This window comes from Thermobia domestica, chromosome 1, assembly GCF_964235325.1.
Source record: "Thermobia domestica chromosome 1, izTheDome1.hap1.1, whole genome shotgun sequence".
Taxonomy (NCBI): Eukaryota; Metazoa; Arthropoda; class Insecta; order Zygentoma; family Lepismatidae; genus Thermobia; species Thermobia domestica.
In genome coordinates, this window is record NC_137454.1 from 342,944,307 (window position 1) to 343,016,395 (window position 72,089).

Sequence of the window (72,089 nt, forward strand, 5' to 3'; positions counted from 1 at the left end):
TTTAAGGAAGACGAATGATTAACACAGGTGAATTATTACGAAGTTAGTCGTTCCCCCGCTTTTAGCCGACATTTAATTTCTTCGAAATTTCTTGTGGTAGACACAATTATAAAAACAAATCGAGGACGTTAAAATGCACACTATCTCTTAAGAGAGACTCTAAATCCCACGGATTTTGCCTCATGATTTCAGTCTACCTCAGTTCAGCCTAGTAGATCATATAGGCAGCCATTAATGTGCCTCCAGCTTAGAAAATCTTAATCATCGTAGTATATTTTACACCGGTTCACTGGGGTGAAGAGGATATTATATTGGAAGAATTCTTCCAGGGACATGTTGAAAAGGATAAATACTAGTTTCCTTACTTTGTTGGAGTTCTTAATAATAAATATGTGTATTGCCTCTGCTAAATATTTTAGGGATCATGAGTATAAATTGGAACAGAAAACCCAGGACGATAAAAATTATATTTAAATTTCTGTTTCTTTTTATTAGATATATCTGGGGGTACCCAAAATAAACCGAACTAATTTTTCGGTGGACAGAGCTTTTGTAGTACTGCGTTTTGCCGCAAGGAGAGCATAGAATAAACATTCATGACAAGTAAAGGGTCCAAATGGATAAATCGAGTTGCGGATTGAGACACAATGCACTTGATAGAGGATGTGAAAATATGTCTATGTACAAAGTTATAACGCCATAACAAACGGAGGGAGAGGTGGTCAAAGTTGGTGGGAGAAGGGCAATGCTAGGTAATAGAAATACATCGAATAAACGATTGAAACGTAAAAATATTGGAAGATAGACAATGCAAACGGTAGTAATTTCACATATTGGCAAAAGAAGAGTGGGCAGAATAGATCACGAACGTCCACTGCCATCTTGAAGTCCGCCATTTTGAAATCTGTGTTACTTTTTGAAATGGAAACCTAGTCATGTGGCACATGCGTAAAGACTGTGTTTTGATCAGGAATTCAATGCTTCTGTCCATTTAGTCATATCACTAACCGCTGATGAATTATTTCCTGTTTAATCTTTGCACATTCCTTTGATTCACCAATGGTGCTGACGACTGACGAACATATTCCGATCATCCTGATGTGTGGGAATCGCAGCTCGTGTATGGTCACTGCGGAGTTTAAAGGAGCCATATCCTACGAAGATGTTACCAAACCCATCAGTAGATTTTAGGAAACAGGTTCTGTGGGCGACAGACATCATAGTGGTTGTTCAAATACGTCTATACATGAGAAAACCACAGTCGCTGTCATCGCACATTTCAGTAAACGACCCCAACGTAGCATACAGCATTATATCACAGGAATTTGGAGTTAGTCGAAAGTCCATTCGGAGGATACTTTCCACTAACAAATGGCACCCATACAAACTCCATCTTCACCAGCATCTAACAGAGGGGACGATCCAGACCGTCGGGTGCAGTTTGCAGAATGGGCAACAACACAATTGGCAACTAATCCTGATTTCCTCTTGACCGTGTTGTTCTCCAACTAGGTGAATTTTTACGTCAAGAAGTAAACATACAAAACCATCGGCACTGTAGTGACAATAACCCTAATTGGAATGATACAACAGGAATGGTTATTGGTCAGCAGATTAAGGTATGGTGTTTCTTTTGGCACGTGAGCCATTCGCCACTAACTTACGGCACTCTGAAAAACAACCAATACTTACAGCTGCTCGACAAGAATATACTGCCGTCAGTGTTGTCTCAGGACTGTTCAGATCTAACGTTCTTCCACCAGGATGGAGCCCCTCCCCATTACCGACTTGATGTGCGGGGAGAACCTGGATCAACAGTTCCCTCGGAGATGGAATGGGCGTCCGGTAGAGTGGCTACCACGCTCTCCGGATCTCGACTTCTCCCTATGGAACCACCCACAGTCCATACTATACTCCGTCCAGATCCAGAATTTTCCACATCTCGTGCAGCGGATTGAGGATGCATGTGCTTCTGTGCATCCAAATACATTGCTGGCTGTGCATGAGTAGTAGAAGAGGCGTGTGGCACACACCATTGTTGCAGAGGCTGGTCATTTCGAACATGTGTTGTGATTTATCCAAAGGGATAAAACAGACCAGAGTTCACCAACGGCTAGTGATATGACTAAATGGACAGCAGTATTGCATTTCTGTATCAAAACAAAGTCTTTACGCATGTGCCGCATGACTATCTTTTCATTTCAAAATATAGGTTCCTAATCTACTTTGCCCATTTCTTTTGCCAAAATGTGAAACTATTACCATTTCCATTATCTATCTTTCACTATTTTTACGATTCAACAGTTTATTTGATATATTTCTGTAACAGCATAGCCCTTCTCACACCAACTTTGACACAGTCCTCCTCCGTTTCTTATGGCACTCAGCCGCTATAACTTTGTACATATACATATTTTTACATTCTCTAACAGGCGCACTATGTCTCATCCCGCAACTCTATTCATCCATTTATACCCTTTACTTGTGAGTCAGTAAGCCGAATGTAGTCGTTGAAGAAGGTCAGGACTGGTATCGGCATATTTTATAGTCACGACTATTTTCTGTGATCGTCCTTTTGCAATGGCTGATTTTTGTAAACAGTGTACGGCTGTGGAATTATGCTTTTTGCTCGGGAGAAGTAGAACAGAAACTTGAAATGTTGAAAACAGCGTACAAGGACGATACTGTGTAGTACAGTGCATTTAGGTTTGAACCTGGACAAAAATAATAACAAAGCGAAACCACTTGGGTTAGGTTCAGTATGCTTTCCAGAGTATATTCTGAAAATTCCCATCTTCTCCCACCCTGTCAAAAATCCGCCATCTTGGCGACCAGACAGAAACATCGACTTATACTTAAATTACAATATCTACTCACAGAATTAAGCTAGAAAACTTCGTTTTTTTGTCAGTTTCAAGATAATAGTATAGACTAACGAACACACGTTTGCATCATTCTATGTATCGCATCAATATTGAAAAATGGCGGACATTACGTAAAAAATATAGTTATTCTCATTTTACAATAATGTTTTATTGGCATATAACTCAGGAACTAACAACGATATTAAAATGTATCGAAATAAATGTGATAAAGCATTATCTTATCTTTCAAACAATGCAAATAATGTCGATCTATCTTAAAAACTAGGGGAGCTAGTCGCATTTTTGTGACACTGGGTGTGCAATTTTCGGCACATTATTCTCAGGTGCCTGCTATAATTGTTATGTGTGCACTCACATGTCTCATTTATTTGACTTGTGATACTTGCTTAATGTTCTTAGAGCATAAAAATATTTAATCAGATGACTTATATATAGCCGCTAAGTCCGCCATTTTGAATTCAATATGGCGTCCAGATGAAGAGGGCAATATAACACTTAGACAGCAATATGTTATCACGGAAGCAAGCTGGAAACTTCGTTCTTTTCGTCAATTTCTAGATAACAGTTATTTCCTTTTACCTATCGTTGCCATATTATAATATGGCCGTTATTGTTCCAAAAGATGTTTTTTTTCTGATTTCTAAATGTTGTATCAATGGCAATTCTTAAAGTAAAGAAAATATTATTCAATTTTGATTTCTGATGTGTTACTTTAATATAGCAAAGTCAAAAGCAAACGAATTTGAATGTCTTTTTTTAAAGAGCAGTTACCTATTGAACAATAGTTAATTCAAAATGTTTGTATAGTACTTTGATAAATGGACTGATACAAATGTATAGTGAACAAGGTCAAGGATAGCATGTATAGAATTGTACATTAACTTAAAAAGGTAGAAATGCAAGATATCATAACAACACTGACCGAATGAACAATAAAAGTTTCTTTCATGGAAACAATTTGCGTGTGTGCTGTACGATCTATGAGGTACTGTTCCACTCGCTTAAGTAAAGATTTGATTCATACAAACTGTTCATGATTTCCAGACAGCATTTAGTATAGAGAATACAACGTGCAGTGTGTTTGAGTACAGTTGCAGAGTCTAATCTTTTATGCATTAACAAGTGTAAACAATATTCCGCCGCAGATAATATTAAAACTAAATGTATTGTATAATTAGTCATAAGCAAAAACAGATATACAATATCACACTGAACGAGCATTGAAGGTATTTCATTTATAAATGTAATTTTGTTTGGGGGATATTTTAATACTAAAGGCGATATTTCAAACCGAATTACGAAAAGTATTTCTATTACGGCATAGTAAGTTAATTTGAAGTCGCAGCATATCAGCCATTAAATTAAGAAGGCTGGTGGGAGGGTATGAAGACATCATACTACAAGTAGTTTGAAAGTAGTCAAGAAACACATTGTCCTACGACGTTTGCCAGCCCCTCATGTTGAACGTATTATGGTCGCGTACCCGCTGCTCTTCAGTGCACGTAGTCCCCGGTTGATTCCATGCAGCAGATCACATTAAATTGAGTTTCAAAGTCATTCACTTTCATTAATCATCTGTCTGTTCTAGCCTAAGTGGATAACCGTGGAAGGTTAAACTAAAATTTTGTTTCATTCATTTTTGGAATTACTCTGTATCTGCAGTATTAGGGAGATCAGGTAGCTGTATAATTTACTTTTAGTGTAGTCTACAATGGGGAAGTGAGAGGATAAATGACATTTTCTTACAATTCCTGTGAACATGAGTTGTAATTTGTCACAGTATACAATGAAAGGCAGAAAGTCGCTACAAAGAATGTATGTCTGTATCGGCACTATAGCACAAATACAAACAATTCGTTTAGGTCAACATAACTCACAAGGTGGTGATCACCAATGGACTCAGAGCTACTTCGGCCAAATATGTGAGTGCAGAAGTTCTATCCAACCAATTGTTGCAGAAAGCTCCGAATTCTGTAGTTTTTCTTGAACAATTAATTCAAACAGTTGCTTATTGCAGAGAACGAAATGTAGTATTTAGGTATAGAAGATATTTCTGTCTAGATACTATGACAGTTGTACAGTATGTCTGTTAAGAGATGGTATGCGAATGGAAAATTCACCATGAGTTTGCTCTTGTTTGCAGGGCCAACATCATTTGTAATCATAACCTAGATAATCTCTTTGATCCTGCAACTTTTCTACCTTCCTAATACATCTACCCTTACTGAAATGTTACCCAGCAATTCACTTAGCAGTCTCGGGTTTGAAGGTAGGAAAGGGATGTTACTACCATAATATTTTAAGTACCGAAGTAATAAATGTGTAAATCCATATTTTTACATGTGCAAGTCCATTTCAACCTATCTGAATTGGGATGTGTACCCTTAGTAATATTATTATTAACCAACAAAAAATAACTAAAATACTTCATTCCCAGTACCTAAACATAAACTAGAAGCATGCTTATTAAGTTTGTGTATTTGAAAAGTCCAAGTTACGTTTGCTGCAAAGCACCCTCTCTCACACAATCAATAATTTTAAACTCTGTATATGCCTAGAAAACAGAGGTCCTGCGAAAGAATAATCTGGAGAACACACAATTGTAAGTTACTTATCTTTACTTCTTCACAAGTATAAAATATCCGCACCTAACCGCTAGAAATGTCAAGAGTACATTTGTGCCAGAAGTGTGAATGAACCATACACCGCTGGCGTAAAGCTAGTGACACAATACTGTAATCTCTCTATGTCCACGTTCACAGCAAGTTCTGATGCCACGCCTCAGAAACTGCTTTGAAGACGACCGATCGAAATGTATCTGTGCAATTGCCGTCATATTATCACTCGGCTGCTCAGTTCAATTGGTGAATTAAAAAATGTACTTATTGCTGCCATATGAATAGAAACTAGACAAAAGGGTGGCTGTCTCGAAATTATACGTAGCTTTTGAATGTAAGGAAAAAAACGTAAAGATTTTCTTTATCGGGTTGGCACTTCTGATGAAGATTGGGTATTTAACAATCACCTTCAGGGACAAAATAGTTGTTAGTTTGCGTTCAATGTTCAGGATAGTTTCCAACAATGTGGATCCTTACAGTTTGTACTCCATAAAATTACCCGTAAATTTATCAGTAAGCATCCAGCATTGGTTAACAGACATGGTATCTTACTGTTGTACAACATTACGTGTACATGTTCCGCTCAAAGAACAGTGTCAGTTCTCCATGAACTATACTCTAAAATCCTTTAAAACCTACCGTATTCTCCGTAAGTCTCCCTCATGGGCTTCCTACCTCTTTCTACATCTCTATCACTTCTTGGTAGGGAAGAACTTCCGTTGTGATTAAATGGCTCAATCCTTCCCAAGTAATAATGTAGACGGAAACTTTGCGGTTCCTTCGCAAGATTCAAGAGTTCGACCATTTTGGAACCCTATTGTTGATTGAGTAATAGGAAACATGTGTAGAATGAAATTAGTAATGAAGAGTTCACAAAATAAATTTACAAGTAATAATAACAAATATAACGCAATATTTCTCCCGTGATGCTTCCTAACAACTGATAATTATGTTGTTATTCAGGTTATTATTATTGTTATTATTAGGACTATATTGTTAGTATTATTATTACATTTTGCAAATTTATTTTGCGAGTTTTTCATTATCTTGTATGTCTAAGGAAGGAGGTAGAGTTTTAGCAGGTTGTGTATTAGTTTTGGTTTTGGAAGGTAATTAGATATCAGCTACCAATCAAGTTAAGTAAGACTTCAGCTGTCCTATAGTACTCAATCTTCTCTAAATTCTCATGTGAAGCCAAGTTGTTAGTTGGCGAAACTATCAAAATATATTAATTTTGATATAGGATGACACTAGCGTACAACAAACTACGTAGAAAAATATATTAAATGATTGATCGGTATCAAACGACAGCAAAAGCAAATCAAATATAAAACTTCATTCTCTATTTACACAACTGTATAATACCAATAGCAAGTGAGTTTCAAACAGATGAAGTCAGATTTTAACGAAGCAAATCCCTCAGATTCATAGTACAATATACTAATCATTAATCAATCTTACTCATTCTTTTAGAACAAGGGGCCGCGGTGGCTCAGTGGTAGAGCGTTCACCTCTGGTGCTAGGGGTCTCGGGTTCAAACCCTGCTCCCGCCAAGTGAACTTTGTGGTGGACAAACACCGTGTGCGTGGGTTTTCTCGGGGTTCTCCCGTTTCCTCCCACTTTCTTCATTCCACCATTTCATTCATTACTCATTATCACCGTCTAACAGGCATAACCATGGAACGTAAAACTCAAAATTTCATTTTCATTTTTTCTTTTAGAACAACATGCACACTGGTAGCAACCTCATTATCATTTTACAGATCTGGACGAGATTTCAAGCTAAAACAGTAAAGGTTAGTACTATTTGAATGAATATAGCCATATTATCTCATAAATATAAGGTTCCTGATATTTGGCCACAGAATTTGAAGTATGGACAACATAACACTACATTCAGGATGAACTACAGTGCGTCCCACTAGCTTTCGAACCCGAAAAAAAAGTTATAAATTCCGAACAAATGTACATAAGAAAATGAAATTCACAATACACGTACCTAGTTTCATGCTAAACACAAGAAAGGGTTGAACAGAAGCGCACACGTCAAAAGAAAGATGTTAGGTGGCGCCAGGGGAAGTGCTGCTTGGCGTGGTGCGCGTGCGTTAGTGTGATTCGAGTCGCTGCATCGCGAGGATGGTTCTGTACACCGTGTTCAGAGGTTTAAAAATATTGGATATCGGGATCGTATCAGACCGTTCAGCGTGGATTTTGCCGTGAATTTGGATGCCGTGAAGGACCATCGAAATCATCAATACATCATTTGGTGAACAGGTTCGAAACAACAGGAACGTTGCTTACGGGACATGGAGGCGCGCGTCCACGGATGTCCGAGGAGACAGTACAGAATGTGCGGCAACGTCTTTTGCAGTCCCATAAGAAGAGCCTGCGTCGATAATCACAAGAGGTAGGGATGTCAAAGTCAACTGTGCAAAGAGCCACCAAAAGAGCCAATCTGTTTCCATATCGCGTTACAGTCGTCCAGGAGTTGAAGACTACAGATTGGGAAAAGCGCGTGATGTATTGTCGTTGGTTGCAAGCTTTGTTGCATGCCAATCCAGGAATCCTAGACTATACTTGGTTCACAGATGAAGCTTGGTTCTATCTCTCCGGTTATGTGAACTCGAAGAATACTCGGGTGTTGGCCGCCGAAATTCCGCATGTGTACAATGAGGTTCCACTTCATCCCTTGAAGGTGGGAGTTCGGTGTGCAATTTCCCGACAGCGTATCATTGGACACATCTTCTTCAAAGATACAGTAAACACGCAAGTTTACTTACACATCTTCAGTGAATTTGTGAATCAGCTGGACGATCAAGAACCTCATTCAACCTTCGGTCCGAGGTATCGATAAAGAGTTACACCAATGTACGAGTAGGTGCGATTACAAAGAATACATTAAATATTACTTTTGTTCTGCATCCATAAGCAAAACGAGGTGGTTGCAATGACTTAACCATATCTATACCAAATACTTGGAATTGTACTCATACCAATACCAAATACCTGATTTTACCAAATACTTTACTATTAGGTGTTACCCAGATGTTGATGCTCAAATCAAGTCATATACAAATATCGTTACGAGGCTTGTCATATTTCTGAACAATTAAATTGAAACAGTATAGTTTTAAAATGTGGCTTCTATTTTAGGTACATTACCTCCTGCAAATTATTAGAAGAGGTTTTCCTTTTATAACTATTAACATTGTAATTTTGTAAATCGGGAGATGTTAACGTGAAAAAAGAATCTAGCTAGGTCTACGTAATATTTCTTCTCATCATGTCTATAGTAATTATTAAAATCAAATTGAGTACATAGCATCGACTTGCGAAAAGGTATAAATTTTAATTATTACATTATTGTACGTTTATATTTTAATATTTAACAGTTATTGTTCCCCATGCTGTACAGTGGAGTCCCGATAATCCGAACGTAAGGTTAGTCCTGGTCTAGGATAACAGGTCTGGGAGGAATTTTTGTGGCGAGAGTACGCAGTTTTAAGAGATTAATAATCAAAAGGACGAAAATGGGTGCATGTTTCGGTAGAAAACAAAGTACATGTACGTTAAATACAGGTTTAAATACACAAAGATAATAATATCCCCAACGAAAATATTTGTAACTGCTGTACTGTACGTTGAAAAATAAAGGCATCAAGCTGTTCCGAACAAGGTTCCGTCCCAATTAGTTTGAATTAGCGGGACTCCAGTGTATACTGTTTCAATTAAAAGTTTTAAAACTGCAAATTACACAGTTACATTAAGAAATAATTAATTGACAAGAATATAGCTTTTTTAAAAAAATAGAATTTGATCTTCACAATTAATTTCAATCATCAAAATTCCAGGTAGAATTTGGCAACTAATAACTGAGGCAAGACCATATCTTAGTATTAATAATGATTTTATTATTAGTATTAGTGTGACTACACATTAAAGTGTGTCTCGTTATTATTAGGATAAATTATTCAAATCAACTGTAAAGTTTTGCATGGACATTGTACATTTTATCATCAGTCCGATGTCAATAAATATTAAGCAAATACTGATATTTGTGACATTTTAAAGTTAACATTTCATGGGATGAAAGTCAGACGGATTAATTTATTTTGCAGAATGTAATGCAATTTGTATTTTGAAAGTTAAATGTCGTCGGTTGTACCCTTCAAATGTTGAACCTGTTTCCCCTAATACTGAATCCGAAAGTGTAATGAAATAAGTATTTTAATTTTGATACAAATTATACGAACTAATTGTAATTCATTTTGTTCCAGAAAAATGTGAATGTTTGTTTCATGAATTATGGAATTTGGAATGTGCTCATTAGTTTAGATATCTGAAAAGAGAAATAAAATATTTTTACAAGGATAATTTGAAACACTTGAAGAATGTTCCGATGTCTTGAGAATGTTTTGTCCGGAACTACGTTTCATGGACTTAGTGAAGCAACCAAAAAGAAGAGATGGGCTGATGAAAGGTATTAAAATTTTTAATATGTAACACAAAACCGCAAATAGATATTTATGAGAAAACATTGTCCTTTTAGTATGATGTAGCAAACTTGCTTATGGAATTTTTTGGCTTAATTGTAGAGTGTTGAACTCTACTAAGAAGACAATGATTCTTTCCAGAATGTGTAAGTTTATGTTCAGCTACTCGTACCCTAGTGTTTTCTGGGTACCTAGCAATTACTCTAAATACCATTTAATTCTATTTATTATTCAATTTCCTTGATTTCTACTCTGTAAATACGGAACATTAATGTAACAATTGTTGAATTTTGTTAAGTACTTACATGAGTATTTATCGACGTCCTAAACTAAGTACGAAATAAAATATAATGGTACTTCACCGTTATTTATTGTAAAACTTTGTCCCATATAGGTATAAGTAGAGCGTTAATAAAAAGAGTGTCCGGAATCGACTCCCACTACTGACTTTCATTATAAATGTTTCACTATAAAAGTATTTTTACAAAATACTGTACAAATAATCTCCCAAGTATACAGGGTTAGTTAAAGGTAGTCTTTGACCGTAAGGTCGCTCCTAATATGAGGTTACTCCTAATGTTTCGTGGCAAACAGTAGGAGGGTCACCAGAAAACTGTACAGAATTGCCGTCGTCGAGCCAATTTAAAGGGTTCCTTGGGTGGCGGTGGCGCTGCTCCTCCGTGGAAGGGGCTAGAAGCCGTTGCCTGCAGGTGAGTGTAAGGTTCATTCTCAGCTCATACTCATACTCAACTAACAAGGCTCATTCTTCTGTATTCTCTACTTACTATAAATGGAAATCATATCTCTTATTAACTATAATAATTTGTGGCAAATTGTGTAATTAATAGTGGACCCGTGTGACCTTTAGAACCAAATTCCTTGAAATAACGAATAGAGATTAACATTTCAATTAATTATTACTTCCAAACTCGTGAGAAAACCTTTGTCATATTATAAGAACTGAAAGAAACCATTGGTTTTTAAATTTGGACATTTTAACAGTTAATTCCTAGAACGTAGAATTTTCATATTTAGCTCCAATAGTAAAATTCCTTGTAATTATTTACTGTAGTTATCTAAAGATAAATTAATGCATCCATTTGTATATGTCTTAATGAAATTGTTATTTACAGAACATAATTGAGTCATTAGATCCAATTTTAAGTAAACATTCGAGAAAAACGCATCCAGCAATTAGTACCCATTTCTTAATAGTGAAAGATAATGGGCTTCACCATATTGAATGTTATTGAAACATATACTTTCATGTATCAGAAAATTTCCTAAGTTTGTTCCCAGGCCTTTTATTTGTCAGAGAAGAAAACTCCTTAGCGATATTTTGAAAAGTAATTATTTGTACATTTTAAAGATAATAGCAAAGTATTCAATGACTGTAATGTGAACAAAATCGCTTTACATAATTTTGAGAATTCGTCCACCCAACTCAAGACCTTAATTCAACTATTATAACTAAAAGTGTAACTAAGACTCTTGAAACGTGCTCCTGTTTAGATGTTAGCCTAATCTAATTTGGATATAATATTTAATAATTTCAAAAAAATCTGACAGCTGTTGGTGTTGTTTACCAAAAATCAGCTTCAAAAATTCTACAGTATATTTTAGGAATTAGTAAAACTACATTTGTAGAATACATTTCATTAATATAAGTTTTCTTTCCAGACTAGCCTTTCTTGCAATGTTCCTTGCCGGAGTCGGAATTACAATATTCCTTATTTATCAGTCATGGATCAAATTTCAAGAAAATCCTGTTGTTGTGACAATTGAGCGAAGCTACAATGAATGGAAAGTACCTTTACCAGCTAATATTTTATGTCCTCAGAAAGCGCTTGGCAGACAATACAAGAAAGTCCTCAAAGAGTAAGCTCAATTTTATTTTCAACAATATTTAAGAGTACTGCAAGTAGTATGAGGTTTGTAAACATAAGTAAAATTGAATATAAGAGAATCATAATATTTGTTTCGTAGAAGTCTATTTTAAACTTGAGACGAATGAATGGTTTCAAACTAAAGTTTCCCAACTAACTGCCGTGATTAAAAAGAAATGATCCTTCAAGAGCATTGGCATCGTAGTATGTATTACACATTGTACGATCAACATGTATTACTGTTGAGTCCAAAAGTTATGAGAATATCTTCCTTAACAAACGAAAATCATATTCACATAGAAATTAAATGTGGACAAAAGCAGAGAGTTCTTGTTATTATTCAGTTCATAATCTCTTGTGGTTCCGAATTCTGTCAAGGAATTTGAAGCTTAAAAAATATGAAACGATAATCATGCCTGTTGTACTGTATTGTTGCGAAATATAGTCGCTTAATCTGAGGGAAGGAAATAGACTGAAATTATTTGAGAGCAAGATCCTCAGACGAATATTCGGACCCAAGAGGAAAGGGAATGAGGAATGGTGGAAACTTCATAACGAGGAACTACATAAATATACGGCTTACCAAACATTTTTAGGGTCATCAAGTCTAGGAGGCTTAGGTGGGCCGGGCATGGAGCTAGGATGGAACAAAGTAGAAACCCTATCAAAGTCTTGACTGGAAGACCAATCGGAAAAAGACCATTAGCAAGACCTAGGCGCAGATGAGAGGACAATGTTAAGATGGGTCTCGCCAGAAAAAGGAGTACAAAGTAGAAACTGGATTCAGTTGTCTAAGGATAGAAGTCAGTGGAGAGCTTTCGTGAACGCCGCATTGAACCTCCAGGTTCCATAGGGCATAGAGTTAGTTAGTTAGTTTTCCTTATAACTTAATTTATTATACCAGCAAGCCGGTTAAATGAAGCTACCATAAGAAGCCAGTGATCAATGTCCACACATCATATGCAGCTCGATATGAGCAGCAACGTTTCTACATGGTCGGTTGCCCGGCTTATAAAAAATAAAAGGGTAGCCCACCGTATGGGTAACACGGCACTCTAACTGTTAACACATCGGGCATATATAAGTAGCTTAGTAGAACGTAACAAGCACACCAATGTAACACATTTAAATTTTATTGTATAATGTTTAAAGAATAAAAATAACTATGTCATTCTGTATAGTCAAGTAGTCGAAACTTGGAGAACATAACCTCAAATCATAGAATAATTCAAAAGTCGTAAGACATACTATTCCTTTATTTTTTCTTTCGTTGGCAAAATGGATTATGTTACTGTTTACTTCGGATTAGAAGGGCTATGCTATCATGTACTTCGAGGTGAACGGCTGACATGTCATATGGGATCATCATTGCAATTAGTAAATTATAACAGTAAATGTTGGACCCAACCAACGTAGGGAATATTCTATAAGAGTGATACTGCTGATAATTTCTTATTAACTGTGAGAGTTAAAAAGTTATATAACAAAGAGTTTTAAGTATCGTATTGAAGACTCAGACATTAATTCTAGATAATTGCTCATGGTGTTTCCGTTGCACGCTCCAAGTTGCTCAAACTCACGCAATTCATACTTTATGATACAGAATAAAGATATATTTTTCTTTAACATTATAATTTTCTCTCGGAGCATGAAATTCAGATAATCTCATGCTAGAAGTTCTGAAGAGAAGGATAAGTTGCATGTCTGTTTGATGAAATCATAAAGACTAATCCAGTGACCTAAGAACTGCATACATATTTGTCTCTTGATTAAAGTTTAGTTGATACTGCGGTGCTGTAAATAATGATTTAATGATGCACTGTGTCAAAAGGAGACAATTACGTATCCTGAATTAGACCGACGGAAAGTTTCATTGGTGTCAAATGGATCATCTATTGAACTAAAAGTTTCTGGGAGCACATCTCTGGCAGTTCACAAGCAGCACATAAATATTTGCTTCCTTTACTTACACTATTGTCAGTGTTAACAACGTTAACTATAATCATATAAACATAGTGTACTTTCACATGATATCCATGCACAGACCGTTATATTTTATTTAACCTTTACTTAAGGCATAATAAGTTACAGTCTGTAAAGGTCTGAAAACAAAGAATACTGCTTGCTTTTGGCTCATACTGTGCCATTTGAAGCTTATTTAACAATCATGCTAGGATTGAAATAACATGGAATATACAGTGAGAGAAATATTACAAAGACAATTTTAATAGTAAAGTTTCCTATATTTTAGAAATACAAAGAAGCGCTTATTTTCAACAATATATATACTGGATTTTAAAGCTTGTTAATTTATATATTTTTCTGCATTTTTGATTCGACTGGAAGAATAATATTCCGAGGGAATTATAATGTAAAAGAATTGCACTTTGATTAAAATTATAATAGAAAATAACATTTTATGAAGTGGTAATAAATAAATAAGTGAAACAGGCTATGTCTTGCTTTCGTGGCGCCCCGAACGCGTGAAACAACTGGAGTACGGAAACAACTGGAGTATCTTGTCGTCAGTAGTAACAATGAAATGATTCTCGGAATATCACGTGATGATTTGCCCCGAGTTCGAATGCTTGAAGACACCTTTGAAAAGATAACGCCCTGAATGGGAGGAGAAAGGGGTAGGCTGTTAGAGCTAGCTTGTGAAACTAAAATAGTAATTTTTCGTAATTTTGGCAAAATGTGTAAAGTTAAAATAAATGAACTTTTAGAATATTCTAACTTCAGATGCTTGTTTTATGGTTGACTAATTCATATCGGACTTCCCAAGAAACATCAAAACAATCTAATGACGGTGTCAATAGCGACAACTCCCAGTCACGACCCCTCTTCAGTTTTATTAGGAATACAAAGAAAGAGTAAGAAAGAAGAAGAAGGTAGAATAGAAGAGGGAAAAGGAGGAAAAGAAGAATAGAGGAAGTTAGAGGAGAAGAAATTACTGGAAAAATATGGGAATATAGTGAAGGAACTTGTATAGTTAGCGAAAGGTAATTTATATTCAATTTATATGAGAATTCGAATGAATCTTTTCTCATGTATGAAGATTTCGAGTGAATTTACGAGTCCTACTCGTAGTTAGCGATGAGCGTTAATATCACACTAAATATCAAAGCACCCTTTTTTGGTGTCCAAACATTTCACTTTACTTTATTTTTCGTATGCACACATGAAATTAGGTTACTAATCCTAATCGACATATAGCGTATTTGTAGATATACTTATTAATATATTTCTCCCACTTTTGAATTACAAGAAAAACTTTTGTCTCTACTCTTATGGCGACTATTTTACTTCTCTGGCTATTCCGATTGCTTTACTAGTTTCTCGACCAGGTTTGAACCATTATCGCCTTATATCATGAAATAACCACATTTATTAGTAAATACGCACAACTCGAGGAAAAAGAAAAACAACTATTAAACGAGAATTTTTCAAGTCCAGAAGGATCTTCGTCGATGAGAGCACGATTACAGAGGTGGAAACACTGGTTGAGCTTTAGGATTTGTACAGGCGAGATGGAATCAAATGTAATTTATACAGTAGGATTTCAGTTTACTACTCTGAGGATAGATTTGGTAATAAATTAGGGTTACTTTGACCTGCCTTAAACCCGTGCTACATGTGGTTAGTTCAAATAATGTTAGTTCTTACATATGCTATTAGGGAATATCACACAAATTGAAAAGAATATACAGCATTCGGCGGTATTTTTAACATTTACACTTCATATTTATCGGATATTCCACAAGCGTGGCAACCAAGAACCGTTCGGGGTAAGGTACCAAGAACTTTTATACTTATATTTATTTACTCAATTCAATATCATACATTTTACTTCAATAATATATTCACGATCAATAAATATGCATATTCATATCTCAGCATATACATATATTCATTAATTATTGAATCTTTCAAATTATTAACGCCGACAAACCGAATTTTGCGGTTGAAACACTTTACATCTTAAATCCTATGTATATATACACAGAGGGTTGATTAATTCGTGTGTTAATTTCATCTGTTCACTGTGGAAAAGTGGTAGGACGTAAAGCCGTGGAGAGAGTGTTTGCATTTTGGACTCTCCAGGCACGTAGCCAAGTGGTCTGGGGGGTCCGGACCCCCACCTTCACAGTCAGAATAGAAAAATAATAAAGAAGGATGGAATAAATAGAATCGAGAAAATTAAGAATTAGAATTAAAAATAAAACAGCAAGGGTTTGGTTACTCTTTCTTATGAGGAGATTTGTATTAGTTGCAACCATGGTAGCGAATGAGTGGGATATCCTGGAAAAGACAGAGAATGTGAAATTTCTAGAAAAGTTACAGAATTCTCAGAATTTGTGGTACTAGTTAGGAAAATTTGAAGCTTTCGAAAGCATAGTGCCCTTCTGTAACAATGTGGACGATTTTTATCATAATTTTCCGTCATTGCTTGTCTGCAGTAGCAAACATGTTATTTCAGAAACAATTTTCTACTGCTCCTTTAACCTGTCATTTGGAACAGACAGTAGCTGAAGGAATAATGAAAACAACAAACTTATGTGGAAAGAAATTCCTGTTAACATTTGATTCAACAGAGAAAGGAACACAGATGTTGTAAAATATTATACAAGACATTATTGAATATGTACTTTTATAATAGTGGATATGCATTTTTTATAATAGTTGAGTTCATAATGAGAGGAAAATTGTTATATTTGAATGAACAACGAAAGGAACGTAAATATTGTAAAATCTCGAGATTTCTTCATAGTTTGTTATAGAAATACTTACTAACATATCCTCATTTTATTGTCCTAACAAACCAATATACGAGGTTGACAGTAATATAGTTTAGATTGATCGAGCTTCTGGTGTGATAACCACAGTGTTTCATGTCACATCCCCCCCATACGCATTACAAAAGCCTGGCTAAACGAACCACATGTTGTTAGTAATTAGTTTAGAATGATGAAACCCTTGGTGTCATGACCACAATATATCATGTTACGGTTCCCCCCTTTACGAAATCCTGCCTACGTGCCTGGACTCTCCTGTCAAAGTTTTATTGGTAATTAGTTACCTGTAACAAAGGAATTAATACAATAAGCTCCATTGATTCAAAGCTAAGTTAAGATACAAGGAAAAAGGTTGTTAATCATTTCCGTGATTTTCTGAGGAATTTATTATTGAAAGAGCAGAGAGCAATTTTGTTCTCAGTTTCAATAACTATTTCACTTCATCACAAAGCTGCAATTCTGGCTCTGCAAGTATTGTTATCTTAATGTAAAAATAATATCTCAAATAACGCTTGTTTACAAAATGGGTGTCTTTTCGAGAAAGTAAAGTGGGTTGTATATAACCAGTATGTTAAGAACATTGGTAGTCTGCTAACTCCAAATGGTTTAACAGTATTTGGTGATGAATGCTTAGATCTCTAGCGATATCACAATTATTTATATGCGACGTTACTCAACTTTTATCAGAAACATTATCCATGGTTACTATAATTGGTAACCTGCTGCGAGGAGCTCTCAGACGATAGCATTTCCAGAACGAAAGCGAATAGACCGTCAGTTGCTTCTGGTAACATATCACGTACATATAAAATTTCATTTTTTTACGGGCCTGAGCAGCAATATGAGACAAGTATTCGAATCTAAGAGAGGCCGGTGATGGGAACTTTAGAAGGAGGAACTGCATAATTAATTTATTTATACACTTTACTTAAAATTCTAACAGTCGATAGTTATAGCAGGCTCAGCTGGATATATCATGTAGGTGATAATTTTAACTGGAAACCCAATTAGAAAAAGATTATAAAGAAGATCTAGACTCGAAGAGAGCAATATTAAAATAGATCTAGCAGCAACACAAATTTAAAATTACAACGTCATTCGATTGGCTAAAACAGAAGTCTATGGAGAGCTTTTATGACTGCGGCACTGAATCTTCAGACGCATACACAATATAGTTCTTTAGTTACTTGTTAACTTTACTTCATAATTGAATAATCTATTCTCAGTAACATACCACAGTAAAGTCGTTTCTTCCTAATAACTGGAATAAACGTTTAACCCTTACGGGATCGCCTTATCTTTAAACCCCAATTAAGCACTTTCTCACGGACACTTGATGAAAAAATATTAGCATCATGAGGAAAGTAATGTAGTTGTGTTCTGATGAGGTTTAATACCCTATTCTAAAGTGCTTCTGTTAACAACAATAGATTAGGAACTTTCGTTTTAACTCACTTTATGCCACGTTTTAGTTTCTGATGAACGCAGGGGTTATTTTGATATTACAGTTTCTCTGTAACAGGAGTACCATGAGAACATTAACTGGAAAATTCTACATATTTCACTCTGGATTTTATTTCTAAATATCAGTAAGATTTTAATTTCTGTTAATTGTAACGAAGAAACAGTTTTTATATTGTCCGTTTACACAAGCCTTGTCATGTCCAATTGTGAAGTCACTGCTATCTCTGCCATGTTCCTCCCACATTCGACACCAACATTCAACAATCTTTCCTTAAATGAACTTCAACTTAGAAGATGATTAGCTTGTGTTCAAAGCTGTTCTTAGTGTTCCATGAGTAAAAATGAATATGGACAAGTATCGTAATTTCTACTAAATAGAAACGTAAAGCAGAATATATAAAAGATCACTTAGTACATTATAACAACAGTACAGATGTTTAGATTGAACTGTAATTTGCATCATGAGTATTAAAAAGAAATGTAACTAACTAACTCTATGGCCTATGGAACCCGGAGGTTCAATGCCGCGTTCACAAAAGCTCTCCACTGACTTCTATCCTTAGCTAACTGCATCCAGTTTCTACTTTGTATTCCAATCTCTACAAGGTCCATCTTAATATTGTCCTCCTATCTGCGCCTACGTCTTCCTAATGGTGATTTTCCGATTGGTCTTCCAGTCAAGACTTTGAAAGCGTTTGTACTTTCTTCCATTCTAGCTACACAACCTGCCCATCTAAGCCTCCTAGACTTGACGACCATAACAATGTTGGGTAAACCGTATAAATTATGTAGTTCCTCGTTATGAAGTTTCCGCCATTCCCCATTCCCGTTCCTCTTGGGTACGAATATTCGTCTCAGGATCTTGTTCTCAAATACTTTTAGTCTATGTTCTTCCCTCAAAGTAAGTGACTATGTTTCTCTACCATACAGAACAACAGGCATGATTATCGTTTTATATATTTTAAGCTTCAGATTCCTCAATAGAAGTCGCGACGACAAGAGATTTTGAACGAATAGTAACACGAATTCCCTGTTTTTAGTCGACATTTAATTTCTTTGTGAATATGAGATACTATAAGTATAAAGAAGGAACAATAGAGACATTGCAGAAACTGCGGCAATGTTCTAAATGGAACTACACTGTCGCTCTAAAGTTTTCGAAAATTTTGGATTTGAGTGAGCATCTACTGTGGACCTATTATTTCGCCACAAGAACTTGACCTCCATATACCAGTTGTACTCCTTTTTAATGCATATTTTTTTCGAAAGTTGGATTGAGATCTAAAGGATACTTCAGATGATAAGCCTAATTATAAGTCTTAAAATGTACAAGAAAATGCAATTTGAGGTAGACATTGAATAGGGTAAACAAACGTGTAGGTACCAAGTAACAACCCTTATGGGCGTTCATGTTATTATAATGGGAACCACAGTGCCTAATCGACTTCTTCGCTAATATTATTCAAAGTTATAATTAATGTATACATGATAGTAAGAAGGTAGCCCGTCTACGTAGACGCTTAACTTCTTCCAAATAAAATAATTTTAAACTAAGAATTGTATTAATAATTAGGATTCAATCAGGAAAAGGTCAACTTCAGGAAAGAAATTCAAACAGTGAAAGAGGGGTAAATACCCAGACGGTCTGGGCAGAGAGTTGAGGAAAATTTATATATGAAAAAAGGACATATGCACGAAATGAAATCTTTGAGTTTTACGTCCCACGATAATGCCGGCTAGGCTAAAGGAAACGGAGATAATGAAATAATGAATGAAATGGTGGAATGAAGAAAGTAAGAGAAAACGGGAGAAACACTAGGAATGCCACGCACACGGTGTTTGTCCACCACAAAGTTCACTTGGCGCGAGCTGGGTTCGAACCAGGGACCCTAAGTACCTTAAGTGAGCACTCTACCGTTGAGCCACCGCGGCCTCCGGGTGTATGCACAAGAAATGTAGAAAGGAGAAAGATGTAAGTCTAGTTATGTAAGTCTAGATGTATGTCTAGACTTACATAACTAAGTAAGATGTAAGGTGTAAGTCTAGATGTATGGGGCTGTCACCATTCTAGTGCATGTGGAAAGAAAGTCAAAGTTGACTCCCTTTCTCTTCCTAGTACCACGGGAACACCATGTAAACACGCTGGCAGTCACTGACAATCTCATGTATGTAAGTTAGTTTTGCTTTAAAAGATATACGGTCAGATACTTTAAAGGGAAACAAGTTTCACATGTTTTGTAACTTCTTTTTGATAAACTTGTGTTTAGAAAGCTGAAATCATAATAACTAGATTTTTTTTTTTATCACAGCCTACGTATATAACATTTACAGTTGTTTTATTACCTAACTGTCGCTCAGTTGGAGTATACATTATCAGTGTTCATCACTACTTTAGAATGGTCAAAGATTGGACATACGAAATCATCCATTTTGTCCATTTTAAGATTTATATCTATATCTATCTATATATACATACGTACATACATATGTACATACACACATACATACATACATATCTCCCAGATTCTGATCCAAGTGTCTCTTAATTTTATACTTTAGACATAAATATTTCTAACAAGTGGCAAAAAAGATCTCTTACCAAAATAATAGATTAAAAGTACTGAAAATGCTCACCCAAATACGAGGTGTTCGAAAAGTTTCGAACGATAGTGTAATTGTATGTTGTTCCGGAAAGACAATTTGCGATATATATATATATATATATATATATATATATATATATATATATATATATATATATATAAGTCTAATATTATGTCAACTGGGTAAAAAGAACTCGGAATATATTCGCACGTCTGCTAATAAGAACAAAATCACCAGCTCCATATTCAATCTTAAATCCTGGAAAAAGCTCAGATTCCCCTTCAGCAAAATCAAACGGAGTTTGATTTGTCTCTGCTAAACAACAAACAACAATGTTGCTTATATAAACTTGTACTAATATAGCAATTCTACAGTAAACACGAGAAATATATTATCATGGTGAGGAGAAACTTCATGTCAATATCGACAAATGCTATAATAATAATAATAATAATAATAATAATAATAATAATAATAATAATAATAATAATAATAATAATAATAATAATAATAATAATAAAAATAATAATAATAATAATAGATAGTTCTTAGTTCAGTGGAATGAATTTATTTATTTGTAGGTTTGCATTAATTACATATATTCATTTTCTAGAATATTTGGCAAACAGAACATGACATTTGAAGGAAAGGTGAAAAACTTTCTCAAGGACATTGCCCAGTTAAGTGAAGCTAATATGAGAAATATGATGAAGTATGAAAATGATACATATAATGGACTCGATATAGCTGACCTACAAAACAAGGTTTATACAATATATTCTATTACTGTTAAAAGACCAAGTAAAATAATTATAAAAATATTTACTTAACATATTGTTGGTAGTATTTTATTAAGTTTTATTAAGTAATAAGATATTGGTAATTTTGTTTTAAATGCATAATCTATTTAAATGGCTGTTACTTTATTAATTAACTAGCTGAATATACCCATTCTTTGCATGGGTCAGATAAAATATATATGTAAACAAACTGAACAATGAAAAACAATATATCGATTATTTTCTACTACTTTCACATATCCCGGTAAAGGCCCCTGAGAACCCCTGGTACGAATTTTGAAGAAACGCCCCTGGCCCCAGCCGATGGAGGTGTATCTGGAAGTCAACGCCTTTGGGGGTGTCACCATTCATCTGAGCAACCGCGAAAACTATGAATTCGACATTAATATCGGTCATTTTTACTACTTTTATATGTCCCAGTAAAGGGCCCCTGAAATCCCCCTGGTTCGAAATTTGAAAAAAAATCGCTTCGTCGTGATCTGAGGCCTGGGCCAAGGTAACCCTGACCAAAATTTGGTAATTCTCGGACCACTCGTCAGGTCCCCAGGCCACACATAGACAGAAAGACAGACAAACACACAAACTCTTTATTTTATTTATATTAAAAGAAGTCAGTTACCAAGTTAAATATTATGTTCAAATGGTAAAGTATTAATATGCGAGGAAAACAGTTATTGTTTTTTTAGTCGTTAAAGCTTATCGAAATTGTAAATTCTGTAATTCTGTGTATATTTTGAAAGACAATTATATACCTGATTTTGTGGTCACATAACATTAAACTAGCAAACTCGCACGTCCTGTGCAAGAACAGGGCACTATTGTTGTATGAATGATTGAATGTGATACAAAGTTAAAAAAAAATATGGCTGGCAAAGTAGTTTTATTAACACGTTAATATCTTTAATAATTAAGAATTTCTCAATAATTACTCGAATTTAAGACATCCTCGAATCTAAGACGCAACCCGATTTCGCTGGGTTAAATTAACGGAAAATAGTAATATATTCCGTTACTAAAGTGCTCTTTGATATTGATCATTTTCGGTGATTTTTATATATCCCTCTCCCCTCCCCATGTTGCAGGCCACGCCATCGGAAGTATCATTGTTCATCTCAGCGACCAAAAAACAGAAGTGTCACCATTCATATCAGCGACCCCACAAACTGTAGATTTGACGCTAATATCGGTCATTTTCGATCATTTTTCAAATATCTCTCCCCCACCTTTCAAGTGTCTCTCCCCCTTCCTTAAGTTACATGTCAAAGTGATATGACAAAACAATCTCAGATTCGAACTTCATCTACCTAGGTAGGTTGATGAAAATTTCATCGATATCGGTCAGGTGGTTGAAAATTTGATCACGTCCTCCTTCACCTCCCCTACCTTGCACTGTCAAAGATAAATGATAAAAATTATCCAGGCCCCAATGTCATGTATGTTGAAAAATTTATTTACTTTTTTTTACATATATTTCTCCCTTCCCCTCCTCTACATTGTGCCGTCAAAGTAAAACAATGAAAACATCCCAGGTAGGAACCTTGTCTATGTTGTAAGTTTGATCGAGATCTGCCGGATGGTTCAAGAGTTTTGTTCATTTTTATATATTTACCCTCCTCCTTTCCCCTACTTTGAGTTATACCTTCAAAATGAAACAACGAGAAGCTTTTGAGGTTCGTACTTCATCTATGTGAAAATTTGATTGAGATCGATCGGGTGGTTCAAAAGTTATTAACTCACGAACTTGGTCACTTTTATTTGTATATTTATTGATTTATGTATATAGCCCCTCCTCCCCATCCCTGACGTTGTTAGATCAAAGTGTATTGGTAAAATCCATCCTAGTGTGTTGAGTCATCTATGTCATCTATGTTGAAAATTTGATCGAAATTGTCCGTTTGCTTCAAGAGTTATTAAATTTTTTTTATTATTTATAATTCCCCTCCTTTCCTCTCCTAAGTTCTACCGTCAAAATCAATAGCTAGAAACACTCCGATGCCAGAACTGCATCTACGTCAAAAATTGGATGGAGATTGGTAGGATGTTTCAAGAGGATGTGTAAGAGTCACAAACATAGCAACTTTCAATTTGGATCTGAAGTTTTTTGTTCACAGAAACAGCTATTAATATATAGGTAGCGAATTGTTTAATCAACACATATAGTTAGGTTTAACACTCTATTTGAAAACGCTTAATAGTACGATTTATCGCAATGGCAAAGGAGTATATTTACAAATTAAAACTGAAGATAACTAGAAATGAAATGATAAAAAAAGTTAACATTTAGTGAAATATGGAATCAGTTTTGTTACTTATTATTTATTATACTCGTAGCATGCAAAAATATGGAAATTTACTTCTTGGAAGATTTTGAATTTCAGTAATTTGTAGTAGGAGAAACTAATTAAAGCACTTCTTTAGCTAAAAACAAGTTCAATCGTTAAGTTAAGTCTTACATCTAGAAACAGTATACAACGAAAAATCAGAATTATAGTATACAATTGTAGTAAATTTGCCAACAAATTATTAACTTTTACGTAGCGAGAGAATAGAAATATCTTCCACTTTTTTCGGTATAAATTGATAGTAATTCTTTTAAAAATAAACCTTAAAATAGTATTTCCACTTCTTTCGTGTTGTGCACTTCAGTTATATAATCTATAGGTTGATCCAAAAGTAATCAGTAACTTGATCATAAAAACAAAAACTGATATTTATCTGTTGGCATTAGGTGTTGAAAGTGACTAATGCATTCATGAAAAGTGACTACTGCATAGTGACTACTATACCTTCACATTAGGTCTTTATTTTGATCATTATGTTCATTACATTAGCGTTGTTATTCACAAACAGGATTGCATTTAGCGTCGGTTTCGACTTATCACTATAGTGTGCATAAATAATAATTGAGTGAAGAATTATTCTCACAAGGGAAATCACCCAAATGTAAGGCTCCGATTTCAATGAATATTTTTTTCTGATACAGGGTATGTAGGCATTAATTGTGATGACAAAAATTTTTGCAATGGTGCATGTTTTCTATTTTTTATAATTTTTAATAGTTGTGACACGGATATTAAAGATCTGCAAAAGTCTCTTACCACCCTTTGTAAACGGAGTTAATGAAAGAACAATCATGTAGATATATATAAGACCTAGGGGGAAGTCGTATGGTAGATATGACCTTGACGGCAGCCATTTTGAAATCCGCTATTTTGAATTAAGGTCAAGTTTTCAAAATAGGAATAGGGTAATGTGATACATAATTTCGGGCTAGAATTTAATCAGGAAAACAATGGTGAAGTCAGTTATACACATTTGGGGAAAAGTTACAGGCATATTAATTGTTTATATTTACTGTGTGTGTAAGTCCCGTAACTCCGTTTCTAACCCGCGTATTAATGGCAATAAGTGGATAAAAGCTTCAGTGATACATGTTACGCTTAAAGGCAAGTAGTACGGTAAGGGAACTTTTACGGCAGCCATCTTGAAATTCGCCAATTTGAATTAAAGTGAAGTTTTAAAAAATGAAAACCATAGCATGTAACACATCATTTTAATGGCAAATATTCTCCAAAAGCCAATGGTATGCTTATGTTTGTTCTATAGTTAACGAGTATGAATTTAGGACTGCTTCTAATGTGTACCAAACGTCCATTATTCGCTTTTTCAAATTGGCAACACTCCTAATTTTCACAGCATATTTTAAATATTTCAACTGGCACTTTGCAATTATTGCCATGGTTAATGTTTTCAAAATTTATTACATTTTTTAAGAGTTGCGATTTGTCAGTTCATGAATAGTGTTGGGATAACTATCCAGTAATCTTTCTGAATTTTGAAGATTATAATGTAATTATTTATTTTTTATACCTGCCCTTCAAAAACTCGTTTCCTGACATGAATCATCGCATAACGAAACAACGCCAAGTTTGCCTTCAAGTAATACTGAAGACGTAGATGTAACGATAGTAGATGAGACGAGAAATCATATTAAAGTTATTTCTAAAAAGAAAACGAATTTTGATTTTTGGTTAATCAATCGTCTTTTGTTTTGTTTTATATTTATTTCTTTCTTTTTTATTTATTTATTCATTTATTTATTTATTTAACTATTTATTTTCTGTGATACTTTTATATCTTGTCAGACAAAAATGTCAATCATTTTCTAGCGATCGTTGTCGAAGGTTCATATTTGTAAGATTTATAATCAGTTTTGATCGGGAACTCGATTAAGTTACACCTCTTTATAAACAAGATATATGTTTGGAAAAAGTCATATTATGCCTCTTTGATATTTTCTATCTATGCTGTTGTTCCTTTAAAGTTGTATGTGTTTGTCGTTTGCGCAACATGTAGGCTATCTCTCCTGATAATTTTTTGTTCATATAACAACAATTTGTGTTAATTTCATTTGTATTTCTTTACGTCACACAGGTCCATAAGCTTTTCATGTATTCTGGTTTGAAATAAATAATTACATTGCAAGTTTTCAAAATTCAGAAAAATTGCTGGATGCTTATCCAAACACTATTCATGAATTGACAAATCGCAACTCTTAAATAATGTAATAAATTTTGAAAATATGAGCTATGGCAACAATTGCAAAGTGCAAGTTGGAATCTTAAAATTTGCGGTGAAAATTAGGAGTGTTGCCAATTTGAAAGATCAAAAAATGGACGTTTGGTCTCACATTAGAAGCGGTCCTACATTCATACTGGTTAACTATAAAACACAAATAAGCACACCATTGGGTTTTAGGGAAAATTTGCTATTAAACCGAGGTGTCATATACTATGGTTTTCATTTTTCAAAACTTCACTTTAATTCAAAATGGCGGATTTCAAGATGGCTGCCGTAAAGGTTACCCTTACTGTACTATTTGCCTCTAGGCATAACATGAATTACTGAAGCTTTTATCCATTATTATCATTAATACGCGGGTTAGAAACGGAGGTAAGGGACTTACACACACAATAAATATAAACAATTAATATGTTTGTAACGTTTCCCCAAATGTGCGTACCTTAAGACTGACTTCACCATTGTTTTCCTGATTAAATTCTAGCCCGAAATTATGTATCACATTACCCTATTCATATTTTAAAAACTTGACCTTAATTAAAATGGGGGATTTCAAGATGGTTGCCGTCAAGGTCATACCTACCATACGACTTCCCCTAGGCCTTATATGATGTACATGATTGTTCTTTCATTAACTCCGTTTACAAAGGGTAGTAAGAGATTTCCGCAGATCTTTAATATCCGTGTCACAACTATTAAAAATTATAAAAAATAGAAGACATGCATCATGGGAAAAATTTCTGTCATAACAAATAATGCATACATGTCCTTTAACCGAAAAAAATAATAGAAATCGGAGCCGGACATTTTGGTGATGTTCCTTGTTAGATTAAAAAGAGGAAATCACATTTAATATAGCCGTGCCTTTGGTTCAAGGTTTTCTTGGTCTAGTTCGTAGTCAGAGACTGGGAAAGTTTAATGATTTATGGTAGTTGGAATTCCACTTTGAACTAAAGGTCTATGCTTCATATAACCTCCGCGGTAATAAAGAACACTAACATTCAATCAACCTACCAACCAGGTTTTGCATCACTGTATCTCAAAACCTCGTGCTCGTGTATCACCCACGTTATAATCTTACTACAAATAATGTTAGTGATGCCACTGCATGGTAATCAATAAAAAGAGGTTAATGAGTACTTTAGGTATAACACTCAGTTCACAGTTACAATAAGAAAATATGGGTGATAATTCATACTTGTGAAACTGGCCAACATGAATTCATGAATTTCCTTCTTTTATTCAATGTCCCACGATTATGCACAGAGTTTAAGGAGACGATGATGATAATGTTGCAATGACGAAATTGGAAGGAAATGGAAGAACCTCGAGAAAATGTTTTTGCCCACCAGAAACCCATCCTGGCAGAAACTGAGATTAAAACAATTACTGCAATCACTCTTGGTAAGCGCTCTAACACCGAACTATACTGGGCCCAGATGTTGTGGGGTTAGTAGTACAAAGGAATAGGTTTCCGCATTAGCTGGCAATGTTTCACGACTTAGGTACATGAAAGGGCAGAAGTGTAGAAAATGTAACATCAAAAATGTCTTGCCTTCCACAGAAACTAAAATTTTCATCCGAATTTCTTAACTAGTCACTGTCAGCATACAATCATATCATTTAATAGGAGTGGATGAAATGTGAATAACGTACTGTACATTTGCAGTGGAATCACTTTAGAAAAACAATAATTGCACAGAGACTCCAAGACGAGAGTTCCAATGTCGATTGAAAAATCAGTGTCATGATAAGGTACCGGCAGCTCACGTAAATAAAGAACTGGATCAAGAATATTAAAACGACAAAGACAGCACTCGCAATACCCATTTAGAACGAAGAAACCAGTCTGAATACAAGAGGTTGTGAAGCCAATATGCAATTCACAAAAACATGCACGGCCACATACTGGTTCACTGAGTGTGTCAAGCAACACTTCTAAGAATAATAATTTCAAGATTCAATTTTCATGAACTCCAGGTGGTGCAAGAACTGTAAGCTTGTAATTTCAATAATAGTTATTTTTATAGAATCGTTCTTAGCTGCGATGAATAGAGGTGCGAATTTCCTGGAAATTTGTAAATATAAAACGAAGATTTCTCTAATCTAAATTGGTGTGCAAATAAACAAAACGCAAGCTGTTCACATGATCATTCATACACGCCTACTGAATGACATTATTGTAGGAAGTAACTAGCATGATGACACACCTTATAACATACCACCACCACCACTACTACTACTAATAATAATACTAATAATAATAATAATAATGATAATAATAATAATAATAATAATAAAATAATAATAATAATAATGATGATGATGACAAATCAAAATATTCTGTTACTCCGCACCATCCGGTTCTTCCCTTATTCAAACATTATGCACAACAGAAATGAGTGTCGCACATAGATTCTAGATGCACTTCTAAGTCAGCACTCTTGATATTTAAAATGTAAGTAGTTGTCACAAATAAATACTTGTGTATTTTTTCACTTCAGGTCAGAGCTATTCCGAAATGGAATGTTGCCATTGCGAAGGGAAAACGTAAAATTCATGGTGAATTCCTCAGAAACACACATGGAGCGTGCCTTGCATATAATTCTGCACTTCCCGCAATAGAAAGGTATGTACATTAATAAGTTTTATATAGAGAGAGTCATTTAGGGAGATCTCGACACTTTTAAGGTCTGGCAAAGCTAGTGATCATACACACACACACACACAAGAAGAAACATTCAGTGCGTAGAACGTTAGTGTCGATTCTAAGTGACAAGTTGCATATGCAGAGAAGTTAATTTTGTCTGTTGCAAAGGAAGCAGAAACCTGCAAGATAGGCACATAAAGCTTTATTTAAGAATAAAAATGTCCATGTTATAAGATTCAGTATGTCAAAAATAAGGTATAGAGGTAATATATGTTGATGAAAGGAGGCAAAGGATTGGTATTGTGATGAGTATACCCTCTGTATGCATGTGTGTCAGGCTGACACACATTGCTTGTTACAGTGACAACTCATGCCAACTTTTGTTGATCAATGCATTTAGGGGATAAATCGACAGTGATTGTAGGGAGATTTAGACATATAGTTTCTTTGTTATAAGGAAAGTCATCAGGCAAAAGGAGTACCGTCTGCTTTATCTTAGTGTATACATGATAGGTTTAAGCTACATAACAAACAGACTTTCTCAGCTTCTGGGTCACTTAGTCCAATAAAGCTTAATGGCATAGCACCTTTGGTTTTAGATTAGCGCAGTACAGTCTCAAAGATCCTGATATATTAAAGAAAACCTTTAATGCTCACACTATACAGTACTCAAAATTGTCAAACCTTAACGTATCTTTCTTAAGCAGTTTGAAAAAGCATTTCAACATATATTACGACAACTTTGTTTTAGGAACCGTGGCAAAGTGTTGGGATAGAAGACTATGAGAAAGTCAGTTTCAGTTGGAACAAATCAACCTCTGTTGGATTCTTTACATATAGATTCCGAAAATGTTAAGTTGTGATTCCGAAATACTCGTAGGTTCCGAAATCGAGTTAAATTGTGATTCAATATTATGCGTAATGAAATATTGAAATAAAATATGTGGTAAAAGAGGTCGAAAACAAAGTTTGTTATTAACGAGCTTACATTGTTTCACTGTAATTGTATTTCAACTTAGTTGTAATGAATTGCAGCAAAGTTGGCAAAGTTGGCAAAGAAGTCACATGTAGATAGTAGAAACATTACATCTAATATTTCATTGCGTTTTATGTTTGTTGAAAGGGACACTGGTTTCAAATACGTGAAGGATTTCATTGTTTATTTAGAGTCGACATCTCATAGTAAGTGTCGAGTTCTACCGCAAGACTTCCAAAATCTACTGATCCGTATCATTCCGTTTACGTGTTCTTGCGTTTGCAAATACTGAATGCACGGACAAGAGTTTGTGTTTTATAGCTAGAGCAAGGATTACTGTCAAATATTATAGCTTTGGCAGAATAAAATTGTCGTAACTTTCAGAGTAGTGTCGAGGTGTTTCTTAACGTATCGAAATGTCTTTAAATGACCCTATATATACGTACATATATTAGAATACTTTAATATGTTTGTTACTACTTATAATTTGTGTCATTACTTATTATTATCAATAACGAAAAATCATTATTTATAGTATGGACAATCTATCTTAAAACGACCTTGTAATTGTTACTAATAAATAAAATTCGATGTCATTTTGTAATATGCAAAGACAAGGGACACACACTTGAAAATTTTCAGGAGTTATCTGTCTACCACACTTTCGACTTTTGTTTCTTCTCCTTCTTGTTATATATTTAATATATATTTAAAAGTTTAAAACTTTTGTCTTTCAGGAATGGATACGAATTTTCTAATGAACTTATAAGGAATAGCTCTATTGAGAGCAGTGATGAACAGTTGATGATTGCAGTTTCTTTTCCTTTATTGGGAACTAGGGTATGTATTTAATGCTCAGTATAAGAATAAGCGAAGCAATGGGGACCAGAGCGCAACAAAAATAAAGATAATAGTCTATTTTTGTTGCCTTTATCTATTTATGCTACCTTTGGAAGACTGACAGAAGATAGTGTGGATATTCAGTAGAATGAAATTAATGTTCTACCTAGCTGTATTAAAGATAGCTTTAGTTCTAATTTTTTCCTTTATGGTTGACTTTAGCTTTAATTTGTTTCTATACGACCTACATGTGAACGAACAAACGTTGATCTCATAAGTTTTCTCTATAATTTTTGTTACGAATAATAAATTTGAAAACATTCGAGGAATAACTTGTCTACCTCCATTAAACCATCAGAAGTGAACGTCATATGATGACAAAGAGGAAATAAAAGAAAGTTGCTCATAAGACGTCGGCCAGCTCGTCATCCAATGGACTGATTCTACCGTTTAATTATTGTGGAGTAATGAGTTTTAAAACCTATCGAGTGCAATGGAAGCGCCCACTAAGCAGACAATATACCATGTAACTCGATTGCTCTAGGAAATATGGTATAATACAGTCCAAATTCGTATTCGAATTGCGTAGGAAACTTTGTAATTAATGGCTGAGTGCAGAACTGCTGCAGGGAGATAAAAAAGACCTGATATCCAAAACTAGGAAGGCTAAAACTATGGCAGCAGAGTACCTTGCTGAAGGCGTGAATCAATAGATTTCTAAAAGGCGTAGATTCCGATTTCTGAATTGTCTGCTAAATTACTTGAAATTTCAAGATCAGTGACTGGAAAACTTAAATTGAACTATATAATAGATTACATTAATTTACTGATATGGAATATGTGCTTTAGTTTCATTATGCTTTAGTTTATAAATATAACTAACCATTTAATTTACACACTATAGAACTACAAAAACATGGGTATCTAAAACTAACACAAACTGAACATAATAATCCACATACATTTTTTCATCTCTTAATTCCTATTCAAAATCTTTCCCCAAGCAGGTACATATTAAGGTACTATTATTTTCCAACAGACCAGTTCAAGGATATTTGCGGAAACACTATTCATACTGAATATACTGGGGGTGCATGAATTTAAGAGGAGATGGTCAACTGAATTTCCAAAAGCCCAGATGAACTAATGATGCAGAAAACAATGCTCTGAGTAAAACTTTTCTTATGATGATCGGAAGTCTAACCGTTGAAATTACGTGCAACCTTACCGGATTCTGTCATTGGAAAATGTTTTGACAGAATACTTGCAGTTGTCCAATATCTGCTCACGTTAGATTCTTCCACCACAAATGAAAAGGTTTTATGATTGGAAAGAAAACTTTTTTAACAGTTAAGAATACTGGAGCAGTCTCTCGCCCAATCAGCTCCTAAGAACTATCTCCCAGTGATATTTGACTGTTTTCACAATTCGGGAAAACATAATGGTAAGAACCAATTTGGGAAAATTGAGTTATTAGGGGAGATTGTAATCAAACCACAGAAGACTATGTATATAGTTCTAGAAATGTACCTGCAGAAGGCAGAGAAAATTGTGTTATATGTGTCATTGCATTGAATTGCATGCGAATATTGAATCTTCTTTTTAATCTACACGAAAGTCAGAAAATGTGACATATCATCATGTTCACTCGAGCAGCTCAATTGAAGGATTCATTCTGAGACTGACGTTTTGATCCATAAGTGTTCTTGTAACTGACATTTCCACGTGCCTGAAACACATCCTCCCAAATGTTGCAATGGCGTTTAGAAATGGACATAAATTGTGTTAAATGTTTCAGAAATATACAAGTCGAATATTGAATACTGCGAGAGTTATGAAAGACGTACATAATTTTGGTATGGACCTCAATATATTTTTTTTAATATCACTATAGCACATCTAATCATTTCTTCTGTAAAATATTGTGTATTAGATAATGTGTTTCAAATAGTAAATTATAGGATGTTTCAGAACTTGCTTGACACCTTGCACAGAACTTAACTTTGACTGAGAACATACGTTTAGGATTATATAAAATAGATTCTAAGCACTATCTCATCATGTAGGAGACAAGATATAACATAATCCAAATTAACAGTTAATAATCGTACAGGATGATCAGGTCGGAAAGTAAGAGCCTGATTACCGAATACAAATCAGGGTACGAAATTTTATGCGTAGTTTTGACGTTGAACCCTAAAACGACACTCAAACAAAACGAGATCAACTGTATGATTTCTTTGGTGACATAGCGACATTGACTACACCAATTTTTCTTTACTATCCTACTCGCATATGGAATACAACACGAGGAGCAAACTTCTTGTCGTGATTTCCAGATTTCATAGAAACATGTGCTGTATAATCAAATTGTACAAAGTATATACTTATGCTTCTCCTTTCCGGAAAACGAACAACATATGCAACAGCATTAATCATCATTGTTGTTGTTCTATTACTGGCTATAATTTTCCATTTAATCATACACTACAAGAAAAAATAACCGAAAAAAATAGAACACCACCAATAATACTATTCCTGCTTTGAAATTCACAGCAGCACCAAGGAAACAATATTGTCATACTATATATCTACTACACTAAAACAGAAATCTTTAAAAGAGGAAATACCACTAAATATTATATGATGTTGAGAAGTCTAATTTAATTTCGAGAACTCTGAATTAGCTTCAGAATAAAGTAAATGTGAGAGAATAACAGAAAATATGCTATTTTCTTGTTCAGTACCTATTTATTCAACAAGAGGCTAAGTCTTGATTTTTTGAAACAACAGTGTTCTATCTTCAACAGCACTTTTCTTCTCCGTGTAGGAAAACAATACCCCACCTTATTAATCATTTTTAAATAGTTCTCAACCATCGTCTTCTTTTTTGAGGCCTTGCAATTAAAAATATTCTCAGTTCTTTGAAGCATAGAGACTTGAGATCTTACATTTGAGTACTTAATTTTACTGGTACTGATTGGTAGTTTCTAATTGTCTATTGTCTTACAGAACAAATTAATTTTAAAAGTTAATCCACTTAGTTGATTATTAATACTATTGTTATTATTATTATTATGAACAAGTGATCGTGCGTATTTCAAAACATTGCTTTCTTTCCTTAGTACGTAATTTAAATATGATATTTCTTGAATCTGGTAGAGAATATTTTACGGCCAGAGTATATTAATGTAAGATTTTATTCCTCATGTTATTGGTGTGACTCTTGAAGATTTAGTTTTCTTTCATATTGATATTTTTTCCACTTACTTTCAAACAAATTGCAAGAAAATGGTGACTTTTGTATTTCTTATCCATGGCCTGCATTCCACAAAATGTTATTATGAGATTATTGTTTTTCCTACTTGCAGATTTTTATGAGTTCACCTTATGAGTATCCAAAAATGATAGATAATTATATTGTTTACGAGCAGAAAGGGTCTAAAAACTCTCATATCTACGGCATAGAATTATTTTCTATAGTAAGCACACCAAGTCTACGAAAATTAAGAATTCGTCAGAGAAAATGCGTATACCATAATGAATTGAAGCTCGATGTTAGCTTCATATACACGTATGATGCATGCAAATTGCAATGTAAATATCGCAAAGTTATGGATACATGTAAATGTAGTCCGCAAATATTTTACAACTCAGGTAGGTGAAACTTATGACATTTTATAATTTTAACATTTTAATGCATGATTAAAAGTGAACCATTAACGACTCCTCCAATAAATTGGTGAAAGAAATTCAAAGATTTGTTCAGATAACAATTATAGTTTCTAATGAAATTGGTAAACTTCAAATGTTTAATAATATTATTCTTAGTAACTACATATGTAAATACTTTAAAGATGAAAGTATACATACACTTTTAATTAAGCAGCTAGGAAAATGTACATTGATCTTCTATTAAGAAACAGTACATGGTTGTTACTTTGCATAGTATACTTAATGAAATACCACCGTTCAATTTTCATATCTAATCACCAATTAAATAGAATTAGTATGTGAATAAGGATCCTATAGTCTTATGTGTATCAAAACTTAAATTCACGTATTGCAATGAAGCTGGACATAAGAAATTTAATTAATTGTAATATTTTCTTTTCCAAATAATTTTGAAATCTACCTCAGATTATTTTGTATAGAACTAGACTTTGGCTAGCTGGGTATTTCAACTCCAAATCTCCGCTAGTTTGGCCTACCGCCTTGCACCTCTTATTTCACCCTCTGCTTCTGCTCTTAGCATGGCAAGAATACCGATATATATATTATTATTTGCAAAATTTAAACCTTTGATAGTCTTAGCATACGCATTTTACTCGAAGCGAAATGATAAAACAAAATCCTCAAGTGCCAAGTGTATTCAAAAATCCATATCATACTTGTTTTCCTTATATTAAGAGATCGACAACTTGAAAGTCATTTTATATAAGCTTATATAAGCATAAGCCAAAAAACGAAATTACATGTTTATAACTTAAAGGTTTCCGAAATACGATCCTTCTGTTATAACAATTATAACAAATTATTTCTTCTTTCCTGGTAGGAGTAATATAAAAAACGGCGAAACATGTGTCTAATTATTCTAATTATCCTTTAGAAAATCAGAGATATGAAGAATATAGTATAACAATTGCCATATCCACCTTTTCCAGCCGAATTTCCAAAAATATCTCGCAAATTGTACCAATGTTACAAATCCTATGAATTGTTACAACTTGAACTTTCTAGCTGAAGCAGTTTGGCTTGGATGTTAGTCAATTAGTAACCCAGGACTTTTTCCTTTACATATAGAGAAGAAAGTGTCCATATCTCCCAATCTGAGAGGAGTAGAGACTTGAAATTGTGTGTGTAGACTTATCATTTAAAACAATTAGACATGTGTTTCATCATTGTTTGATATTTACTTTAGAAAGGAGGAAACACATGAATTAAAGTAATCCTTCCTTAGAGGTATTTATTCATCATTGTTGAAAATTGAAATTTCTAGCTTAAGCAGTTTTGACTGGGTGCTGATCACAATAAAATAATCGTTCATAATTATATAGAGATTATAAAATCGTATCTTAACTACTTAGCAAATACAGAATTGTCATCTGGAAGTGCTGGATCGCGTTCTAAACTATGAATGCATACTCGAAATACAGAGTTTTACATGAAAATAAAATAAAGTAGTGCAATATATTATATTTATAAACGGCAATGTCTTAGTATGTACCATAATTCTTAATGATAGATAGTCACGATAAAAGACGTTGCTACATAAGTTATTTTAACGTTTGCCTACCTGGCACGAATAGGTTTTGCTTTGTATAGACAATTTGCCGATTTAAAACCGTTGTGACAGTAATTGCGACTTAGAAACGTATTGTTTCATTTCAATTATTTCAAACTAGGGCCAAGGCATAACTATATTTGGATTTGAGCTTTTCAACAATAATATATTTTGGTAATTCAGTTGATACGTAAACTGTATTCTCTAAAGTTAATTATTTCCAAATGGACAGCGATGATAAATCATAAGTGTGCTTCCTTGTTCATTGTTAGGACTTCCTTGTTTTTAGATTTGAGCGTAAGCATTTGTATAAACGCTGGTTGGTGATCAACTCCATTAACAAATAAACTTGTTAACTACGAAATTAAAACTTGAAACATTTTGTTTAAAGGTCAACAATTATGCTCTATAGAATAAAGGAAATATTAAATATAAATAATTTGATGTTTTAGTTAAGCGAGATTATAACTCCGTATACACAACAGACTGAAAGCGTGAGTATAACAATTAGTTCGTACTATATCCGCATTTTCAACACATAGCATATTATATATAATTTGATGGTAAGTAGCATGGAGATGCTGAGAAACTGAGCTTAGAGAAGAAGGTTATCCTCTTGGAAGGTTAGTGGTACCTTGGACTTAATAATTCGTCGCATGATAACCACAGGAAAGTAACTCCAAAAGTGCGGTTTTCGTTTTCTTCATGTATCTCAATTACCATCTTATTAAAAGCACATCTTTCTAAGAAAATAATATTTTTGTCCTCTCGTCTGTAAACATACGAAAATGGAGTTACGTTCCTCTTGTTCTCATGCGACGAATTATAGTTTATTTGAGTGGAATGGATTGATTAAGACAAATACTTCGGTTGATTGCCGAATCGAATACGGGGTTGTTGGGTGCTGGCTGAGCATCATGAAGCAATAAATGCTGACTGAATTATGAGATCTGCGATAGAAAGTATGAAATCAAGACAAAATTAAGCTTATGTAATCTGCACTACTTAGGCAAATAGGAAACTGTGCTTGCTGAGCAAATAAGGTTTAAATTCTTAGTTTCTTATTAGTAATTTATTATTGTTTACATTTATATTATCATCATTCTAAATTCTAGTTGTACATTGTTTATCATAGGCTTCGAAGCGACAATAGTATGAGGAAACGTTACTATTTGTTAAAACGTTTACATAATAACTTTTTATGCATGTATCCAGATTTTGGTTAATTAATTTAAGGCAATCAATGGTCAATATGCTGGAATGTTGTTTCCTCAGATTGAGTAACCATATGCCTATTTTTTTTTATTTCTAGGTAAACACAAAGACTGTGATGTTAGAGGATTGTCATGTATAGCACGCGAGAAAGGTACGTATACATATGATATTCCGAAAGCAATTAAACAAATACCAAAATGCATTTAGTAAGTTTGGGGCAAGTGAAACAACAAATTAGCACTCCATTAGCTTATATGAAACCTAATCAGGACGTACGCTACCATTCTCAACGCATTTTCTCAAACATTCCATGCTTCTTTCTTATTTTCGCTTTTGAAATAAATGATCTGGGACATGTAGGAATCCAGAGTTAAATACACAATATTCGTAAAGAGTATCACGAATTTTGAAAACACAAGAAACAATAAAATTAGAATATAAGTGATATTTTTATCTCCTCTTCTGTAACTCAAAAGGTTAGTATAATAGGTATATCTCAAACACAAATTTAACAGACTTCTACATGAACGCAATCTTTGAATATACTATACCCAAAGGGTTTAGAATTTTCGTTCATTTTCTGTATATCTGCTCCCGACTAATTGTGCATTAAGTTCCTGAGTGGTGCAAAATTTTGATAAATTCCTCTAAAGCTCACAGTATTTTACACTGGAAAAAAGATCGAACTTTACATATCTGCAAAACGAAGAAACTTGAAAAATATAATTTTCATATCTAGAATTGGACAGCCTTTGTGTACAGATGAACAACTTGTGTGAAATCTGGACCAAGGCTCAATGCACTGCATCTGTGTTACAAAATTTTGAAAATGATAAGGTCAAAATTCAGAGTAAGAGTTTGTTAAGTAAAGACGGAAACAAGAACACAGTCATGCAAAATAGTACATCAGTTAAGAAAGCAAAATAAGCAGCTGTCACCGGCCCCCCAAGCCTAGTTATCGCATTTAAATCAAAATAAAAAATATTGTTAATTTTAAATTTAATTAACCAAGCCTCTTATATAAAAAATCTCAAAACCCTCCCTCATAAGTTTGTTATGCCTACGTAATTATTGGTCGGTTTAATTCCAATCCTGTGACCATATATGTTTAAAAAACAAAGAAGGCTGTTCGCATAATACTTGCATTCTTTGTCTGCCCCTTAAATCTAAACTTTCGGAACTCTTAAATTTCGTCCATATCTTGCTATAGCTAAAAGCTCGCTGAACGTACAAAATTATTCACACGCTTGTGTAAATGACAGCCGGGCCTTTGGCATCCGTGCTGTTCGTAGTTTTATTTTATAATTTTTATGTCAAGTAAACTCCCCATTACTTGGGTTAAGTATTTAAAAAAAACAAAATATCAATTTAGAAATTAAAAGTGTATACTTAAATATTAAAGTGAATTTTCTCGCTTATCAGTAGCGTTTTAGTTAGTAATGTTTCACAATTTGTATATTCAAATCCAAGTTTGGCGGACCCCCGCGTCCGTGGCAGCGCAACACCCAAAAATGCAGTTTGAGTATACTGTTTTTAAAGTGTGTATTTAAGTAAGTATATGTACAAAAGTTTATTTTTCATTACAATATTTCGTTTGCAAAACATTGCAATGAAATAATTGTTTTAGTTTGCATACAACATTTTAATAACAACCAATTTTCTACACAAACAATGCATTGGTACTTGGCTTAGAAACAATTAGAAAATTTAGCCTACTTCGGGACCCTCACTGAATAAACAAACCTGTAAACTGGGGTGTTGCCTTCAATTATATTGCTAAAAACAATCGTCAACTCCGTGTACAAATTTGTGATAACTATAAAAAATACTACGTAATAATTATCAACACAACCACCTTTATTGGTACAATTTTTAAATTTATATAATAAGCGCTAAATAGCAATGTTAATTCGTGCATGCACGTAAATCTTAAAACTTACAGTTTCATATCTATATCTATATCTATCTATCTATCTATCTATCTATGTATATATATATATATATATATATATATATATATATATATATATATATGTGTGTGTGTGTGTGTGTGTGTGTGTGTGTGATATTTGTATTTGCATATGTTTTTCTTTTTTATTTAGTTTTAAATGAAATCAAAAATACATAAATGCTATTTTTGAACTATACACTCGCTTACATTAGCTTATAGTGCTCATGTCTAAAATCTATCTCATCCCGGCTGCAATAAAGGCTAGGATAAGCGTGTTATAAATAGGTTGTTGTAACTAAGTAAAGTAAAGAAAACCAAAGGATATTCGTATTAAATTAAAATCACTGCATTACTTTAATAAAAAATGTCATAATGAACCACGACCAAACACCTTATGTTTCGAAATGCATAAGTAACTGATACCAGTGCCATAATAGTTAAGTTAAACTAAAATTAGGCTTGTACTTTATTTGTGATATCTAATGTTGTTCAAGACTTTTATAGAATATTATTAATACCCTTCACTTATGGAAGATTTCTAAAAGCATTATGTGCTGTTGACATTTTCTCATATCTTACAGTGAACTTGAAAATCAGTTTGCCTCTATTTTCCAATGCTCCAACTCACCATTTATTAGAAAGAGTAGTTACACATATTGTTGTATACTTACAGGAAAATTAAGGGACAAGATCAAAATTGTCTTGAAAACATTTTGTATTACTTTCAAAGTTTACTTTAAATTACACAGTTTGCTGTTTATGAAAATTTTAACATCAAGAAAGAAATATGTGATTACAATAAACTGTTAATCACTGATTAACTCCATGACTATTATAAATTATTAATATTAGGTGAACATATATATTATAACATATTATATATGATATTATAACACATATATATTACAACATGTCTAACGTTTAGATATCAATACAACTTGGAGACTTACGTACTACAAGTGAGACTATATTTTACGACATCAAACTAAAGTGTTTCTCGATATGCTCTGTAGAATAACTTTCAAAGTTCCTAGTATGCAACTAAAAAAGATGCTGAAGGCAAGACAACGAGTGACAAGGTGTAGAGAAAAGTATCGCACTCATTTCAATGAATGGTAGGGCCTATACAGAGTTTGTCGAGAAAGTAATCATACTGGCCACCACGCGGGCTTCCAGTCGACAGTATCACGCTCCCTGGGTGGGACATTGTGGTGCGAAGTCCAAGCTAAGCAACGCACTGAAAGAAAGTTGCGCCCGAGCTCTGGCACAGTGAGGGTCATGCATGGTGGAAAAGCTGTTTTCGAGTTTTTGTCACGACAGAGAATGTGAGAAAAGAAGCGTTTTCTGGAGAGCGCTACGAATTCAAATTTTGCTTTCACCTGAGCAAAACTGCTTCCTAGGCGCTTGTCTTTGTCAAGCTTACAATGATGATACCTTGTCAAGGGCTCAAGTTTTCCGGTAGTACTGTAAGTTCAAGAACGGACGAGAGACTGTTGACGACATGGAGCGAACGATGGCCGGAGTGAAGGAGATTTGTCACTTTGGCCAAGGTTTTGTCCAAACCCGTCACTGAGGGGAGTCCAGAGCAAACTTTAATCGCGTAGAGCTGCTCCAACGAACCTGCCTCATTTCGCATGTTCTCTGCCGTGACTAAAACCCCAAAACAGCTTTCGCGCCACACGTGATAATTACCACATCAGAGCTCGGACGCGATAGCCACTCAGTGCGTTGCTTAGTTTGGACCCCCCACAACAATCTTCCCGATCTCACAATGTACTAGCGATTGGAGCGCAGCGCGGCGGCCAGTCTCATTACTTTACGGAAAAACCATGTATCAGGTTATCATGCAGACCGCAGGATAAGCTGCACTCATCAGTCTTAGGAGGAAACGGACACAAGTTTAGTAAATGTTCATGATGAAGCATCCTGCAATTAGATTTTTGAAGGCAAGGTTCTAGAATTCCCTAGTGTAGTTGCTAGTGATGATGTTGAACTCAGTTCTTAGTTACGTTTTATATCTCTGTGTTTCCGTTAATACCTACTTTCAAATTTGGCGAAGAATTTATATTAATGCCAAGTACCTCATGAACACACAAATGCCACTCTTGGATCAAAAGATGTAGAAAACTATAGAAGGAAAATACAATAATGTTCAGAGGAAAGCGTAGGGGGCACGGTTCGATGGGAATTTCGATAGAACAGTAGTGACACAAAAACGAGAAAAATATGCTAGGAACAATACATTAGGGAAAGACAACACAGCGTGTAGTGTGATCCACAAAATGCGACAATGTACAAAATTGTGCCCTAAGAGACGTGCAAAGATTAATTTCCAGAGGCAGCGGAAAATCATTCTGAGGCCAAAAGGTGGTCTGCCATATTTCCGAGGCATAACGCTTACCACATATAACAACTAGTACACGCAAAAGCCACGAGAAACGTGTGAATAGCGTTGTCAATCTCACACAAGGAAACGACACTGCAGATCAGGGTGTAATAGTACATGGAAGCAATTCGACTACGGAATCGAGCGACAGAAGTATGGGGTTAGAGACGTCTATCACCCAGACAAGTACACTGATATATTACGACAGAGATATTGCTTTAGAGAACTTCACAAAGACAGCGCATCAGAAAGGGCAATTGTTTTCTTTTGAAGTGTGAATAATGAAAAGGAGCATGCTGACTAGCAGGTATCACAGCAAAATTACGGACTTTCTTAATACAACGTTTAATTGGCGACTGGTGTGGAAGTACAAACATTCCAGCCTGTGAGCGAATATTAATGTATGTGCCAAACAAGTTTTATTGGAGTTTTATTACTAATCTAGAACAGATTCTGCGTACAGGAGTAGTTTCAGATAATATAATAGTTGACTGAAATCGAGCGATAGAAAGGAGAATTCTGATCTATCTATCTGCAAAGGTAATTAGCTTCAAGTCCCGATGAGAAGGCGTGGTGAATTTCGCGAAAACCCAATTGTGCATTAGTCATATAACTTTATGTGGGCTCGTCTGTCCAAACTTACTGGTATCATTTAATGCAGAAACTATATTTAACTAAAGTCCTCAGATGTTGTGGTACGTATGACCTAAGTAAAACATCACATAAAATGCTGGTCCAAACTTTAATGAAACATTGTTGGTAGTAGTAGCGTAGTGCATGAATATTGTTCTTTCCATACGTGGGTATTATGGAAACCGGTCATAAAATCTCGATCAAATATCACCTAATCGGTGAAAATTATACAAGATAGTTCATACAAACTGCATATCATTGGTTGTATGTTGCTGAATTCGACAGCATGATGCTTCTCATGGTACTCTATCATGCGGCAAAAATACATTTCAGACCTTGCACGTGGAATGACTATATGTTATTTTCATGAAGAACGCACAACACGAACTCACGGATGGTTCATTTTCGGGCCTCAATCCTGAAGCCCACAGTAGAATCCCTTAGACATCACGGAGGATACCTTCCTCGACAGTAGGTGTCTGTACTATATGTGGTTGTCCTCGATTGAAACTTCCAATTTTAACGTTTTCGTCTCATTTAGGCGAAATTACACAGTATCGTTAAGCCATGAATGCCCATATGTTGTCATCCGCCGCTCCGGAGCTACATGTTTTCTGTGTGCGATTGCCAATACTGGCTGCACTTTTTCTTGACGCCTCTCAGTGACGCATGACATCTTCTAGTCATTGAGAAGTGCAAAAACTTGTATCTTGATTACCTGACCAATCCACTTTTCTGCTTCAGAGAGATTTTGAACTGCTTTCGGGAATCGATCTTTGTTCGTCTAGGACTCATTGTTCGTCTAGGACTCATTGTTCGCTATTTGTATATCTCGCTACACGTTTTGTTAGTATGTTACTGTTCTTTTGTACCTGGTGCCTAGTTTTCGGTTGGGGTTTCCTGTGGGAATCCTCATTGACAGGGATCATTTCACTCCGATCTGCACAAAATTGCTTTTTCTCGTTCGTGACGTATTTGGCTTTATAATACTTCTTGCCAAATTTGAATGCGGATTTTCTGTAAAACTGATTAATAAAATGTTGAGTTTTTTCATTTAGATTCGATAATCAGTATAATGAGCACTACGTAACAAGGCAAGTTGCATCATAGAATGTCCTCTATAAAGTCGTATTGTTAAATATCTATCAATAATATTACGGTATTGTGATTATTATTATCATTGTTATTATTCATATTTATTTTCAGAGACAAGTTACGATCATTGCACTTGTTTTGCTGGATGTGAGGAAGAAAATTTCGATTCCAGTTTGATCATGTCAATAAGGTATATTGTAAACAACTGTTTATATTAAAACTATAATTTTTAACAATATATGTTCTGCGGGAAAATGGCAACGTTTTTCGTGATATTCTTTTTTCCTGTACGCTAAGCTAGATTGTTTGAACTCATTGTTACACTCATATCCATAAGGTGTTACTTGAACATTATTGATATTTCTTCAGTTTTTGTGAATCTATAGCAGTATGTATGTTGAATGGGCAACGTTGACCATATAGCTGTACTTCACATTATTCAATAGCCAAACTACTTTCACATCATTACTCCAAGATAGTAATAATACTGATAAAGTTCTTCATAGCGAGCTAATATTGTACAGATCTCTCCACAGAAATTGACATAAGTCTTTGTCTTTAAAATTGTTGCAACACATTGTATTGCAGGTATACAGGCAACCCAACTTACGCTCTCAAGTGACTAATTACGTCTGGCTTTCAATTTCTCCCGCCCCTTTGCCTAATCTAGAGCAGTCATCGTTAACGCATTGCTGATATGACGTAATATAAGCTACTTCTTCCATTCAGATAGAAATTCGCCAGGATAAATTTTGAAGTCTATCATTATAATATGTTGATCAGATTAACACGTTAACTAAGTATAAAGTGATTTTGTTATGGTTGAGAAGTTGCTTCCTGTTCGCAAAAAGATAGTGTTCCCTGGAATACTATCCCAAGGAGCAATTTAAATTACTCTTTAGTTACTAATCGTATATTTTAAATCAAAGTTTGTAACTGACGATATGCAGAGAGAGAGAGAGAGAGAGAGAGTGAGAGAGAAAGAAAGAAAGAGAAAGAGAGAGAGAGAGAGAGAGAGAGAGAGAGAGAGAGAAGATATTCAAGTATGGAGAGAGAGAGGAATACATGAACAAATGCAGCAACAGACAGAGAGACTTTATGTGTTTTCTCTTTGGCAATCTATTCAGCATGTTAGAAAACATTGAATTATTTACTAAATATTTCTACTAAGAATGGAAGTGGCAGAAAATTACTACTCAGCATTGTTCACCTCTCACTATCCCTTTATTTCATCCGGAAGTTTCAGATACGAAGATGTTTGAATATTGAGTTCGCGTACTTTGGAAGTTCACTATAGTACCGTAATTGTGAAACGGACACATATCAGCCATATCTGAGGGCTAGGATGAACGAAATGTTCTGGCGTGATTTTTGAAACAAAGTCTTGTTCTTGTTGAACTCCGACTTCCGTCGGTTATGGTGATTTATACACTACAATTCAAATCCAATCAGGATTGGATATGGAAGACAATAAAGGAAAGAACAAATGTCATTAATAACTACATTTGGCTTTCAGTAGTGATAATTTGTTGCTGCAAATATTATAAATAAGATTTATACAAATAGTTTAAGTTGAAAATTTATATATTTTAATCCTCAATGTTTATATATGTTTATTTCTATTCAAACTTTAAATTTACATCCATAGAGTTTATTCTGTTCCTCTTTACATATTGCAGTAGAAGTGAACCTCTCGTTGTGTATCAAATGATATCGTTTCCTAAAATGAGATTTAAACGTGATGTTATGTTCGGAGACCTTGAAATGTTAGGTAAGTATTATATCATTTCTTAATATTGTGGTTATTATACATAAGCAGGTTCAGTGCACATGGAAATTAAGTCCGCTTCGGTCATTTTGAACATATTTGATATTTAAAATCTCTATCTGAAACTACGATGAGTGATAGGAAAAAATTATCAATTCCTATTATGTCCTATATATCAGATATAGCTGAAAGATCAACACACCTAATGATAGAGGGCATTCAACACTAGTCCTCAATGAACTTCTCATATAACCAACCTATTTGTTCAAGCACTTGTTACAACAATAGATGAGGTTTACCATACCGGTTATACAGAAATCCGCGTCAAATTCTCTGAACCACGTGAGACAGCTTTCTTGACATCATCACTTGTCAGATAATGGTGGACAGCTATGTTCTGCTTTAGAGCAGTAAACTGTGAAAACCACTTAGGGCTAAGTTAGGACTGAAGGGTGTTGTAGTCGTCCCCAGTATAAATGATGAATGCACTCAACATTTCTTCTGCCAAATGAGGTCTCACGTTATGGTCCAGAAGATACACACCATGATGAAGGCGACTAGAATGTTTCTCTCTGATTTTATCCCTTAACTTCAGAAGTGTTCTACAATATATATCAGCATTCACGATTTCCCTCTGTTCCAAGTAATCGATCAATAGCACACCTGATAAGTACCAGAATACAGTGCAAGGTACTTTCCTAGACAGAGCAACCGCTTTGAATTTCTTCTTCCGTGACGAAGATGCACACTTTCATTTTACGGGTTCCTGTTTCTGTGTTTAGTCAATGGATACAATATTGTTTCACTACCAGTCACTATCCGGTGAAACAAAGATGTTCATCTCCCCTGGGTAACGCTGCAGGATATTGAACAACGTCGCACATAGTTCTTATATTACCCGTGACATCAATTTGGAGCACACTTTCCTATATTAACGATATTAACCACAATGTTCTGCACAACATCATATGGTAGTCCGAGCTCAGTTCATATTGAGCAAAGTGCTATTCTTCACTCATCCAGGGCTCACGAATACACTCATCCACACGAGCGCATTCACGACACTCGTTTAGGTAATGCGCCATACGCAGGGTTGTCATTAAGAATACTGGTCAGTCCTTTTTTGAAGGCATGACACTAAATCGACAAATGTTGTATTTAAATTGTGTCCTCTTTATACAGTTCTACAACCTGCTTGTTAATGTCAGTAAATGTAGTGTTTCTGGCCTATAGAAACTGCCCCACTGAGCTCACTTCTAATCTTGACCAATTTTCCAGGCGAGTTCGGCTTCTCAGGTGACAAACATGTTACCAATTGTGCCAGTGCAATATTATCACTCATATTATTAATCTATATTCAGTATTTATTTATTGCTCTAATTTCAGTTAAGCATAGGTTTGGCCATTTCATTTCAGGTGCTCATCCCAACCAAACCACTTTTTTTTACCAGTTATGTGCAGTCACCCTCCACAATGTTAAAAAAAAAAGTCCACACCACAACCTTCTTCTCGTTTTCCTAACTTTCTGTTCTTTTTCACTTTCATGTCTTTCATTCACTCACCACCCGATAATGTTTCAAGTCGCCACCAACGAAGTATTCTGTTTGTTTCCGTCTTCTGTCCAGTTTATAAATGTTAGTTTTCCCAACCAATAGCAAACGAGGTTGGGCTTTCATTTGAAAATTTGCAAATGTTCCTGAAAAAAGAAAATAGACTGAACGGAGAGAACAAAATGAAGAGGGACGCCAAACGATCTGTACAAAAAAGTATGCGCCCGTTCTCATTATTATTAAGATAATTTATTAGTTTCATTAATAAAACGAGGACTATAGTGTGGAAGTACTATACGACCAGTGACAGTGATTATAAAGACAATGCTAAAGTAATTAGTGATATAAACGTTTCATCTACAGGATCTGCATAGGAACTTCAACATTGTGAATGTGAGTGATAGACTATGCTGAAGTAATTAGTTACATAAATGCCCCAACGGCATTATCTGGACACGAACATGAATGCATTGTGAATGTTTTCTGAGTTGTGCTAAATGTGGTTTGTGTATTGAATGGACTACGTGGTAAAAATACTTGAGACTCATCGACAGGCCATGCGGAGAGGGCCGGTAAGATCAAACCTACATAAACTGTAATAGCCTTTCATAATAGAACGGCCCAAGACTATTAAAGGAATGTGACCACTGTTGAAATAAAATAGTAACGATTGGACTATCTTACTAGTACAAAATTACTTAAAAGTAAAAACATTTTAAAATCTTGTTATTCATACAAGCTCGCTTTGTTCCTGTTGATATACAAAATCTTAGCCGGGAAATTTATTCATTTGAAATAACTGTCTTTGGCCAAATCTTTTCATATGGAGAATAATTTTCGTTTTAGTATATTCCTCAAGAGGAAATGTAACTATTTTCAAAAAGGGCAGACTTTCTGTAATTTTATCCTTTATTTTAGAAAGGGGCAGAACAGAATTGAAAATTAACAGTGAATGATGCATATAGTTGTCTCTTCATTTATGTTTTTGTGCATGCCATTTTATTGTCATAATTTATTTTGAAATATATGTATTCCCTGTTTATTTTGCATCATCGGATTATGTTGTTATATTATATGTTTTGTGCATTTAGATTCATTTTTGTTGCTTGGAAAATAACGATATGTGCCGTGATTTGTGCTGCTTTATGCCTCTAGTAACGCGGTTACAAGTAAGACTTTTGAAAATAATACAGATGGATAGGCAATTGTCCCTCCACCCGCTACCCGCGGAGGTCGAAACAGGACTAGCGGAAGGGTGTTCACCAGCCCTTATTGAAAAGGAGACATTCAGAATCACTAAACCAACCAGCGATAGTCATGCAACCAACGAAAATATCCTTCGGGGAATAGAAGAACTATTGGAATCGAAATTAGCCCGATTTGAGGCGAGGTGCTCTGAAATTGGGTCAAAACTTTCACGCGAAATGCAGGGCGAAGACACTAAAATTAACGAAATAATCAGGAACGAGATTGATAGACTAGATAAAAAGATCGATTCGTTACAGATAACTTAGAGGATAAATACGCCAGTCAGAAATAAATATGTGCAAAAGGTTAGAAGTTAGGTCGAAGGAACTAGGGGACTTGTAGATTTACAGTCAAACAGATTGTCGGAATATGAGGATGCGGTAAATACAATTAATAAGGAGATGAAAGGAATAAAAGACAAATTACAAACAAATAGCGTAACACTGTAAACTGTACAAATTCAAATGATAAATCTAGAAGAACACACTCAAGATTTCATCACGTCACGCCAATTCCATGAATTCCGCGAAGACAGTGCTCATATCGCGAATAGAATAGAGCAGCTTGAAAGACGTCTCATAAGTGATATTGAGCACCTCACAAAAGAATTTGTAAAACTTACGCGAGCATATGGCTTCATCAATAGTAAATTTAGAAACAAGAGTAAGAAAATTATCACAGGGACCCAGTACTGTAAATACTAATAACGTGGCCGGGAATATCCTTGATAATGACGTCATACCTGAGTATGACAACCGGTTGCATCGGCATAGAACTCATGAGTATCATAACACGGAAATAACAAGCAACGTCCAAAAATCGTTAATAAATAACCGCATTATTCAAGCACCTGTATTTACATCAGAAGAAAATGAATTAGAGATTCACTCATACATGCGTTCCTTAGAATATTACCAGTCCCGAGTAATTTGCACATAAAAGTAATCAGATCAACTCTGCGCGGGAAAGCATTATCATTTTTCGAAATGATGGAGTCGCAAATTAAGACACTTGAGGATTTCAAGAGAATAATTTCCTAATAGACGCTCTGCGACATAACACTGCAAAACATGATCCACGTAAATCAACATTTTATGATCATGTTCATGAAATTCATTACAACAGCATGAGTTAGTGAAGGTAATTAGCAAGCAATACAATGTTCTCATACAAAAGACATTAGCTGTAGCCTAGAAACTTTATCGGAGTTATTAGAACTCGTTAGAAAGTTGGGGCAAATTGAAGAAGACCGACAACAGAGGGGCACAGTCTGTCGACACCGCCGAGATGATCGTCGGGAACGACGCCAACAACATTACACTAATGCAATATCAGAATCTCAACAAGGCAATATTTCTAACAAAAAACGAAACCCACCAAACAATCATAATTATCCGAGAAGTGATCACAGCGCTCCTAGATTCCAGACGAATGACAATAGTGAAATAGGAGAAAACCGAAGTATAAATGCTGCTACTGGAGCGAATGTTTCATGTCAGGGAAACGCGCAATGATCACCGCCTCTTCATTAGAAAGGACGGTGAGGAGAATTTACAGAAAGAAAATGTTAGTTCTTCTTCCAATCTTCCTCTATACGGCAGGTCGGTCGTAAACAATCAGAGCGGAAGTGAATCCGGGGGTAGTCAGAAGAGCTCTTCCTGTGAGCAAAGTGACCAACAAGTTTTCACGAAAGGGGTTTCTACCCCCAGAAAGCACGTCAATGAAAGAAAAAGAAAAGCAAGCTTGTCCGTAGAAAATAGCTAAATGATTGTTCTTTAAAACAAAATACACTTCATCACATTAGAACCAGAATGAATGAAAGTCATAATGTCGAAGTCCAAGAAAATTTAACATCGATGTTTCATGATGTAATTTGTGAGAAGGAAACACTTTTACGACCACAAATGAAGATTTTACCTGAAATAGATGTGCAAATATGTGGCTAAGGTGTCAAAAGACTGTTGCATTGAGGTTGTACGTCGTCTCTCGTGTCGAACGAATATTTTAATGAGGTGCTGGGAGCGGGCATAAATGTTGACATGATTCCAGTTACTAATACAGTTATTAAGACAGCAACTAGGGATAAATGAATGAAAGTAAAAGAACAAATATTGTTAGAACTATGTTTTCAGAAAACAAGCATTTTCCACCAATTTCTTGTAGTAGCAGACCTGCCTTTTCCAATTATTGCAGGAGTTGATTTTTATTACGAATATAAAGGATGTTTCGATTTCTTATGAAAATTATTTTTATTTGAAATACACAACACTGTGCACGAAATCCCTTTTTGTGGACAAAAGTATATTTGTAATGTTGAATTCGTAAACTCCATTCTAGCAGATACGCTATTTAGTGAATTTAAACTACTCACACAGTGGAATGTAACCAAGTTACCCAACAGGAAGTAAGGAATGAAGAAACAGGCGCATATTCGGATTCTAACATTCGGGAATTTGTGTCCAATCAATCACACCTTAGTAGCGAACAAAAGGGAGAGCTATTAGACATATTACTTAAATACAGAAGAGTCTTAAATGATCAGCTAGGGCGTGTGAAATGATTTCAATATTAAATCTAGTCAAAGGTTTGCAACCTTTCGAAGCCAAGAATAATTGCATACAATATGAATTACGAAACGTAGTAGAAAAATAAATTGAAGTATTAGAAAATTTAGGAGTGGTTAAACGAGGGTTTTCATAATACTTCTTCTCTTGTCGTACTAATAAAAAGAGGAACAAAATATGTACGAATTTGTACAGATCTTCGTAGGGTGAACTTAGCGATAACTAAAGATGGCGATCATAATAAAAACATATATGACGTAATTTTTAAACATCAAGCGTCGAAATACTTTTGCAACCTAGACATTTCTAAAGGTTTCCTCAGCATAGCGCTCTCCAAAAATAATCAGAAATATATGGCCTTCTCGTACAAAGGGCACACATAAGTACATACTACTTGCCCGTATCGTATGGTGAATTCTAGTAGTGATGCAAAAGGTGTTTATACCAAATTATGTGTCCGGACTCGGAGGGAGTATCCTGGTATGTAGATGATGTCCTAATCAGCGGACAGACATGGGAATCAATGTTAAAGCGACTGGACAACATTTTGATGAATTTGGAAGAGGCAAACTTTCACATAAAATTAAGGAAATGCAGTTTCGGACAGAGAGAAATAAAATTTCTCGGATTTGTGTTGAATAGAGAGAGAACTAAGATAGACGTTGAAAGAATTGCCCCAGTGCAAAATTTAGCACCACCTCGTACAAAACGTAAATTGAGGAAATATCTCGGTTTCTATGGTTCATATATCAAGAAACTAGCTACTCTATAAGCTTCCTTAACGAAATTACTACGTAAGAACGTTTGTTGGAATGGAATGACGAACAGCAGACTGCATTCGAGGAAATTAAAATTTGAATGAATGAAGTGACATTGTACTTTCCTTTGCCAGATAAGACGTTTTACGTAGCAACAAATTCATGTGGCTACGGAATTGGCAGCGAGTTATTTCAAATAGATAAAGAAGGAAACCACCGAATGACTGTATATGCGTCAAGTACTTTGTCTCCAACAGAACGTTCGTATAGTACGAGTGAACTTGAACTGCTTAGCGTTCTGTACGCATGTAGTAAGTTTCAACCAATTTTAAAGGCGCGATATTTCATTGTACTTATGGAACACAAGATCCTCAAACACCTTTGGTACTGTGCATTTCGCAATAGACGGATTGAAAGGTATGTTCTTGAGTTGCACACAGTGGCGTAGCACACTTTTGCGCCCCCCCCGCAAAGTATAGAGAAGGGGCCCTAGTTGTAAAGCCGATAGAAGTAAGATTGAAGTTCTACTTCTTTAAATCTTTATTCATCGCAAGACTTCTTGGCCCTCTATACATCGGGGCCCCCCGCATTGCGGGGGTTGCTGCTACGCCACTGGTTGCAGAGCTTGTCTTCCACTGTAGAATATGTCCGCGGATTATCAAATATAGTACCAGATTTTCTCAGTAGATTCCCATTGAACCAGGAAACAAATCAGGCCATTTGTCAAGATGACTCAGAAACTACCGAAATTATCGCTACTATGTCACTGGACATAGACGATCGCATTCTGGGTGATGCGAATTCTTCTAGCATTGGAAAAGCCGCAGTCGGACGTAACTAAGAGACAACAACAGGTCATACAAAAGTAGAAGATTGCAGGTGGCCTACTCTTTAAGAGAAGAGATCCAGTTAATGACAGTAGGCGAGTGTGTGTACCCAAAACGCTAGTAGTGAAACTCACACTTTATTTTCATACACTAAGGGGACATGTTTCCAGTGAAAAGATTTTCACCGAAATGTCCCGCACATTCGCATGGAACGGCATGTATCGAGACATACAAAAGATTATATTTTCGTGCGTGACGTGTCAACGGGCAAAACTCCCGAACAGGAAGTTTGCCGCTCCACCTTTGAGCATAATTCCAAATGAGTGAGGACAGATTATAGCATTGGATCTACTAGGGTATTTGCCCCGGGCACAATGTGCATTTGAATATGCACTCATCGTGGTAAATGTATTTTCTAAATACCTTATTATCCATATCAATTAAGAAGAGCTACAACAGACAGCGTTTTAAAGAAAATTCTGCACTATTATGTCCCACAGGTACAAAGGTTCAAGATAGTACTAACAGATAACGCGACGATTGTCACATCGCCCCGATTTGCCAACACGTTAGGAAAATACGAGATAAAAAAGTGAGAACGTCCATCTATCGTCCGGAGTCAAATCCTCCGGAAAGACAAAAAGGTAGTCTAATAAAAATGCTTCGAATTTACATTCGTGACCACCATGATGGTTGTCCAAGTGCACTGTCATTCGTGACTTAGTGTTTGAATATGTCTGTTGGGGCACATGGATTTTCTCCGTATGAGATTCATTATGGGAAGCCCATAACAATAGAATTACATGATTTGTTGGGAATACAAAAAAAAGATGAAGTCCAATACGATGCTAAATTAGTCCTCGTTAAAGAAAGACTGGAGAAAGAAGCGAACAGAGGAAGAAGGAGATTAGAAAAGGGAGCGAGGTCCATTGAGTTTTCTGTGGGAGAAAGGTGCTCATTCGCCATCATCCAAAGAGCTCCGCTGCTAATAAGAAGATCGCGAAATTATTTTTTCTTTCCAAGGGTCCATTTCGAATAAGGAAAAACGTGTGTGACAATTGCTACCATGTAGAGACACTAGAGGGTGTTCACTATGCAGCAATAAATGTTAAGGACCTTAAAAATTATATAGAACCCACCACTGATTAAAAAAAGGAAAAGGAAAGAGAAAGTAAGAAAATAATATATGACAGTAATTTAACCTTTTGTCACTCGCGCCAAATTTAGTAACATAAGTACTCGCGCGTTTGCTTTTTTCCAACATTGACATTTTGAGATACAAACAATACATTTAGTAGCATTTATTTGAAGTAATGCATGCAATTGTTGAGTAAATTACTTAAAACATTTCGCATTGCTGCTATGGTGCTGTCAAAATGTCTTGATCCGTGACAAAAACGCGAATAAAGCTCAAACCATCGACACACCCACGCGTTGAGCCAATAAGGGTTCAGCTGTTGCTAAACGAGAGAGCCTTGGCGAAAGGGAGTGGATTCATTCAGCCGATAGCAGCGCTTGGAACAGAAGACTAAGTGTCAAGTCAATGTAGTAAATCTATAGCTTGTCAATATCTCTTCTCTGAGGTCGGGTTTCGAAATCATCGAATCTAATGGCCCTGAGTAGCAGTAAAAAGATAGTGTAACTTATTACTGCTCTTACCATTCGAATATCTGTTCCATCACATGCCCACAGTGATCTTACATCATCATGTGCTTTCTTCTTTGTAGCAATCAAATTAAGAAGTCCAAATAAAGCCATTAATTCCGCTCCTGAAGTTGCTGTACAGTTGCGTTCTTCGTCAAACTTGTTCATAATTTGTCCAAATACTTGTTAGTACATTTTACAATTTCATCAATCACGGATATATCGATAAATTTCAAAGAAAGCATCAATTTACTCAGTGATACCCTTAGCAGTAAGTTCCGGTCACAATGTTTTTACACTTTGTGTTTGCCGATGCTGCAAGTTACTTTTTCAATTTTGTTTTTCTCTCTTTCCCAATGAAACAAGCTTCACTATTTTCACTGTAACTGTAAATCACATCAATATCGTTTACACCTGTGTCTGCATCTACACTGTTCTTATCTGCTTCACTATCATGATCAATATCATATTCATTCAGTTTTCCATTACCTAAATCCGCATCACTTTCAGCAGCCACTAATTTTCGATAGTTAACATCAGGCTCATCATTAATATTGTCAAGCCATTTCTGTATCTCACTTGTATTCAAGAAGCGAGACATTACTTAGAAAATCAAAACTTCACTCATAAATAATACTTATCACATTAATGATCGCGCGTTGGAAAATGTCAAACTCCATAAAAGTATATGGTTGCCACTTTTATCACGGAACTACTCGCGCGTTTGAAAAAAGCAAACACATACGAAACTATTTCCTCAACCGGTACTGGAAGCTACTACAATTGCAGGACGTCAGCGAGCTTTTAGGTGGAAGAGGGGGAGGAACCATTTGAGGAATAGCAGTGAGGGCGACTCCACTAATGCGACCGTTCGTAAAAAGCATTAGTTTTTATTCACCTGTTTGCTTTTTTCCAACAGCGCGAGTGACAAAAGGTTAAGTGCTACTATATCAATGTAATTCGGTTAGCGGCAAAATACCTTCCCATTTTCTTTATATTTCTGCGATATATTAGATTATTACCATGTATACAGACATGAAGTAGCAAACTCGTATTTATTTACATATTAGTCATTATGTATATTTAATAATAGCCACTATTATAATTTTAGGCCTTATCTTTGTATAGTAGGAAAGAGGATAGTGCATTGTATTAAGTATCATAGAAAGTAGATTTAAATATTAACACTAGAATACACAGACGAAAAAGCTTACGTGAATACACAGGTGGGGTGCCAGCGCACCCCATATAATTAAACGCTACTAAAATTATAATACACTAACTTAAATATATTTATTTTACTTTATCAGTTACAAGAATACACAATAGGAGTTTGTATGTATTTTTGAACAGACACAGCTATTCCTTACTGCACGAAATGCATACTACCTTTCTGTGATTAGCAGAAACAGATTCTTTGCATCTGAAACAAAAATATTTAATTTTTCTGTCTATTTCTAGGGCACATTTGACATCGTGCTTGCTTCGGAAGACTAGATGTTGAATAAATTACAGGTGACCAGCGGCGGTCAATGGGTGTAGGCTGCAGGACTGCAGCCTCCCAAAGTAATTCCATATTTCCGATCCTAGACTTAACAATCAAACTTTATATGTATGCTCTTATAACGCTCGTTTTGTTGTTCAATTTTTTGCCTGCTTTAAGCAAATTTGTTGTTCCACTTCACTCCCTGGGACTGTCAGTACAATCTCCTGGCTTTTCTTACGATGTTGAGATTCCATTTCCTCCCCTTTCTAGCATGTCTTTCCTGATAACGTGTGGACTGCTTTCCCTGCAGTCCTTTCGGAGTTTTGACAGTTTGCGCAAGCGCGTTCTTCTCAATTTGTATCCGTCTGCTTTGTTTGACGATGCGCGCGTATATCCAGACTTGTCAATTCAGACGCGCGCGCGTATATTCAGACTGTTCAATTTTTCACCTACTCTAGGGAAATCTCCCCTGGCTAATTCTAAATAAAATATTCACTTTCTGATTTTTAGCTGCGAGTGGCATAATCTCCCTTTCTTTGATTAGGAACGCCGAGTATACTTGTGTTGTTTGTCTACTGGCGGGTGTTTCTAGTAGGCAAATGATTTATTCTGTGCAGTAGTGGATTATATTAATGCTTTGAAAATGCGTTATTCCGTTCCGTGAGTATTTGCGTTGCGTCGTGCGAGTGATCTGGTGTTACTTGTGATTTTTGTCTTCTGTATCAGTGTTCCCAAAAGACAAGTGAAACTATACAACTATACAACAACTATGAAACTATACAATTAGAATTCCTGCAGTTCTTTTAGGGTGGTCTGTTTCGTCCTTGTCTTCTTGTGAGTGCATTGGTGTTCTGTGACGACGTGCGTGTATTTTTTCGTGCTTTGTTGTGGTTCCACATCTTGTGTTTGTATAGGGAAAATGAATAATTCAGTAGAATATTTAAAATCTATTCGATTTGGTAGTTTAACATTGGCAGAAAAGTGTGAAATTAAAGCACATGGGGGACCGACTCCTGTATTAAACATAACACAAACTGCTGTAAGTCGTCAAAAACAGTACACTAGTTGTTTCAATACTGAAATATATAACAAATATGAGTGGATATGTGGGTGTGAAATAAGAAATGCAGTTTTCTGTTTCCCTTGTCTTTTGTTCGGGATTGACGATGACGCAGCGAACATCGCGTGGGTTGAAAAAGGGGTATCGGATTTGAAGAGACTTCATGACAAAAGCCATAAACATGAAATATCAAGGAAGCATGTTAATAATATGTTAAATCTAGCCACACTTGGTCCTGTGAACGTCCAGACTTGTTTAAGTCAAGCCTATAAAGACTCGATTGAACGTCATGATAGTCAGGTGCAAAAAATAGGGACACTCTTTCAAAAATCGTTAACTGCGTATAATTTTGTGGTTTTCATGAACTAGCGTTAAGGGGGCATGATGAGCGTGAAGGATCGAAAAATCAAAGCGTGTTCATGGGGTTGATTAAATATACATCTGAACTAGATTCCTTATTGAAGTCTCATCTTGACAGTACATCAGCATTTAAAGGGACTTCTAAAAGTATTCAAAATGAGTTACTTCAATGTATGCTAGAAGTCACCAGGGAAAATATAAGAGAAGAAATTAAAGCTGCCGAATAGTCTCTCTTATGGCTGACGAAACAATTGACATTGGAGATATGTTTCAGCTTGTTATTGACTTAAGGTACTGTACTGCAGAAGGTGTTCCTGTGGAAAGATTCTGGGGCTTTTTAAATCCAAATGGCCAAAATGACGACTCCATTGCTGAATGCATACTTTCTGAAATTAATCAAATCTTAAAACAAGAAAGTAAACTTATTGGACAAAGCTATGATGGCGCAGCTGTAATGAGTGGGACTATAAATGGAGTTCAGGCCAAAGTGAGAGAGGTATACCCTAATGCTTATTTTGTGCACTGTTTTGCTCATCAATTGAATCTTGTGATGGAAAGAGCCACCAAACAAAACACTAAAGCCAGAATATTCTTTTCTAATCTTTCTGCTATCCCGGCTTTTTTCTCACTCTCATAACAGAATAGCAGTTTTAGATTCCTGTGTTGCCAAGCGGATACCCACTGGTGGACCAACTAGATGGAATTTTAAATCTAGGACTGTTAATGTAGTGTATGAAAAGCACGAAGAACTGAAAGAATGCTTCCAAATTTTGTCAGAATCCGAGACCTCAAGCACCGCAACAATAAATGAAGCATCTGCCTTGTTGGGTTATCTCCAAAATGAAGAATTTTGTTTCTGGCTAAATTTTTTCACTTAGTTATGCCACATCTTGATATTCTATATAACCAACTACAAAGTCGTCAAATAGATGCAGCAAAAGTTCAATCATATTTATCTGCCGTTACTACTGAAATTAATAAAATCAGGGAATCAGTAGGACTAATTGATACCGAAACGCAAAGTCAAAACAAAAGGAGAATTGTTTCAAACGCACAATCAAGAACAGCCACAGCCAAAGAAGTGTGTGATGTTATTTTAAACGAAGTGAACCTGCGCTTCCATTTTACAGACCACTTATCCATATCTTCACTTCTGCAGAAATCTAATTTTGATGAGTTTAATGCTTCCTTTCCCGAAGAAATCTTCAATAAATGTACAGAACTCTTTCCTGTGTTTGATAAAGGTAAACTTCATACAGAACTTAGTGTAGTTTATGCAAGAGAAGGGTTAAGGAAACTTGGTGGTGCTGTGAATTTCCTCCAATATATTATAAAAAAATAGTCTTGCTTTCACTTTTTCTGAAGTGCTAAAACTTTTGAAAATATTCATAACGTTGCCCCTTACTACTAGCGAACCTGAGCGATGCTTTTCTACCCTTAAAAGAGTGAAAACTTTTCTGGGAAATACAATGGGAGAAGAATGGTTAACAGCACTTGCCATGTTATCAATAGAAAAGGAAATGGTTGAAAAGATCCCTAACTTTAATAATAGAGTTATCGATAAGTTTGCTACAAGGAAGGACGTCGTATGGAATTAATTTTTAAATAAGGTAAGTGTTTTATTTTATGCAGCCCTCCTAAGTATAAGTAGCACGAGCCGCCACTGCAGGTGACAGTTATTTTTGAATTCCAAGGATATTTCTCATACCAATAGACAAATTAGTCGGACGATTCTTCTTGAGGAGCTCCAGCATGTAGAGTCTAGCTAACTGCAACCCCAGTTTTTTTTAAACTCCGAATGGATGGTTGAGAATTGCATTTATGACCGTTCCTTCCTAATATAGAGGCTCCCCTTATAGCTGGATCATTTTCGATGTTACCCTCAGTGTCACTCGTGTTACTTCCACTAATTTCAATATCGACTTCCGATTATGCTTCAATATTGTCATCCGACTCACTAAAATTACCTTCAGAACCATAATCGTCTTCCAATGTATTCAGTACAAAGTCTGTAAACTTGCTTCAACCTGCACACACGTTCGCCATCATGCAATTAAACAAATATGCACGTAAAGTATCTAAAGCGAATTTCGTCAAAAATTGAATTTCACATACGAGAACCCCACCCTTTGAATATATTCAATTCTAAAACGAGACAATTTGCTTCACACCCACCACCGTGAATGTCATGCTCCAAAATGAGAATACACGGAAGCACCAACTAATGTCCCTGAGAACAGAGCCACAATGGCGATGAGTATAACGTCCGGGGTGGTCAAGCACCCCCCTGTGTATTCCAGGGTTAATATTGAGGTAGAGTAGTTAATTTAAATTTACTAAATATATTTCTTTGTGCCAGTCATCATTTACATTAGTCGAAGTTGAAATATCCTATCTTGTGCTTATTAATATAGGAATAACTGTAGAATAGTAGTATTTTAGTTCATATTTGATAGTTTATCATAATCTTCTACTAACCATAAAATTATCTACATTAACAACAATTATTCTATTTAAGTACGTAAGTCCTTGTTCGTATATAATCAATTTGAATTAATATTTAGTATGGAATCCCCTAATTACTTCATCTTATTTAATAATGTAATGAATTATCTTCGTCACTAGGATGACATCATCCAATTCAAGAGGGGCAATGAACCAGTGCACACATTATCAATCATATTATTAATCTTTATTCAGTATTTATTTATTGTTCTAATTTCACTTAACCGCAGGTTTGGCCATTTTGTTTCAGTTGTGGAATTTGAAGCTTAAAATATATAAAACGATAATTATGCCTGTTGTTCTGTATGGTTGCGAAACATGGTCGCTTACTCTGAGGGAAGAACATAGACTGAAAGTATTTGAGAATAAAATCCTAAGACTAATATTCGGACCCAAGAGGAACGGGAATGGGGAATGGCGGAAACATCATAACGAGGAACTACATAATTTATACGGTTTACCCTACATTGTTAGGGTCGTCAAGTCTAGGAGGCTTAGGTGGGCGGGTCATGTAGCTAGAATGTAAGAAAGTAGAAACGCTTTCAAAGTCTTGACTAGAAGACCAATCGGAAAATGACCATTAGGAAGATCTAGGCGCAGATGGGAGGAAAATATTAAGATGGATCTCGTAGAGATAGGAATACAAAGTAGAAACTGGATCCAATTGACTAAGGATAAAAGTCAGTGGAGAGCTTTTGTGAACGTGGCATTGAAACTTCGGGTTCCATAGTCCAAAGAGTTAGTATATAAAAAAATAAATAATGTATTCTAGCAGAATAAAAATAAACAATTATTATTGGCAATGAGAGACACTTTTTTAGTGCTAAAGCTTAACAAATAGGGATGAAGATAAGAATGAAGGGAATTAGATGGATTGAGCTGGAAAGGAATGAGCAGATATTAAAAATGTTTGGGAAGAAAAGAACAATTTTGGATATTATTAAGAAGAGGAAGAGAAACTTGTTGGGACATTGGTTAGGAAGGAACTCTATCATGAGGGACTAATGAGGGACATGATAGAATATATGGTGGCAGTAAAAAGAGGAAGAGGGCGAAGGAGTCTACAATTAATGGACGATATCAAAACAAAGAAATTACGTGAAGACGAAGAGGTTAGCGGAAGACCTGGAGCATTGAAAATGGCGGATGCTGCGGCGACTGACCTGCCAGTAGTGGCACAATATCTATGATGATGACGATGATGATGATCAGAATAATACCAGCCCTATATCCATTGTATATACATCGTACTGGAATTATGAAACTTTAGAAGTTCAGTTTTATTTAAAAAAATTGTTTTACTTAACAGTTAACAGAACGTTCGATGTATTTTTGCTATTTCTTGTTTTCACTGTGAATTAGTGATTTTTTTTCCTTTTGCGAAATTTTAATTAAATCCAAACTAACATTTTGATGAGCAATACCTCAGGAGTCAAAGGTTTTCAGAGGAAAATATTTTACTTTCTTGCTAATCAGGCGAAACTCTATCTTCATGATTACATTGGTCCAGATCAGATACATTATCTAGATCGTGTACAATATACCGTCCTTGAGATTGTTTTTTAAAGAAAATAAATCAAATGAAGGGATATATGGGCTACATGTAATACAAAAAATTCGTAATACTGAGCATGGTAAATGATGAAATTACCTTCATTTAGGAAGAACAATCTTTATATCTAGTCCCAATTTTAAAATAACTTGTGGAATGGCTGTTCTTTGCACAGAAAAGATATAGGTTGTGGGAAATATTTGAAAGAACTTTCATGATTTTCCTTTTATCTTTAGGGATGGCATCTTTCAACATCTAGTGGTATCAGAAACCTACGGTACGAAAATATTATTCCGCCAATATTTAAAAGTTTTATTCTTCGTAGTTTCGAGATTTGAAGAATCCCAGGGAGGATATCTAGAAACCCTGTTCTTTCTCCTTTAGGAATCGAATCCAGCAAACAACCATCTTTTATGCAATCTGGGTAGAAGGAGATTATTTCTGCAAAATTTTAAGTTCTACCTTTAATATTTCTGAGACTTATATATCTGAAAGTTGAATCAAGGTTATTCTTTCCTCATTCAAATCCTTTTGTTTTCTAGTATCACTCCATCCACCATAGTTGTTTAATTTGAAGCAGAAACTATTAAAAATTTAAAGATCATTAAATGTAATGTATATTTCTAGAAACGATATAGAAGTAAACTGTTCTTTTTTAAATTTTCCAACATTTCGGAGAGACAAACAAAGACACACACACATATATATATATGATTTTCCGAGCGATTCGCTTTTTCCGGAATCTTTACAACACTACTTAAGAGATAGCGAAGGTTTTAGTGAATGATTAAGTTATTTTCAATGTATTTGACAAAGTGCACTTTTCTGAATTATTTCATTAGCCTTTAGTAACCTTATGTGCAGAGGGAATATCTCAGCTCTTGCAGCCCATTGAGAAACTCTAACTTAAAGAATGGAAGGGGATGAAAGGTGACAGATCTTCCAAGCAACCTAAATCATACCTGCTTATTTTTAAAATGTGCATAAGTGGAACTCAACACTTACAGTTATGGGAATATTGACTAGATTGAATGGAAGGTAAAAGAGAAAGAATTCCAAATTAGGAGATAAATTGGAGATAAGAAAAAGCAAATCACCTCTTTTTTGTTCGTCGATTCTAAGTCCTTTCTCAATGTTCTGGAACATGGCTTCGTGGTATGACTGAACATACGTTTATCAAGTAGCTTCTGATGCCCAAGCTGGGCATCTTGTCAACAGCCAGAAGCGACAATAATAGTTCTTCATCCAAACTTCAACATTGGAAACTCGGTGTCATCTTGGTTTACTTCGTAATTATTGTTTCTGTGGCGTTTAACCTCAAACGTTTCTAATAAAGATTCCTCAGCGTAGAGACAACTTTTTTGTCTCCAAAGGGACTAGCGTTGAAGAGTATATTTTTCGAATTACCACAATCAGCCACCATAGCTCCTGTTGATTGTTTTTGTATAGATCAAAGGCGACGTTGTCGTTCAATTACCTTCAGAGGTCTAAAGAGCTAAGTTTTCGAAAAAGCACTGAAACGCATATTCCCTTAGTTTTTATTAAGAGTATATATACCGAATTTCTTATCTTGAGCTTACACAAATCTTAAAATTGAACACTTTATCCATAAGGAAAATATATTTGGATGTTTAAAATTACTTCCTTTCTCCTCTTAGGAGTAAAACGTTTGAAACTCTGAAATAAGTGTTCCATTATTCTGATTTAGGAGTTTATATAACTGATTTCATATCATGAACTAAAACACATCTTTACATTCGGCAGTTTGTTAGCAAATAAACGAAACGCCAATATTATACAAAATTCTCCCTATTCTCTCCTTAGGACCACAATTTATGAAAACAGTGAAACATGCATTTACTTATTCTTATTAAAGAGTTATTTTGTATGAAACTTAATATCTCCAGGGTAAGCGAATACTTACAAACGGAACTTTATAAATAAATAAAAGGACATGTCAATATTGTTTGAATTGTTCTTTCCCCTTTAAGGAGTGGAAGTTTCAGATTCACTGAAATCAGTTTTCATATTTTCAATTAAAATCTATATACCGAATTTCAGATAACTAACTAGAAAAATTCTTACATTTAGCAATTTCTATAAACTAAAGCGAAAGTAGTGTAGTTTAGAATTAGCCTAGAAGTCTGGTTCCTCCCTTAGAAGCAGATTTTTTGATAGCTTTGAAATCCAACTTCAGTGATTTTTAACGAAAAGTCTTATCTCTTCATTCAAAATACTTATGATGAATCTTATCTCTCCAACTTCAGAGATTCTCGAGATATATTCTTGGAAAAAAACATCAAAACCCACTTTTACCCGTCTATAGAATATGTATTTCTAAAAATCCTTATTTATTCCTTGCTTTCATAACAAAATTAGTTTTCTGTCCACAATTCTCGTTTTTTTTTTTCCTATAGTACTATGAGCTCGGCTATGATAAGTCATTCACTTATTCTCTTATATAATAATTTAGAATCATAGATTTCATGAAAAAATGTTCGGTCTCAATTCTAAAAATAAATAAATAAACATGAAAAATAAAAGTAAAATAAAATACAATATTTTTACTCAGTTCTATGAACTGTGGACAATGCAATGTATATATTTAATTGATTAGTATGAATTTTAAATACAGCAATCTTTACCTCCTTTAACGTAAGTTTTTTTGCTGCTAAAGCGTATACGCAATATTCATTTGAAATTTTTGAACTGTGATCATCTAATATGTTCATAGAACTATGTATGATATATGGAATTGCAGTGACAACTTCAGAACAAAAAACAAACAAAATAAAGCATTAACTTTAATTCATGTTCATAACGTATAAAATGTTTGCAATAGTTAATTGTGTAATTTATTGGTTGTAAAATAGTGTGAAAATCAAATATAATGTAATAAAAAGATTTCTTATACATTTTTTCAGTTTCTTTCGGTGGGATTGGATGTTTGTTTTTTGGTGGAAGCTTAATATCTGTGATAGAAATATTTTATTTCTGTTCTATAAAGATTTTCGGTGTTTTATGCAAAAATGCGTCCACACACAGAGTTCATATTAAAAGAAGATATCAGAAGCAAGAGTACATAAAGAGACTGAAGAACTATAAGGTTACTCCCGTAACCCAACTTGATAAAGTTATATATAGAAATGATTTCTACGATCCCACAAGAAAACAAAATAGGTAAGAGGACGTATACAGAAAACATTTAATAATGAGTTTACAATCTTATATATATGTGTGTGTTTGTGCGTGTGTGTCTGTGTGTTAATATTTATGGATTTGTTCAGGATACAAATCTACACTTTGAACTGAAATACTTCAAAGTTTATTTTTTGCTAACAGATTATGTATTGGAAGAAATCGTAGGCTGTGTAGAAATTTTCGTTTTTGTCCTGAGGTGGCTTAAAAGAGTGGTTTATACTTTATGAAAAAAGTAGAATATATTATGAACCCTCATGTTATGAAGATAAAAGTCTGTATGTAACCTGATTTCCGAAAAAAAGTTTACATACTTATCTATACCTGAGTACAGTAGCGTAGCCAGGATGTGTGTTTGGGGGGCAAGTGTTGTTATAGGTACATATAGAAAAATGACAAAAAAATATATAAACATAAAAATATATAAAAAATACAAACATCAAAGTACCAAAGTACATTTCGGACCTCTTTGGGGGGCCGGCCCCTCTGGCCCCCCTCCCTACACCACTGCCTGAGTAAGAAGGTTAAATTTGAGTAAATCCAAATACGAACGTGTTTTAATATTAAATGCGTGAGACGTTTGTTCTATTCGACTCCTGGTCATAAATGAAACACCACTTTGAAGAGATTGTGTAAAGAAGTCTTCCCCCCTAAAAAAAACCGCTCAACAGATGACGTCATTTCTCGTGTGTTTTATTACGGAGAATAATATGCAAACTTCTTGTAACATGGGTCTTGATCTTACATTGTGAATGAAAAATAGATAATTGTCATGTAAAGTACAGTCATAAGAAATTACAATAAACAAAAGTAAAATACTGGAACACTAGGATAATTCAAGTCTGAACACTGTCATTAAGAACGGGAGAGACAAGGAGTGAGTTCATTTTCGTTATTGTGTTTTTATGGCTTTACGATCAATGTCTCATACTCGATACCGATACCGTCTTCTTCAGGAGTGAATAAAATCCATGAAAGATATATTCATTTTGTTAACTAATCGGATACATAAACAATTAACTATATGATAAATCCTGGACATGTAATAAGATATATATTTATAAATAAATTTTTGTATGTTCACTTGACTGATCCTGAGACGAATATTTGGACCCAAGAGGAACGGGAATGGGGAATGGCAGAAACTTCATAACGAGGAACTACATAATTTATACCGTTTATCCTACATTGTTAGGGTCGTCAAGTATAGGAAGCTCACAAGGGAACCTTCCGAAAATGATAGTTGCAGTGAAAGATGTGGCCTATGCCAACTGAAAGAGCTGTAACACAGATGTTCATTCCCAAAAACTTAGCTGCCCATAGCAATAGGTTCAAGAAATATAAGGGGTGGAAGTTCGGGAAACAGCAAGGTTGGACAAGGGGTGAAAAGTGCAAATTCCGCAAAAAAAAAAGGGGGGGCAGGTCAAAATACAATGCTGACAAGTGATGTATAGAGAGAGGCTCGCCACAATAGGGAACAAATGAAGGCCACCAGTGGATTAACAGTGTTGCCAACTGCAATGAAAAGTATATGTTTTGCAAAGAGCGCTACATGAAGTGAGTGCAATATTCAGTGTCAACTTTTCATGTAGAACGTAAGATATGACGTGTATAATCTGTGGTACAATTTAACAAAAGAGAATAGAAAAAACAGAAGTACGAAAAATACGGATAAGACGGAGTTGGCCATAATGCGCCACATTTGATCACGAGCTGTGCATATTAGGATGAACAAAACAAGAAGCACCGACTATGCAGGAAACCGACGTACCTAGAGTCGAAAAGAAAAACGAGTTCCAAAGTTGGCAACACTGGCCATGAAAATCCAGACAAGTCTAATATAGTTAGGCCACTCGCTTCACGAAAAGAAAATTCCGGCAACAGGCATCACTCGGAATGCATCAATGCTAAGTGATTGTGGCAATGTCAATTCGGGGAACATGAAATGGTTGGGTTGAGCCAACAACCGATAATAGAAGTAGTGAACATTATGTCATGGTTGGGTCGTATGTGGGAATATACAGGGTGTCCCACCAAACTTTGTGACCTGAAAGATTTGCGAAAAGAACAAAAATGTGACGGATCCAGTTGTGCAGGAATGTACCACCGTCAGGGGCTGATAAAAGTCTGTGAGAAGCAAGGGCCCCGAGGGGTCCCAATCATAGGGCCCCAGGAGCCAACTTCAAATTTTCAAATGGCAACAGGGACCGAGTGGTACCTCTCTCGATAGATCATGGAATGTGCAACATTTATAGGAAACATTTGCTACATGAAGCATGTTTTTCAAAATGGCCGCCACAAATATATGTTGTTTCTTAACATGGCATCGAACATTGTGATCTCAAATTGCTGCGAAGCGAAAAGAGATGTTACAAATTCAATCGCACAGGAATGTACTCCTGTCGAGGGCCAAGAAAACTTTGTAAGAAGCAAGTCCCCCAGGGCCCCCATCATAAGGCTCGAGGGGTCAACCGCAACATTTCAAATAGGAACAGGGGGCGGATGATATTTCTCTGGATAGATACAACACCGCCTATAAAAAACATTTGCTATATGAAGCACTGGTTTCAAATGGCCGCCAAAAATGCACGTTGTTCTTGTCACCGAGCAGATATTTTTGGGGGCCATTTTGAAATCCTATATAGTAAATATTTCTGATATGCGTTGTTGCATATTCCAAGATTTATCGAAAGAAATATAACTCGACCGATGGTGTTATTTGAAATTTTGAAGTTGGCCCCTGGGACCCTATGATGGGGGACTTGGGGCACTTGCATCTCACAGAAGTTTATCGCCCGCTGGCATGGGTACATTCCTGCACAACTGGATGTGTCACATTTTTTCGCTTTGAAATTATTTCAGTCGCAGAGTTAGGTGGGATACTCTGGATATATCATATAGGCGCTGATAGTACTACAGACAAAAACACACAGCAGATCAAGCCTTTGATTATGTTAGCTTTCTACAGGTGTGGATATGTGATAGAAAGACCACCAAAGGTTCCGACACTTCTAGAGTACTGTTTCGAGACATTCACAGGCGATCATTGCACCATGTGTGACGGATTGGCAGTATTCCGCTGTGCTCACTGCAAATGTATCTTCTGTTTGGACCATTGTCTCATCGAACAATTGCACGTACAATGCGGACGAGCATGTATAAATAATGCGAAGAGTAATCCCTGTTGCTGGATTTGTTTTTTGTGAAGCGAGTGGCCTAACTATATTAGAATTGTCTGGATTTTCATGGCCAATGTTGCCAACTTTGGAACTCGTTTTTCTTTTCGACTCTAGATACGTCGGTTTCCTGCATAGTCGGTGCTTTTGTTTTGATCCTAATATGCACGGCTCGTGATCAAATGTGGCGCATTATGGCCAACTCCGTCTTATCCGTATTTTTCGTACTTCTGTTTTTTCTATTCTCTTTTGTTAAATTATACCACTGATTATACACGTCATATCTTACGTTCTACATGACAGGTTGACACTGAATATTGCACTCACTTTATGTAGCGCTCTTTGCAAAACATATACTTTTCATTGCAGTTGGCAACACTGTTAATCCACTGGTGCCTTCATTTGTTTCTTATTTTGGCAAGTCTCTTTCTATACATCACTTGTCAGCATTGTATTTTGCCCTGCCCCTTTTTTTTTTTTTTGCGGAATTTGCACTTTTCACCCCTTGTCCAACCTTGCTGTTTCCCGAACTTCCACCCCTTATATTTCTTGAACCTATTGCTATGGGCAGCTAATTTTTGGGAAATGAACATCTCTGTTACAGCTCTTTCAATTGGCATAGGCCACATCTTTCACTGCAACTATCATTTTCGGAAGGTTCCCTTGTCAGGTGGGCAGGTCATGTAGCTAGGATGGAAGAAAGTAGGAACGTTTTCAAAATCTTAACTGGAAGGAAGACCTAGGCGCAGATGGGAGGACAATATTGGATGGATCGCGCAGAAATAGGAATCCAAAGTAGAAAGTGGATCCCGTTGGCTAAGGATACAAGTCAGTGGTGAGTTTTTGTTAACGCGGCATTTAACCTCCGGGTTCAATAGGACATAGAGTTAGTTATGTCTGATATATAAATCTACACCGTTGTCATGAAATATTTTTCAATACCTGTATAGAAAATACTCAAGTCTGAAAGTGACCTTAGACTATTTAGAATTTTCTAAGGGTGAAAAAGGGGTTCAAAGAAAAGGTTCTAAGAAGCTATGGTCGCTTGTGATCTATGAGGCAAATGGAGAATGTTATAACCTTTTCACTTTCGGAAGATTAAATTCCGTAGGCAAACTCATTCTTAAAACGAAGTGAACATAGATCTACACAATCTGAAAGAAGAAAACATACTGTGTTAGACACCACAAGCACTCCTAAGATGGGTTGGAAGGGGTAACATATAAAAATAATCGAAAACAAATATTTGCATTCAATTCATATGCCTGTTGAGTTTGCCGAAATGAGTAGTGATCCTTTGAATATCGTTTATGTCAAACTTGAGTCTATACTGTCATGAAGGAAGGTGAGATGGGATAAAAAATAAAATGTCAAAAATGTTCGAGATAGATCTTGAAAGAGTTGTCGGGTTACCTAAACTGATTGATGACAATTTTGATTACATTTAAGACGAAATGTAGTCAAGAACGTAGAGATAATCTGGCCAATAAATCGATAGAACGAACATTGAAGTGTGAAGGAATTACTCCGACCAGCAATACACTATGCTAGTGTGAGAGAAAGGAAATGCGTTAATGTAGATGGTAAAATTTCTCAAAATATATTCTAAGACTTTGTAACTGTACTGGTTGTTAAAGATACCATTTAGTAGGTATGTTGATGTTTTTTCCGTAATTGCTTTTATTGTATTACCCTGTTCGTAATTTCAGTGTTAAGTAGCTAAATCCTATGGTTATCTTTGCGTGTGCACTTTCAATATGTTTATAATACTCGTAATAATAATAATAATAATAATAATAATAATAATAATAATAATAATAATTATTATTATTATTATTATTATTATTATTATTATTATTATTATTATTATTATTATTATTATTATTATTATTATTATTATTATTATTATTATTATTAATACTGTTCTAAAATAAAACACTGAGTTCAGTTCACAAGCGCCATGTACAATAAAACTGGGCTCTTAAAAAAAACTTGTAGTATTGATGAAAACGGCATGTAATTTTGAATATATATCTTTCGAATATCTTTTGATATAATATTTTCTGTTTCGTCTATAATGTCTCTAAAGATAGATAAGAAAGGTTAAAAAATGCAGTTTCAAGAATCTTTTAAAGAATTCCCTCCATTTTTTCCTTCTTGGAGGCAATATCCTTTCTTACCGCCTACTCAAAGAAAGCCCATTTTATAACAATTGTGGTGAGGTGTAATTTGTAGCATTACAATGTGGGCCAAAATAACTTAAATGTGATAACAGTAATATCGCAAAATGTTCTCGTTCTATCTTGGATACCGCTTGAAGTATATTCTATATTTATACAGTTTCGTTTTGCTTAGGATGATCTCTACCTGCAGTGTTAATAGTTTTTCCTCGGCATCTCTGTATATTCTGTTTCCCATGACACTAAACTTTCAAGGACATCACGTTATATAGTGATACTTCTATATAGTGGACAGTAACGAGGAACGTAAAACAGTCCGTTATTCGCAAGTGTCCGCAAAAAGCTTAGGGTGTAACAGAAGAAAAATTACTGCAATGTGCACATAAATTTTGACAACATTATCTTGTTTCTTTTCTTATGTAATGTGCACTAATGGAGTCTTCTAAGGACAGTAAAAGGAAATTGAAATACACGTACTACCTAACTCAAGCACAAACACAAAAACTACAGTTCAATTAAGTTACATTTGAGCAGATTCATATGGTGTAAAATAATCTTCTATCTTTCTTTGAATCACAAAGTCGTTTGCAATTGCCTTCCCAATATGCGATTCAAGTGCAGATGTTAAATTGAGTCCAGATGTTAAATTGATACTTTAATCTTCTTATTTCTTCAACTGCCTGTTAGCACCTTTTCCACCTTACTCAACTAAAATTAACCAATGTTAGAAATGCTATCCGTTATTGTTTGAAATTCCAGAAAATATACGAGAGTTCTATTCTTGGCTGTCCGTTATTTGGAAATTCTTAATAGGCCTGAAGAATAGTTTTCAGTATGCTCGTCCGATATTGAAAATATCCGTAATTCGCAAGTTACTTTTCTATTGTACCGAATGATATTCCGCCTGGGTATTGAAAAGTGGCCGTTATTTAGAGATGTCCCCTTTTCAGAGGTGTCCGTTAGGAAGGGTTTCACAGTATAAATAATTTACAAGGTATCTAGATTATATTAACATTTGGTGTGATCACAGCTTAAATATATCACATACCATAGGCAATAATAATATACACTTTCAGAGACAATAAAAAATTGGAAAAGTTTCAAATACAAAAAATGACGTGCGCTGTTTCATTTTGAAACATTACACTGAGAAAAATCCGTTGATCGGACAGCGGTATATTGTCCAAATATACTGAATCCTCTTGCTTACTGCAGAAATCAGTACGGATCATTCGATATCCATGTGCTACATAGACACTGCCCTTAGATGTTACATTATGCCGTTGCAGAATGTCTGATATCTAAGTGTTCCTTATATTACATACATATATGTATGTTACTTCGTCAGCTGTATGTTATATACGTCCATTTGTATGTGAGATCCTGACCGCCTGTATTATTTCATACGGAAAATGTTGTACAGATAAAACACTTATAAAGAAAATATGATAAAACATGCGTTTTCAGTTATACAATTGTTGCACGTTAAGTCCAAAAACTACAGGATTTACAAATTAAATATCATAAGATTTTACGTACGCCATGCAATTTTTTTCTCAGTCTCAGTATCCATTTTCACTACTTACTTCTACAACATTGTTTAAAGAACATATTTTATTGTTATTATTATTTAATCCACAGAAGGAATTATCTCAATATACGGAAGGAAAAATCTCTTGACATCTTCTCAGCTTTTGGTGCATCAATGAAGGAATACTTTAAATTGTCTTCTATACATGGACTTAAACATGTTTCAAGTGCTCCTAATTTTATATTGAGGTATTTTTTATATTCTTGTGCTTTTCTAAAATATAAAATAATCTTTTCACTCTTTCTGGCATAATGTTTTGTACTTAAACTGATGTACCCACATGCGCAAAAAAAGAAAAAAAAATGCGCATATACTATAACTTACGATTTTTCGCATTTATTCCATTTTCCTTACGTTTATGGGTAAAATTCAGATATTAGTATGTGGATATGATAGAAAGCTAACCATCTAAGGAGATACTTCCAAATATAATAAAATAATAAAAATATAAGCATAAAACCAAATTACGCTCGGTTTTGTGTATACTGGCAATCATGCTTTCGAGGGATTTTCAATAGCAGAGCACGATTGCAAAGAGAAATTGACAATAGGCAATGAACGAGGGGCGATAGGCAAAGGAAGGAACTGGAAAATGGAGTAAAATATTGAATTTGTTGGTTTAAACCTAGTGTTTAGATGGTTCGCGAAAATATAAATTAGCTTTTGTAACTAAGATGTCGTACGAAAATATAGAATTAAACAGAAAAAAACCTCTTATCTTAAGGTTCGGAGCGGTACGCATCATGGTTATGAGCACTATTTGTTAAGAAAAAGAGAGCAAGCAAAACGTAGTCTCCGTGGTTAGGTGGATAGAGTGGCGGACTAGCAATTATTTTATTATTTTGACACGAGATCGAATCCCATATATATATACAAAACATTATAGGAAGTGTATAATTTTGATGTTAGTAAGAACCGAAACAATATAATAAGGAAATAACTTAGTGATAGTATCCCTTAATCGACGTATTTATTCAGTATTTGAATACGTGTAGACCTACTATGTGAAATAGCCATTGCTTTCAGTTTATGGTCTTGTATGTTTCACCTCCTCTGTCCGTTCTTGAACAGCAGACAACTCACTTCGGATTTGTATGTCACGAACGGGAAAAAGAACAGTCTTTCCAGTCTTACCCCTTGTTACATCGATCTGATGTCAAATTATCGTTTATGTGTGTGTGTGCTTGTGTTTTTTGCTTTTTAGAGTATTGACTTTCTATCTCTTTTTTTCATATCCATAAGTGCAAGAATACTTTCGTTGATCGTAACTAAATTATACAGATCTATGTTTGCGGAACACGAATATTTCCAAAACAGCATGAATATGAACGATAATCATGCCATATTTCTACATTATATAGTAGCGTGAAAAACTGACATTGAAATGATATAACAAACAGGCATAAGCTTCCTTCTACGATGGCAACACATTCAACGTAAATCATTAAATTTTGGGGATTACAAA

General features: G+C 35.1%; 1 protein-coding gene across 1 annotated transcript; it reads left to right on the plus strand.

Moving 5' to 3' along the window:
- Nucleotides 1–9,894: 9,894 nt before the first annotated feature.
- On the plus strand, nt 9,895–56,649 carry LOC145681298 (uncharacterized). The gene is made up of 10 exons (XM_081752949.1): nt 9,895–9,983; nt 11,677–11,874; nt 21,360–21,510; nt 28,632–28,756; nt 30,491–30,593; nt 33,965–34,250; nt 37,190–37,243; nt 44,806–44,928; nt 51,180–51,356; nt 56,432–56,649. The coding sequence occupies exons 1-10, from the start codon at nt 9,895–9,897 to the stop codon at nt 56,647–56,649; spliced, it is 1,524 nt and encodes a 507-aa protein (XP_081609075.1).
- The last annotated feature ends 15,440 nt before the right edge of the window (nt 56,650–72,089 follow it).

Coding starts and splice junctions, on each gene's coding strand:
- LOC145681298 (XM_081752949.1), top strand. CDS start 9,895: ATGTTCCGATGTCTTGAGAATGTTTTGTCCGGAACTACGTTTCATGGA. Junction 34,251..37,189: donor GCAAATATTTTACAACTCAG/GTAGGTGAAACT, acceptor TTTTATTTCTAG/GTAAACACAAAGACTGTGAT. Junction 37,244..44,805: donor ATGTATAGCACGCGAGAAAG/GTACGTATACAT, acceptor TTACATCCATAG/AGTTTATTCTGTTCCTCTTT.